The 72,089-nt window shown below is 41.4% G+C and overlaps 2 protein-coding genes and 1 long non-coding RNA gene across 10 annotated transcripts in view; 1 reads left to right on the top strand and 2 right to left on the bottom strand.

Moving 5' to 3' along the window:
• FAM124B (family with sequence similarity 124 member B) overlaps positions 1–12,860 on the bottom strand; it is a 14,912-nt gene extending 2,052 nt beyond the window's left edge. The window contains exons 1-3 of one of the 3 annotated variants that reach the window (XM_083442799.1): positions 12,729–12,860; positions 8,328–8,362; positions 2,460–3,202 (exon numbers count right to left, since the gene is read on the bottom strand). In XM_083442799.1, coding sequence (XP_083298925.1) covers positions 2,460–3,202; positions 8,328–8,362; positions 12,729–12,754 — 804 coding nt within the window. In that variant the 5' untranslated portion in view covers positions 12,755–12,860. Of the gene's footprint in view, positions 1–2,459; positions 6,269–6,747; positions 7,668–8,327; positions 8,363–12,728 lie in introns of those variants that run through there. The other 2 variants (XM_083442801.1, XM_083442800.1) reach the window with 2 other exon arrangements.
• A 3,202-nt stretch (positions 12,861–16,062) lies between these two features.
• LOC310678769 lies at positions 16,063–19,727 on the top strand. The gene is made up of 2 exons (XR_014511955.1): positions 16,063–17,994; positions 18,042–19,727. It is a non-coding gene; the product is annotated as an uncharacterized lncRNA (long non-coding RNA).
• CUL3 (cullin 3) lies at positions 19,323–69,172 on the bottom strand. 6 transcript variants are annotated; one of them, XM_083442671.1, is made up of 17 exons: positions 68,694–69,159; positions 51,402–51,599; positions 40,581–40,694; positions 39,148–39,308; positions 37,298–37,412; positions 36,087–36,315; positions 34,918–35,063; positions 33,460–33,636; positions 32,227–32,397; positions 30,748–30,855; positions 24,724–24,848; positions 24,373–24,469; positions 23,697–23,831; positions 22,892–22,960; positions 21,888–22,074; positions 20,128–20,273; positions 19,323–19,802 (listed from the first exon to the last, which is right to left on the bottom strand). In XM_083442671.1, exons 1-17 carry the CDS (start codon positions 68,757–68,759, stop codon positions 19,671–19,673), a joined length of 2,376 nt encoding a protein of 791 aa, XP_083298797.1. In that variant the 5' UTR covers positions 68,760–69,159; the 3' UTR covers positions 19,323–19,670. The 6 variants fall into 6 exon arrangements, with proteins under 6 accessions (XP_083298797.1, XP_083298796.1, XP_083298799.1 ...); XM_083442670.1 differs by lacking the exon at positions 68,694–69,159 and adding an exon at positions 58,203–58,310; XM_083442673.1 differs by lacking the exon at positions 68,694–69,159 and adding an exon at positions 57,948–58,114.
• Between the last annotated feature and the right edge of the window lie 2,917 nt (positions 69,173–72,089).

Genomic DNA, 72,089 nt, shown 5'->3' with positions numbered 1-72,089 from the left:
CCAAAACAATATTATTCTCTGAATGGACAGAGGAGAAAATGGAAGGCAACACACAGATTTGAACAATTCCACGCCAGAGCTGAGTGATGGACCCAGGTTCATATTCAGTGTTATTATTGGCATACCTACATGGCAGATTCATGCTCGATAAACTTAGCACCTTAACTAGAATCACAAAAAATTCTCTTGAGCCTCTCACCTAGTTGATTCACCAACTTGGTCATCTCTGGATTTCAAATGGCAGCTATTTTTGTAAAGCTGAAGTATTTTGTACTTCAGAATCTGATTCTCAAGGTTGACCTGCCTAACGGGTCCCAAAGATCCTTAGACTTTGTGCTGAGGCCCTTGCTCAGAATATGCTTACCCCCATTTCATCATCAGATTGCTTTCTATGTGAATATACAATTTCTCTATGTTCTCTCTTCCTTCCTTTGTCTTCTCTTGGCTCACCAATAGAATGAACAGCCCCAGACTCTTCCCTCTTCTTTCCTCTGGTTCCTCAGCCCTTGTTGGGGTTGAAGACAATCTCTTTCCTTTATTTCCTTCTTCTGCAGTCTATAACTCTTTCCTCCACCTTCGTAAAGTCTTTCCTTTGAACTGGTGTCTGCTTTCCCACTCCTGAGTACCCTCCCCATTGGGACCTGCCTCTAAAGTCTCCAGATGCAGCATTGTACCCAGCAGTTGTCCAGAGGTTGTGGCGTCCTAAGAGTGCTGCCTTCATGCACCTTCACTTCCAGTTGAGATGTCTCCTTGTCATATTAGACTGGTTGAGGCATTTCATGGAAGCAGCATTTGCCAGATATGCCCCACTCGCAGTGAGATGCTTTTGTTGAGCTACAGAACACAACAAACCATAGCCACGAGGTGGCAGCCCATGAGCAATACTTATGGCTCTGATGCATTACCTTAACACTGGATGTAGATGTAAACCAAAGCGTTTTGTGTTATGAAAGCAGTTGGAACAGGGTGGTCCTCCAGATGATGTTGGACTCCCAACTTCCATCAGTCCCCCCTATCAAGTATGGCCAATGATCAGGGATTATGGGAGTTGTAGTCTACCATACAGACAGCCACAGGCTCCCAGCACCTGACTTTAAAAGTCTTTTTATGAATACAGATTGGTAAGAGATGAAACACACGGCACCAGTTAAGATATACCAACCATGTACAAAGACCAAGAAAAACAAGAAAAAAGAGAGAGTGTGTGTGTTCCTGTTACTGCCCCCAAACTACAAAACTCCCTAATGCATTGGAGTTGGTCCATGCAGTTAAGTTCACAAACATTTTTCACATATAGCTATAACAGTGATTTGTGGCATTTTCTTAAAGTGTGTTTTGTAATACAGTGGTACCTCAGGTTACATAAGCTTCAGTAAGAGCTGTTCGACAGTGGAATTTGCTGCCAAGGAGTGTGGTGGAGTCTCCTTCTTTGGAGGTCTTTAAGCAGAGGCTTGACAACCATATGTCAGGAGTGCTCTGATGGTGTTTTCTGCTTGGCAGGGGGTTGGACTCGATGGCCCTTGTGGTCTCTTCCAACTCTATGATTCTATGATTCTAGGTTACATACCCTTCAGGTTGCAGACTCTGCTAACCCAGAAATAGTGCTTCAGGTTAAGAACTTTGCTTCAGGATGAGAACAGAAATCATGCTCTGCTGGTGCGGCGGCAGCAGGAGGCCCCATTAGCTAAAGTGGTGCTTCAGGTTAAGAACAGTTTCAGGTTAAGAACGGACCTCCGGAACAAATTAAGTACTTAACCCGAGGTACCACTGTACACCCCCCTCCCTGGGAGACTTATTTTTTCAAAATAGTAACTGACTTGCCGACAAGCATGCTGAAGTCCAGACACTTCTCAGAAGAATTTTACCATGTTATTTCTCTTTTAATGGCTAAGGGCAAAGCAAGTATGAGGAATTTTAATTCCTATTGGACTTCCGCGATACGCTTCCCAGTTTCGTTGGAGTAAAAACCGTCGTTTTAACGTTGTGACTCAGGATGAAGGCAGGAGAGAAATCCCAACATAAATATTCAGCTTTAACTGGGGTACAGGAACATGGGCATCCCCGTTTTTAAAAGAAATAAACGCAAAAAGGGGGAAAGGGTTATGAATAAATTCAGACAGCATTACGATCATAATTCAAGAAACCCTCAACAACAAGCAGTCTAACAGTGTCTGCTGCTGTGTTAATGCAATATCCAATGCAATAAAGAGAGGTTCATCGGCGGTACATAGGGATATGCCTTATGCTGAGTCAAGACCTTTGGTCCATTTAGCTCAGTATGGTCTATATCAATTGGCAGTGGGTCTCTAGGGTTTCAGACAGAATTATTTTCCAGTCCTACATGGAGATGCTGGGAATTGAACCGGGGACCTTCTGCATGCAAAGCGAATGCTCTGCCCCCTGAGCCACGGCCATTCCCCCTTGCAGATTGCGCCCACCATTTATAAACCAAGCAATACCTGAAACAGGATCTTGTTCCCTTCGTAGTCTTCGGTTTGCCACCTAGTGCTGCTAATAGGAATGCAGGGATTAGGCAGAAGCGGCACCAGCTGTCCGATTTCATGCACCTTGAACTGCAACACCGAAGACTCCTTCGAGTCAACGCATATTCCCAGAGGCAGCTGCTTCAAGCAGAGCTGGACCGCAATGCTCTCCGTCACGTACAGTACGAAGGCACAGAAGCTGCTTTTCTGCACCGTCGCTTCCTTCTGCAGGATCGTCTCGTAGAGCCTCACCGCATCGGCGTAGTTATCAAAGCTACAGTAGAGCGTGACGCGCAGGATTTCCGTGCCGTAATGAACCTGCCTCAGTCCCCACACGGGCATGTGCTCATCCAGCCCATAGAAGTCCTGGTCGTCGAGGGCATGGGAGGACAGCTTCCTGCCGGCAATCTCCAAGTGGACTCGCTGCCATGGCGGGCGCTGGAAAAAGTCGTGGACTTGGAAAATCCGCTCTTCCCCCAAGTCCTCATGCAGGAAAAGTAGGACAGATGTCCCAGGGAACCTGGAGCTCCTCTGGCGGTACGTCTCATAATACTTAATGGGAGAAGTGCGTTCCGACACAAGGAAGAGGCACACGTCCAGGCAGATCCATTCTTGAAGCTGATTGAGGGCTTGCTGCAAGGGCAACGCGTGTCCACATTTGGCAAGCAAGTGCACAGTCATTACCAATGAGTCTGTCCTTCCATCCATTGTATAGTGACCTTGAAAACACAAGGAATAACACAAGCGCTGCCTCAGTGCCTACAGATTAAGGGATATCACACATGGCAGCAAACACAAAAGAACAACAATTAAACTCTGTGCTTCCCACCAATTCCCACTTAAGCTCCTCTATATGCTCTGCAAATCTCAGAATGGCACTAACACAAGAGATTAATCTTCTTTTTATTACCTGCACACTGGATGTTAGAAATGTGATAAGACAAGGGTGGGGGAAATCTCGCATCTCCTAGCTCCCAAGCTCTGTACTTAGGACAACTATCTCACGTTTGCAAATCCCCCAAATCCAGACCAGATTTTCTGTCATGGCAAGATATTACACAACCCGTGTAAGCCACCATCTCTGTGCAAATGCAAGGTGATGTTTTCAAAGGCTCAGTGCTGTTTTCTTCTTCAAATCTCTATGCCGTGTGTGTGTGTGTTTGTTTGTTTGTTTTTACAAAGCAAGCATTCTTCCTGAGACAACACCCTTCTGTCCTGTGCTGATAAACCTTTTTTTTTAAAAAAAAAAGGTGAAAGAGACATAGGACAACTGAAGAGAATCCAATGTGGATGCCGCAGATAACAGATGTCTATCTCCCAAGAAGCAATTTCAAGAGAGAAAAGACTTCAGGGAAACTGTTTCTAAATGCTGCCTTTATGCATGGCTATTGCACATGCTGCCATCTGGCTCTGCACCAATTATTCCAGAGGCCTCATTTCCTCACAGCAATCTCAAAGCAAAGTGTGAGTGTATATGCGTGTGTCAGAGGGAGTTTCCTAGAAATGTAAGCTGTTTGTTTGTTGCCTAGCTACCAATGTCATGGATTTGAGATCAATCCTGAAAGTGTAAAACACCTTTGGTTCAATCCTTTAGAGCAGCCTCCCCCCCCCCCAAACCTGGTGCCTTCCAACAGTTTTGGACTACAACTCCCATCAGCCTCAGCTGGGTAGGAGTTGTAGTCCAAAATATCTGGAAGGCCCCAGGTTGGACATGGCTGCTTTAAAGCATTTAAGCAAGTTTTATTGTTTTATCCCACCTCTCCTCCAAGGACCCCAGGGTGTCTTACAAATTCTTACACACACACACACTTTATTTTCACAACTATCCTGTGAGGTAGGGAGAGAAAGCATGTAACAGGCTCAAGGTCACCCAGCGAGCTTCATAGCTGAGTGGAGATTTGAACCAGGGTCTCCCCAGTCTTAACCTTCCATTTCTGCCAGCTACAGCCCTAGCCATGCAGGAGTAGCTTCCATGTGGCTATGTTAACATTTAAATGATTCAGTGGGACGGTCAGGGCCAGTTGAGTGACGTCGAACCACAGAATGAGCAGCCCTGGGGAGCTCCAATCCCAGGGGAAAGATTCATGTGATTAGGCTGGAAATCTGTGGCTGCTTTCTGAAATGATTCTGGTCCCCATCTGTAAAATAGGTACAGCAGTGTCATGCAAATTCTATGCAAATTAGAAATGTCACGTGCAAACTAGAACAGCTATATTGCAAACTATGTTTTGTTTAAAGAAGGAAAGAATAAAAGTGATAGAATCATTGTTTCCCATTCTGCGGATGTCCTAGATGCACGTAAAGCAAACGTGAAATGCTAGCAAATCCCATTCCCAAGTCATTGCAAAAGGCAAACAAAAGATGGCCCCGCTTGCAGTGTTGCTTAGATACAACATGCTTAAAACTATCTTTCTGGGGAGCTCCTAAAGCAAAATGGCAGGAGAGGGGTAGAGATCACACAATACAACAATTATCCCATTATCAGTAATTACCACCTGCTTCCTGTTTTCCTGTACAACCTTCCTGTGGGGGAATATGCTAATATTCTATCTTACTGAAAACCCTAATTTTCCTAAATGTGAATGCAGCAAAGCAACTTGCCCTGTTTCCCTAGCTATTACTCAGATGGGTTTCGCCAACAATACCCCACCCTTTGGCGTACGCAACTGTATTCTTCTCTCTCCACCCCAACCCCCTCGCCCTCCTTTTTTTTTTTTTTGCTTTCTTCTTTGTGTGAAGATTCTGTGACACCCGCACTGAGCTGGGGGAAAAGGGGGAGTGCATATTTTAATAGCTGTTTTTGAGGTAAGAAGGGCCATAGCCCAAGGTTTAAATCGCATGGTTTTGCACACAAGAGATTCGATTCCAGGCATCTCTTGTTAAAAAGATGGCAGCATTGGGACTGGGAAGTACCTGTGCCTGTCAGGATAAGAAATGTAAGGCTAATGAGCTTGAGTCACGACATAGCTCACTATTCTCCATCTTGATGCATTTTTTAAAAAATTACCATATTGCTCTTTAAGCTTAAAGTATCTGCAAGTCCAAAGTAATTTTTCTGGACAAAGCCCACATGATCAATATCCCAATCACTGACTACTTCCACTGAGAGGAGAGGAGCTGGAGAGAAGAAACAGTACCTATTATAACTTTCACCAATTCCGTATCACTACGTTTGCTTCGCTCATCTAATTTCCCAGTTATTTGCTTTAAGGAATGTGAACATACCTGATCCTCACCTTCCAGAATACTGTATGATTGGAATGAAGTTTTCATTTAGATTTCGTATTTCTTCAAATGTCATTTCATCTGATGTTAGTCCTACTCAGAGGACACCCATTCAAAATAATTGACATGACTAACTTGGGTCTATCAATCTCAATAGGTCTACCATGAGAATAATTAAGTTCCATACAGTCCAATGTTCTCTGTGCAGGGGAGGAGGCAGGGGGTTTCTAATAGTCCTATACAGTGGTTTAAAATTACTAGCGACCTAAGCAAATTTTAATGATTGTTCTGTGTTGCTTTTAAAGGTCTTTGTATTGCTATATGCTGCCCTAATGTTCTGCAAGAGAGTCGTATATAAACACTTGGATAAACAAAAACACTTTAGGATAACCAATATAAAACACATATTTAAATATGAAATTTGCAGATGGCAAAAAGCTGCAGAATGCAAAAATGGGGCAGAACTGACTTATGAATTAGCACACAAAATTGATATGCACCAGACATAAACTGATCCGTTCATCCCTGCTTGCTTTACAACATGACGCTATGCATATTTACTCAGATGTACCGTATTTTTCGCTCTGTAAAACACACTTTTTCCCTCCTAAAAAATAAGGGGAAATGTGTGTGCATCTTATGGAGCAAATGCAGGCTGCGCGGCTATCCCAGAAGCCAGAACAGCGAGAAGGATCGCTGCGCAGCGCTCCCTCTCACTGTTCTAGCTTCTGGCTTAGCCGCGCTCTGTCCCTTCCCCCACCTCCCGCAAAAGCCAGCAAGAGCCGCACTCCTTTTGAAGAGTAGCGCGTAGCGTGTGTGCAGCTCTTGGGGCTTTTCCCTGAGGAGGGAGAAGGGCAGCCTGTCACTGACACTCCACACGGCTCATGAAAGGGAGCGCTGAACAGAGCCTGGGATACATACAGGCTCTGCTCAGCACTCCCTTTAAAGATTTTTTTTTTTCTTGCGTTCCCCCTCTAAAAACTAGGAGCATCTTATGGTCAGGTGTGTCTTATGGAGTGAAAAATACGGTAATTCCCACTATGTTCAACAGAGCTCACTATGTTCAACAGGGCTTACTCCCAGATGAGTATGCACATGACTGCAGCCTCATAGAGCAATCCTAAAGCTCAATCCACCACCTTGGAACAGGTTAGGAAGCAGCAATTGTGTCCATTTTCTGAGATCCACCAATATGTATTCTAACTACACCTACCAAAACTGAAAGTGGGTGGAAACTGCCATCAATGAGATCCCCACTGGCAACAGAATAGGGATATTTCTGTGGCGGGGAGGGATGGAGCTGAGCTGACTAAAGACCCACTGTGACCCAAGTTCAGCAAGTTCATCTACCAGTGATGGGCTTGAACTGGATCTTTCTGCAAAATGGGGAAGAAACTCACCCACCCCTACCTTGCAGCCTGACTGGCTTTCACAGCAGGGCTTTGAATGCAGCTGTGGCGTCACCTCTCCTGGACGGGAGCCAGGATCGCTCCCTTGTACAATTAAGATGGATTACAATATTGAGCATACCAAACAGGTAATGCAATACTTTTTAGGCGCTGCAATTCAACAGACCCCAAATAACTATAAACTGATATTTTTTAATTTTTACAAAGCCCCTTTGAGCTAACACTATTTGGCTTGTGTTAATAGTTTCATCCTTTCTATTTGAAAATAAAAAGTTTAAACTCTTAATAAAAGTTTGTGGCTTTCTCCACTTTAGAGTAGAAAGATAAAGGCTATCTTTATGGGAGCAGCAGGCGCACATACGCACATCCCTCTGGCCTTCTGGTTGTAAACAGCTCATGCTTTGTCCTCACATGAAACACACCCATGACAGCTTTTCTAATTGGTAATTTATACTGCAGCTGGCATGACATTGTTCCTTCCGCCTCTCTAGGCGGCTGTTTGAGCTGTTCATGGAGCCTCAAAAAGATGGTCCCTTTTCAAATTCTAACCCCGGCAAAAAAGAAAGAAAATAAGAATGAAAGAGAGAGAACCAAGTAAATTTCACTGGGATGGTAAACACAATAGCTGGGAGTAGCGTTCCCAAAGGATGAAACTTCCCAAAGTATGAAGCTTGACTGTGCCTGCCTATGTGCACAATTCCAAGCCCAATGCTATCTTAAGCCAAGGCCATTTTGAATTCCTGGGGTGTCTCCCTAACGTCAATAGAAAAAATATATTCCTATTGTATGGACATAATAAAAAGTATATTTGAAATGGGCTGAGCACTCCAAACTGCCTTACATCTCTCCTCTTGGCACCAGGTTGATTTGCTGATGCGTATGTACTAAATATATGTCCATCGAGAAGGAAGCAATGCTAATTCACGCCAGTCTGAGTCATTTGGAGTTCTTAGCATTTTCAATAAGAATTGCACTTGGGGATGATGTTTGGTACCAGATCCCATAAAGCAGAAAACCTTCTTGGTATTCAGATAGCTGCTAGAATTACATTTGTACCAATTTAAGGCTTTTATACTTTGCAGACTGCAAGGAGAATGGAAAGAACCCAACCAACTAAAGTTTCTGGACTAGTTTTCAGGACTTCGGCATCTAATCTCTGGCATCTCTTCCTTAATCAAAGCATATTTACTGAAAGGAAATGATTACTTACTTGTGGCAAATGCTGTCAATCCACTGCACTGGAACCTGAAAAAACAGAAGTTATTGGTACATTGGTACATATGGGGTACATTGGATAATCTAGTCCAGCCATACCATATTGATTTTACTTAACACGGGTGCTTTCCAATGGGACAGTTCCTTTATGGTGAGATTGCCAGCTGATGCTAGGACTGCTTTAAGCAAGTCATATGGGCCAGGTACATGATGCCCCACCCCAAAATGCCCCTCACACTACAATTAGGCTGAGCAGGGAGCATACTTCAGTCACTGTTCCCAGGGAGGTGGGGAAATCTTCCTGCAGAGTGCTGCTGGGGAGGGAAGAGTTAGCCTAGCTGTTGGAGGTGACTTGAACTACTCTAGATGAGAGTTTCCCAAACAGCTGTTTGTGGACTACAATTCCTATTATCCCTTACCACCGGTCCTGCTAGCTAGGGATGATGGGAGTTGTAGTCCAAAAACAGCTGGAGACCCAAGTTTGGGAAACTGCTCTAGATGAAGCTCAGCCCAGGACTACTATGCGTATTGATCAATAACTAAATTACTTATTTTATACACCACTTGATTGTGTAAAACAAAAAAACAACAACCCAATTTACCAAAAGATGAAACAGCAAAATCAAGAAAAAATTGCAAAGTACTTTGAAACATACAAAAGTTAACATACTAAAACAGATTAAATTTACTTCAACTTTCAAAGTCCCTTCCAAAAATTCTATGATTCTAACACTTAAAACTTTTTAATCACTGCCAAACAGACAAAGCCAATATGCCAAGAGCCTACTGTCACTGTGTAGCCTGCCCCATCCATGCAAGCCCCCTGGCCTGTACCCTCTTATCATACTTTCTTGCGCACAGAAAAACGTGCGAGAGTCAGTAGTTATCTCATAAGGATGAATGCCTTCCCTGACTCTTGCCACCTGCCAAAATTCTATGCTTCAAAATCTCTGTGAACAACAAGAAGAAGACGACGACGAAGCTGTGAGAACTTTGGGTAGGACCCCAGTTTTGTGCTGTTATGGTAGAGGGGTTCACACTTTTCATATTCCTGAGCAGAGGCTGGTTCTTTGTATCAGGGATGGACACAAGGGAAATGGCAGCCCATAGCAAACACCAAATGCCTGTGGGGTTCTTGTAAAGAATGATGGTCTTTGTTAAACATGTACAAGTTAGCATGGTAGTTATGTTATTAAGCAAGAGTAGATACTCCAATTTAGATAGATCAGTTACATCTCAACCGTTCAAATATCCAAAATAAGAAGCTTTAAAGGCAGATTTGCCTTTGCTTTAAAAGAGAAGTAAATTCAATGTTGATAATAGTTTGCACAGAAAACTGAGGACTTCTGATTTGTGACTCGGCTTCTAAAGATCACAGCAATGTTGCTACCTTACTCTCGTCCTCCAGATCCCAACTCAAAACGCACTTCTTTGAGGCCGCTCGTTTAACCCCTTACTGTGCAACCCTACCCATGTCTACTCAGAAGTCCATTAAATGGAATTCACTGGGGCTTACTCCCAAGTAAATGGGATAAGGGATTGTACCATTAGTCTCCCCCCTCCCAGTTGGGTATGAAGACTAATGGAGCAATCCTAAACACCTCTACTCAGAAGTGCCATTAATAATCACTTCAAGGTTAAGTGTGTATAAGATTCTGTTTTACATGAGTAACAAAATTTTCTTGCCTCTCTCCAACTTCTTGATCTAAATTAAGAGATTATAAGAGGCTTGGCAGGAGGTACTTATATTTTGCTTATGTTGCTTTTTAAAGTGCCACACACCCAGGTTGTGCTATGTTAATAATGATTTTATTTGTTCCCACAGATAGGTCACTTTTTACCATCACAATGCCAAAACAATTGATTAATAGCCATATAATCTCCCTTCTCTTTCCATCCTCCTTGCCCTTCATCACCTCATTTTCTTGGAGACTGCAGAACTGTTCCCATAGCAGTTCTTAGGGAGCTGCAGGCAGGGAAGCCAGGGACCAAAGTTAAGCACAAGTCAAAAGGTCACATTTCTCAAATAACCTAGCCAAGAGGATGAATAAGGACAAGCTACCCTGGTAACCTCTTGATATATTACTTCTTTGCAAAATGGGCTTTCTTTGTTACATTTTTATTTTTGCTTTTATGTACATCATTTTGTTAAGATTCTGTTTAAAAAATACACAACAGATTTAGCCAAATACAAATGTATGTGTGTATAAAAACTGATACTGCAAAGTTTCATCATATGGCCCTTTATCTGCTCTTCATTCAACAACAGGACAACATGGCAAACCCACTTTGCACCAAACAGTAAGAGTAAGCAGTGATGGACTAGTGCAGGGATCAGCAACCTTTTTCAGTCGTGGGCTGGTCCACTGTCCCTCAGACCATGTGGTGGGCAGGAATATTTTGAAAAAATAAAATAAAAATGAACGAATTCCTATGCCCCACAAATAACCCAGAGATGCATTTTAAATAAAAGGACACATTCTACTCATGTAAAAACACACTGATTCCCGGGCCTTAAGCTGCCTAACCCTGGACTAGTGGTTTCTTTGTAATAAGTACACATCCAGATTTTGGAAGAGTGAAGGATGTGCACATACCGTAAGTGGAAGACAAACGGGTTTTGGGTGTATGTGTGTGTGTGTGTGTGATGGGAAGAGAGAATAAACTGCATATCTAGCAGTCATTTGAAAAACATTTTTGGGGACAGTACCAATAATGCCTGGTGCATTGTGCTGCAAGCTTAACAACACAATCCTACACATGTCTACTCAAACTAGCCCCAATGAACTAACCCAATGGAACTTACTCAGAGGCTCCTATTCCAAAGTAAGCCTAATGCTGCAATCCTACACACTCTGGTGGAAGCAAGTCTCCGTGAACTCGTAGGGAAAACCTCTGAACAAACATACAGAGGATCGCACTGCGCTTCTCCTTAAAGTGGTGAAAGGAAAAGTGGAAGTTGTTATTTGCAGCTAAAACTTGATCAGCAAAGGACTCTTAGAGACAAACACTATGGGAATAAGGCTATCTATAGATACTAGTCATGACAGCATTATTATTATTATTATTACTTTCCCACTCTTCACCATAAGATCTCTGAGCGGGTCACAACAATGTAAAAATACAGTATCATCCCTGTGTCAAAGACACCTTACTAGCCTCAACTAGCAGTTGATGGTTGATCCCATGCTGTGTTAGTCCAGCAAAGTTTCAGGAGTCTCTTGAAGACCTTTCTATGCAGACAAGCTTTTGTCTAATTAAACATCTGCAGTCACTTTAAGTATTCTTTGCATTGCTTTTAATGGTGTTCTGTACTCACCACCCTATTTTATGATATGAAAGCACAGAAATACTTCTATAAATGCATGAACAGTGACCATTAGAATCAGTTAAAACCATTTACAATCCGAAAACTGTATGTTAAGAGCCCAGGCATCCTGCCTCTGAATAACAGTCGTTGGAGGAAAACAGCAGAGGGAGAAGACTACAGACCTCATGCTCTTGTTTTCGGGCTCCCCTAAAGGCATCGAGGTGGCTGCTTTGAGGGCGGAAAAGATGCCAGACTAGATAAGACCTTTGGTTTGAGGCAGCTTCTTCCACCCTACCCGTTTCTCAGCCCCATGAGATTACTTACACCAGCTGCCTTTGGCTGGTGGGAAATGACCCACTGCCAGGTCACACAGCCTGATCGAAGGTGGATCACAACAGCAGCACTGCCAGTGGGTTAAAGGTGGGTTCTGGGTCTGAAAAAGCTGGATTTTATTAATGGATTGATTTGATTGACTGATTTTATATCTCGCTTAGCCCAGCCGACCTTTTCGCAGTGCAGGACCCAAGGCAGGCTAAATATTCAAACACACTGACTAAAAAATACACAATAAATAAAAATATTGGGGGGGGGACCAATTAAACAAGGAATCCTATGAAAAACGACCCTGAAAAAAACTTTAAAAAACAGACTCACGCCACTTTTACAAAGTAAAATATTTAAAGCTGCATTTCTTTCCTGCTCCCAACTTCAATCCGGTGGATAAACAACCACCATAGCGCTCTTCAGTTCCCTGAGAGACTAGGAAGGGCCGGGCTGGAGGAGCCTGTATTTTAAGTTTTTGGCAAGCCTGGGCAACAAAGTTGGTAACGTGAGCTTTGGGGTGGGGGGTTAAAGGAGCACCCCCCCCCCGCCGGGAGGAAAACCCAACAGGCGACGCCTATCGTTCCCGTTTCCTTGGGAAAAGCACCCACCACGCATCCTCGCTGGAGAAAAGGCAGGAAAGGGACTCGAGATACAGGAAGGAGCAACGGCGGAGTCCGAAGAGCCGCGCCGCAGCCTGGATACCAAACAACAAACGCTCGGGCCAGCGGCTCCAGCGCTTTACTCCGGCAGCCCCGCGCCTACCTGACAGAGCCAGCGCCCGGCTCCATGGTGCCTGCGCCGAAAAGGCGCCCCGGAGCCTCCTGCGCCTCCTCAGCCAAGCGCGCCTGCAGCCCATCCTGCAACAAGTGAGCCGGGACGCCGGCTTCGCCTCTGCCCAAGCCACGGCCCGCCCTCTCCGCGCGCCACTCGGAGGCGGGACTGCCGCGCTCCTCGCGCGCGCCCGCGCCGTGTTTTAGCATCTGCTCGCAGGTGGGGTGGGGGGGGGGACGGACGGACGCGGCCGCCTCAGGAGCGAAGCTGCCCTTCAGCCAGTCCCAAATCCCCCTTTGCTAAAATAGGGAGGGGAAAGGGCCATACGTAGGTCGCTGGGGGTTGTGGGGCACCTGCGTGGCGCACCAGGCGGCGCTAGGCCGAATCCTTCCCACAGGCTGGGGAACTTGAGTCAGGTCCTTTTGGGCCAAAGATCCTGAGGGCCACACGCCGGCGGTTGGCGGACCAACCAAGGCAATGTTGACTCGCTCCTCTCTAACCCTGCAACTCGCCTGTTCTGCAGGCACTGCTATTCTGCAAGGATACTCAGACACGCACATATCATAGCAGGGGCAAGGAAGCATTTACAGCCAAAGGGCCTCCCGAAGGCCACATGCCAGTAAAAGGTAAAGGCAAAGGACCCCAGGATGGTTAAGTCCAGTAAAAGTGACTATGGGGTGCGGTGTTCATCTCACTTCAGGCCGAAGAAGCCGGCGTTTGTCCGCAGACAGCTTTCCGGGTCATGTGGCCAGCATGACTAAACTGCTTCTCGCGCAACAGGACACTGATGAGTGCCAGAGTGCATGGAAATGGCGTCTACTATCCCACCGCAGTTGTACTTATTTATCTACTTGCACTGGTGTGCTTTCGAACTGCTAGGTTGGCAGAAGCTGGGACAGAGCAACGGGAGCTCACCTCGTCGTGCGGATTCGAACTCCTGACCTTCCAATTGGCAAGCACAAGAGGCTCAGTGATTTTAGACCATAGCGCTACCTGCTCCCCTACACATGCCAGTAGTGGTGGGGGCCAAAGGCAAAAAAGTGGATGACTTTTATAGAGAAGGCTGTTCCAGCAACACAAGAATCACCTGCTCCCTGCCACGCCACCGTTACCCATCTAAGAAAGAAAGGGACATTGTCACATCTCGGCTGGTCAAAATCACTCAAGAAAGGTGTAGGGATAGCTTTTTTGAGATTTTTGATCTGAGGAGGAGGTATATTCTTGGGAGCACCCTAACAACCAGAGAAAGAAGCCTGGGAGGCTGTATTTGGTTGTGGGGCCTGAGGTTCCCCACTCCATATTGTAGGTTAGTCTGGCCCCAAAGTTTCTCAGACCGTTTGCAGAATTCATGCTTTTCATTCCCACATCGAATTGTTCACTAATGCCTTACTTATCCATCCATTTATGTATCATCCAACAAGGTGCCACCCAAGCTCTTGACAATGAATTACTTGTAGCTCAATAGGTGAAATGCCTCCACCAAAGCTGTTATTACAGAAGTGTCCTATCCACCCTGTGCTGGTTTTTTCAAATATGCCAGTCATCACTTGATACCATAATTACTTCATGATGCTCATGCATGTGCAAACTTGCTCAGACGATGCATTCACTAGATTCTGACATTCTCAAACACATGGATGCTGTTACAAGCAAAAGTTTCATAATATGACCTAACATAGCCTCCACTGGAGAAAAGTGTTTTAGTTTACATTAAGTAGTAAAACTGGGCTGAGGGACAGTAAAATATCTTCCAACAGCAGTTAAGAAAGCATTTACAGGACAGCACTAAGTGCAGGCTGTAAATAAATCTGCAAAATGCAGGACAAGTTGTGCAATTTTGTCTGGCTGCTTGTTATTGATTGGATATAGCTCAAGTTGCAAGTATTGTGAATGATCTATTGATCCGTTTAAATGATGGAAGCTATCATCTTTGAGATATGGTCAAAGATATGCAGGCCTGTCATCAAGTGCAGAATTCTTGAGCATTATGCATGTCTACATTCCATCCACAGACATGGCAATAATTAAAATGAAGATGTCAAAGAATACAATGTGCTCCACCTGAAAAAATGTGTAGAAATTCTACAAATGCTAATTTTGGCAGCATGGGGGTGGATGGTGGGTGGGATAAGTTCTGTTGCTCTGGCTCCTGCTAGCACACCTGTTTCATTGATTCTGGCTCAAAGTAAACCTTTCCCCCCTCAGAACTATATTATGCAAATGTTTGCAGATTTAACCAATAAACTGGCTAACCCACTAAAGAAAACAATCAACTAAATTTCAGTCAACCCTAGTTTCAAACAAAGTCTTCAGGATCATGTTACCTTCCAACTCATCTGTAACTTTCATCCAATGCATGTTAATATTCTATGTAGCTCTGCGTGTCAGCTCCACAACAAAGGGTAAAGCCACAATTTAATATGCATTGAAGGTAACCCTGCATTTCCTCCCGTAATGCTCTACAAAAGGTTTTGTGACATAATTGCAAACCTGCCTTGGCAGATTGCTCTACAGTATAATTTTAGGTGTCTCAGTAGATTACTTCTCCAATAAACCAGCCTCCATCACCAAATGATAGTGGGTTATTGTCACAATACTATGATGGGAGAGGGCTGTTCTGTCATTTAGAGGCTTCAAATGTTATTGTCAAGTAGCTTCATAGAAATTGGAATTCTGTGGAAAGTTATGGTATCATTGCCTTCTAAAACACCCCGCTTTTAAGCAGAACATGTCAATCACTGCTTTAATAATATAAAAGTGCAGCAACCATTTTAAGGGAAAAGCTGTATGGAGCTCAGAAACAAAGCAGAAGAAGGTTTACAGTAAGCATGACAAAAACACCAAGTACAGAAAACAAGCTGCATTAATTTACTCTAAAGTTGCACATTAACACAATCAGAACTTTATGTAGGCATCTTTACAGTATTTGCAGTTTTCATATTTACTGTGCTGGATTCAAACAAATGTGATTTTAACGATTTTCCTCCCATGCTGAAGAGGGATCCTTTTTCAAGGAAGGTTCTTTCATATGGTTAAGAGTTTGCTTTTAGGAAGTGTAATTTGATCTTAACAGGACTGAAAAACTTGTCTCAACACATTATAGATTTGAGGGTCTGTTTTTTGTAGCTCTATCCAGAATGGCTGTCTATGCCTCCTGAGAGATAGTGGATACCCTTTGCTGGCTCTGTGCTAGCAAACAGCACTATAGCATTGTCTAATGATAGAAAATAAACATGTTCACAGAGGCTGAGTCAAAACATGTCCCAACTTGTCTACTTGATGCAAGAAGGACCCCCCCCCCCAACCTTTGGGCAATTCTTTAACACCTGTAATAGCAGGTGTGGGAAAACTTTGGCCCTCCAGATGTTGCTGAACTTCAGCTCCTATTGGCCGTATTTATTGGTAAAGCTTGCTGGGTTTGATAAGAGCCATATTTCAGCAATATCTGGAGGGCCAAATGTTCCCCACACCCATATAATTGGAACTGCTTACTCATGTTAGCAGCAGTGATGGTGTAACAACACTCACTTCTGCTACACTGGTAAAATCTGAAATGGTAGATATTTGATAGGCATCTTCAAATATCTAAAGGGCTGTCACATGGAGGATGGAGCAAGCTTGTATTCTCCTGCTTTGGAGGGTAGAACCTGAACCAACGGCTTCAAGTTACAAGAAGGGAGATTCTAACTAAACACCAGGAAGAACTTTTTGTCAGTAAAAGCTGTTTCACAGTAGAGCGGACTCCCTCAGAAGGTGGATTCTCCTTCCTTGGAGGTTTTTAAGCAGAGGTTGGATGGCCATCTATCACGAATGCTTTAGTTGAGATCCCTGCACAGCAGGGGGTTGGGCTAGATGACCCGCAAGATCCCTTCCAACTCTAGAATGATTCTATGTGGCATCATCATGAAGTATATCTGGAGTGGACACAATGCTTTCTGCCTTAATTGACACAGAATAATGGGGAAGAAGTAGTAGGATTTGCAAATGCTGCCAAGGCTGTAAACAGGAGTCAAAGCAAATGGGTTGAGCAAGGAAAACTTAAAAAAAACTCCTTCACCCACCTCCCAAAACCTCCAGAAACAGTGTTCATCATAGAGTATTATTCAGCTTTAATATAAATTGGCAACAATCTAAAGGTTAAACTAGATGGTGTGCAGGAAATCTAGAAGCAGATCCCCATTCCACATATACCTTTTTAAGCAGCATACTAGGGTGGGAGGTTGAACTCAATACATTTGCCTCAGCAGGGCAAATAGCTTGTGGGTAATGTTTTTTCAAATGTATAAGCTTCTGGCCCTATTTGCATTCAGACACTAGATCACAGGATCAAGTTTATAGGTCCCCATTATACACTTGCATAGGGGAAAACCTATCAGCTTGCACCAGCAGGCAGCCTTATCCCAGTCTTGCATGCCAGCATTCCTCACCTGCAGAGCAGATGTATCTTGTATCTTGTGAATACCTTATTCAATAGGACACAACAGTCCCTTAAGGGGCATCTTACTGGCTGTTTATCAGCCCTAGAGCCTGAAACAGTGCAATAAGACAACACTGCTTCCTTCCTATCAGCAAATGGCTACTGAAAGATAGGGCAGACAGGATGTGGCTTTATAGAGAAAAGTAAAGTTTATCTTGCAGCAGCTAAACTTCAGTCACAATGAGAAGTTTGCCAGATATAGTTCTTAAATTTACAGCTAATTAAATTAGCATGCTTGTTGCCGACTTTGTTATAAATTCCCTGGCAAATCCATGCCCTTCAAGCTTATGAAAAGAATTGAATGCAAGGATATGGCATGCTAACAATACTACAAAAAAGGAATGTTAAAGCAAACTTGCCTAATTCATGTAGTGAACATGATTAGCAAACAGTAGTAGCTTCAATAAGAAACAATGAGAAATATTAAGAGCAATCATCTTAATGTTCAAGTAAGTATAGGTTGCAATCTTAAGTTACCGGTACTTTTAAAAAATTGGATGGGAAATCTTGGGAAGATATAAATATATTCAGTTTGTTGCTGCTGAAGCCTATGCATTTTATCTGTGTTTGCTTCAAACAGCTTGTGTCACAGAACCACTTTTATTTATCAGCTAATGGTCAGGGGTCCCTTTACCCTTTACCTTTCAGATTTCCCCCCCTACAATCCCCCCCCCTTTCAATTTCTCTTTCCCATCATTCTTTTGACTTACTTTACTACATCATCATAAGGATAACTGACAATATAGGAGAAACATTGCAGATGTACTAAACACCTGCTAAGTAGCAGCTATTCTACAAAAAAGGTATTTGTTATATATTCAAATAAGCATACAAATATACTACAGCAAAATGCTCAACTGAGTTCTTGGAAGTTTTCCCTTCTCACTTGCACTAGCTGTACAGTTCACCCTGACAGAGACCAACATGGATTGCTAGGTGAATATTGCTCAAATACAGACCCCTTTACAAGGGGCCAACACATAACAGGCAGGGAATTTGCATCTCCCCACCTCCCCACCCAAAAACTTCAACTTTTTTCATGCTGCACTGGTTTTGTTTTTTAAGTTCACAATGTTACAGAGAAAACAATCAGAGCTGTAACATCTGAGAGGTTATCTATTACTATGCATGAAATAAAGCTAGAGTTAATTCACCAGTGGCAACTTGAGGGTGATCTCTAAAGAAGATACTTATTTGATGCAAAAGCATGTATGTTATATGGTACAGGGACTACATAAAGTTAACATTTACGAACATCCTCTAAGAAATACCCTGGTTTTGAAAGCACTGGAGCAAATGTTATGCTGAACCACCCTGAGGAGAGGGAGAAAATACTTGCTGTAAGAACTGGAGATTTCATTAAGATCAAAGTAACAATATTTATTGCATTTTTAGATTGCATTTTAAAACAGTAAATTAATAGTGCACAATGGCTTCACTTGAACCTTCTGAAAAGTGGGAAATCAAAAGCCATAACCCCCTCTCTACTTCGTGAATAGAGTGCAGGCTAATGTGCTTCTCCAAGGGGCAATATTTAGTTTAATAAATTGCCATCCCTGTGCTCTAAATACACTTGAATTAGTGCTCCTTGTACACTAAATCCATTTATTTTAAATTTGTTTTGTCTACATTGAGTGAAATAAAAACATCGCTCTGTACAATCCACTATGAGCAGTGAGTACAACAGCAAAAAGTATCATACAGTTTATACACACTAAATTTCTTCCCATTTCTCCTATAAAGGAACCAGATCAAACCTAATCAGTATGTAACTTAATTTGGAAGAACTCAAATTACAAAAGGGAAGGCCAAATATTACAGCGCATAACTGTGCCCAGAAAAAAGGTTCCTGATCATATTAGCTGGAACATGAATGAATGCAGGTGGAGAAGTAAAGCATGCCAAAACTGTGTTCTCAGGTCTTTATAAATTCACCAAATATTTAAATTAAACATGGCTCTTTAAAGAAATGTCCAAAGCAGAGCAGTATTTTTGGAAATTCAGTCTTACCAGCTGTGTTTTTCTTGTAACCCAACGTATACAATGCGCAAAGTGCTAAGCAACACTACAGAAAACACATTTACATCAACACTGAAGATCCGGGGAAATGAAATTCCAACAATTTTATTTTTTAATGAGCTGTATTTTCTAAATTTGTTTTTATTTTATTTTTTCCTGTTTTCATACAGTATTGAAAACAAAACGCGGCACATTCACATTTTCCCGAGGAACTGTAAGGATGATTTCTACTGGGATAAACGCTGAGAAGCTTGAAGCTCAATCATTTTGATGTTGAAAAACTCTCCGAAGGAGAAAAGGCTTGATCTGAATGATCTAGAACATGTATTGTAATTTAATAGAAGAGATGGTCGTCTTAATATTTAATGATTTAAAAGAACTTCCCAGTTCATGCGAAGAGTATAGTCCAAGAATAAATCATATTTGCGGAACACATTTTATGCTACGTAAGTGTATACTTTGCGGTCCTCAGGTGTTCGTGCCAAATATTCACGCTCAATAAGTCCTTCAATACGCTTTTTAATAACAACTGGACTTGGTAGGAATCGTGCCTTCAGTTGTTGGGTTACCTGGAATATAATAAAAATTATTTTAATATTGTTAATGATACTGGCACAGCAAGAATGCACACACTAGACTTAACACTGACTTTAAAACAAGAGGGAACTTGTGCCACCTCAGTTAGCTGTGTTTCACAAAAGGCTACTGCATATTAATCAACATTCTATAAAGCAACCAATCATCTGTACCAAAAGATGTAGTTAGTAGCCTCAAGAGTTCAGCAGCAATTTATTTTTATTACACAGTTGACACTGCTCTACAACAGGTGGCTAACCCTTTTGGTCTGCGGGCCACATCCACCCTTGACGAACCCCATTCAGTGAGTGAGATTACCTCTGCTACTAGAACATTATGCTGCATCTTCTTCCTAGATTTCATTATCCGGACTATAGCAGCCTCTATCTCATGTTTTCTGTCATCATCTACTTTCTGTCTTGTTTCTTTTCTTTCTGGGTCTGATTCTCCTTGTTTGGCAGCAACTGAAAGAATAGAAGAAATATCTCAATTTAGAAATACTGTAGCTATTTAATTCTAAAGATACTAAAGTCAAAATATTCTTCTTTAGCAGTGTCAATAAATACTTGAAATACTTGATGCAAAAGGACAACCAACCTAAGTGCAAAATTGGAACATATTTAAGATTAATAAATGATTATTCGTTACAGCAACAAGTTTTAAAACAGGTCAAATGCTTCTTGAGGGATTTGATATTTTTAGACCACAACTGAATGCATTTAAAAGGTTCCTTCACATTTGTTAAATTGCAATTCTGGATAACACTGGGTTTCATATATTCAGTCACACATGGAAATAAGTTATATAATACAACCTCTGGGGCTAGTTTAGCTTGCTTTGTTGAAGTGCCAGTTTCTACTGGGATAGTAAGAGAACTGGGTCTTTGCATTTGCTATAATCATGAAGCTTTCCTAGCATAAGTAGTTCACAAAGTCTAAAAGGGCAGCATTGTCTGTCATAACATGATTTTTCTATCTGCATATCCCTACATCTGTAGCTGCTGTCAGTGGATCTTTAGCCTACTTCTTAATTTTAGGCTTCCATTTCCCTTCCAATTTGGATCCATCTCCATTTTCATTTTGTATGAGTATCCTGTGTATCACTAGTAATCAGTTTAACTATATACTAGTCAGGTAAAGGTAAAGAGACCCCTGACCATTAGGTCCAGTCGTGACTGACTCTGGGGTTGCAGCTCTCATCTCGCTTTATTGGCTGAGGGAGCCGGCGTACAGCTCCAGGTCATGTGGCCAGCATGACTAAGCCGCTTCTGGCAAACCAGAGCAGCGCACGGAAACGCCGTTTACCTTCCCACCGGAGCGGTACCTAGTTATCTACTTGGACTTTGACGTGCTTTCGAACTGCTAGGTTGGCAGGAGCAGGGACTGAGCAACGGGAGCTCACCCCGTCGCGGGGATTCAAACCACCAACCTTCTGATCGGCAAGTCCTAGGCTCTGTGCTTTAACCCACAGCGCCACCCGTGTCCCCATATACTAGTCAAGAAGAAATGAAAAGGCTACCAAGGATTATTAGCTATGATGGTTTATGTTCTCCCTCCACTGTCGGAGGCAGTATGCCTTGGAATACCAGTTGCTGGGAATTACAAGCGGAGAGAGTGCTGTTGCATTCAGGTCCTGCTTGCGACCTTCCTATAGGCATCTGGTTGGCTATTGTAAAAACAGGATGCCGGACCAGATGGGTCTTTTGGCTGATACAGAAGGGCTCTCATGTCTGAAGTAAATGAAGGCTTTAAGGATGTGCAAGCATAAAGCTCACAAAATATATGCCTGGTTTATTAAGTTAAACACTCACCTGGAACTATAAGGCTATGGCTTTATGAATATTTATATTATCCACAGTACATGACATGGAAAGAATCACAAACAGAAGATACATAACAGAATCCTATCCAGCTTGCACTGAGGCAAGCATTGGTTCAAGAATATATTAGTTCCTTGAAGGCACCCCTAAGAATGGGTGACCAGTTTAGTTTCCATACTAGAATGTATGATTCCAATATTGTAAATTCAGGAGTTGGACAGATTCTAGATGTGGTAACTGAAAATGAAAGTGAGCATACCTGTTTGAATCTTGACTCTGTGCAGTTTGGATGTGAACTGGTCATTCACTGTAAATATGTGTCCATTTTCTATTTCTTTTGATTTCGGCTCTTTTGTGAGAACCCGTTGTGTTGGCTTTCCACACGCAAGGGACTGTAGCGCTCGTACAAGCTCTCTTTCGGGGATATCAGTCTCTTGTTGTATTTCCTACATTAAATTTAACAGCCAGATGGGTGGGGTATAAATAATAAAGTTATTATTATTATTATGATGGCAAAAGGTAGTTATGAAGAAAACAAAATTCAGAACAGTTTTGAAGATGTCTTCCCCCTCTAATCAAACTAGTTCAAGACTATCAATGGTTATTTTGACAAATTCAGAAAACATCTGGCAGTAAATCTATAGATAATTCATGGCTGAAAAGGCTATTTACAGAAAAAAATGAAAGTTACTCTAAACTAAAAGTTGACAGCATTGTGTTTCAGCACTTAATTTTATCACTTAATACAGTAATCTATATAAACTTCAACTGTGCAAGTTACTGTAGCACAGGACACCTTGTTCACAAATCTGTAGAGGAGTAGGATGATCTATATGTTCAGCATATAGGAGTATAGGAAATTTTACATTTACCAAGTGAAACTAGTGGTCCATCTAGCTTAGTACTGTCTATTCTAACTGACAGTGGCTCTCTATGGTTCCGGACAAAGGTCACTCCCAGCCCTGCCTGGAGATACTGGGTATTGAACCTGGGACCTTTTGCATTAAAGGAATGTGTTCTACCACTGAGCCATGGCCCTTCCCTCTTGGCACAGGTGTGCTGAAGAGTCCCTCTGAACTATACCACTTCAGACTCCAGGTAGGAGATAGGAAGTAGTGAGAGTTCCTTGTAAAAGGCTTCCTTACTATAAAGAAGCACTGAAAAAAGGCTGCTAGAAACCCTTCCCAGATTCCCTCATTTTCTACATGTAAGGATTTTTCTTTTTAAATGTGGGGGGAGCATTCAAAAATGCAATTCCTGCACCTGCAGACTTAAGCGTTCCCGTCCAGGAAATACTCTTGTCACTTGAACATGGTGCTCAGCAATTAGTGTCTATATAAGAACAAGATTTTTTACAAAATATATTAAAACATCAAACTAGAAAAGAATGGTAATTGCTTGATTACAGGATTGCATTTCCTTTGATTTAAATATAGTTTTAAGGGGAAGTAGCAACTAGACTTCCTGTCCACAAACTGTTAACATTCAGGCTGCTTGATTTTGTTTAATTTCACAATGCATCAATTCACCTTGTGTGGTGACACTTAAAGAATACTTTCACTTAAGTACTACTGTCACACACACATGGTGGCAAGATGGTAACTAAGGATTTGTTTTCCACATCATTACATGGCAAGTAAAAAATGAGTACACACCATGAAAAAGATGTGATTACTATCAGTAAATACTGTAAATAAATATATTTGGGCTTCCAACACTTGAGTTTCACCCAACACAATTCAAAGGAATTTTAAAATCTTCCTTGAATCACAGGGCTTTGAAACATATAAATTATTTTTAGAGCTGAACCCAAGAAGTATTTAAGTATATAATGAATGATACAATCTCAGACTTTCACTAACAAGTGAGGGTATTCCTGGATGAGGACCAATAAGATTCCAAAATACTGTAAAAGTGTTAGCAGCCTCATATACCAATAGTTCAAGAACTTCCTGTACAAATGGCTCAAAGGGATGAATAATCCCTCTTCTCCATACGGTAGAGGAAGATGAATGCATATTTGGGAGATAAAAATTTTACAGCTAGCAGAGAAAGTCAAAGCTCATACCTCAAAAGTGTATTTTTCTCTGTTGTTAAAGAGCATTAGTATCGTCATCTGGAAAGTGGAGACTTGCAATATGTGCTTCCGTGTGTTAGAGCCAGTTACTTGGGCGCCTCCTACACCAACCTCTGAGCCATCTTCCTGTTTTAATTTTCAAAAAAGTCAAAAATCATTCTCGGAACATTATGTTATGCTCCTTCTTTCAGCTTTCTATGTACTTACTATAAGGTATAAGTCATGATCTGACTCATCTGCTTGTAAATACAAAGCAAAGATTTTCGTTTTGAGATACTCATTCCGTTTTATCCCAGTTTATATAACCACAGCTTCTGATACCCCACAGCTTCTCAAAGTGAACTTTAATTCCACTGAGAGCCAGAAGCAAAGGAAGCCTGCCAGAAAGATGAAAAGATGAAAATATATATATTTTCAGAGAGTGCTATTCTGGGAAATTTGCAGTGCTAGATGGGGTGTGGGTGTGTATAGATATTACACACACACACACACACACACACACACACACACACACAGCTGACTATATATATTAAAAGTCGTAAGTATTGTTAACATGAGCTTATATATGAAATACTGAAATGTATGTGGAACTGAATTTTATTTCCAAGTTCACAATAGCTGAAGGCACAATTCAAAGCAATAATATGTTTACAGACACAGCTCTTACCTTTTTAACAGGACCATAGAAGGTGGCATTGAGATCTGCAGAGCCCATATGATGCTGGAGTGTCAGCTGCCTTCCACTATGTTTGGCTAAATAAAATCTACAAAATTCAAGAAGTTGAATGGCCATTTGATCATCTATACTTTTAACTATGGAAGCAAGAGCTTCTTCTATATCAATATAGAAGATTACTACTTTGTGACTGATAACATGGCAAGCAAGCTTCAACTGCATGCATATAAAGAAGCATTTAATGCATGCAGATTATCTGGCCATTAGCTGTATCTTCTTTCTTTTTTTAAAAACACATCATTCCACTAACCATTCACACAAATAATCTTAACCATTCCTTACCTCCTAAATATTTCAAAAGCATGTCTGGGGGCTGGGGGAATGTTGCACTTTGGTGTGGCCGACTGAGTAGGCCAGTAGCCTGTTGTGAGAACCCGCACTGTCAGATCAACACCACCTAATGAGACCTGCATGAATACAAAGACAAACATTTGTTGTTGTTTTTTTGTCTTCCACATGGCAGGAAATAACATAGCTTGCTATTCAAGACAGAAGTGGCTGCCTTAATTTCATTAAACAAACTAATTAGAAGCTGGTATTCAAGGGTGTAGAGTACAGCAGAAAAACTTGTATGTGCAAAGTGAGCCTTAGGTGGAAGCAGGAGACTTTACACTTTCTATGAAATGCAGAAGGGTATAGGAGGGCAACCCAGACACATGGAGATAATCGAGAGGTTTTCTGGTGGGAGGAGAGTGTCAGTGAAGGATGTAGTGAAAGTAGTATGAAAGTAGTAGTAGAAGGATGTAGTGTACATTCTATAGGTACTTAACCAGATGGAGGCCAAGACAGGCATGAACTGAAGGATTTACCCAAGGCCAAAACAGAGAGAAAGTGCTTATCCGATCATAAAAAGTTGCTATTCTGAACTGCTGCAAAGGCTAACTGAGGAAATCATAGAACTAATGTGAGGAACCCTTTGCCCTCTGAACCACAATTCCCATCATTTCAACACACACACACACACACGTGTGTGTGTATAGTGCAGAGAGAGAGAGAGTGCGCGCATATGGAAAAGCATATGGAAACCCTTGGCATGGATTATTTGGGGGATGGAGGGGGAAATGATCTGAGGATCACTTATGCTGTCCCCATGTTGGCTGAGGTTAACAGAACTACATTTATGCATATCAGCACTTTCTCTGTTTCATATTACTGCTGCCACTTTTGAAGACTGCTAAGTCTTTTATTTACTGTTTACATCTATCAGTACACTCATTCTGCAGGTGCTTTGATCTTCTGACAATTGCTTAATATTTGGCAGGTTACTGAAATTAAATATTCTTTAAATAGTTATTGAAACTAATTGTTAATTGTTTCATATGCCAGGATAGTTGAACATATTCAGAGGCCTCGATTTTGAGGCAGCATAGCTTTGAGTTCAAGAAGCTAAGGACTAAGAATAGAGGAAGCCTAATACCTTCATGCTTGAGGGCCCCTTTGGGAGCATCCGGGGGGGGGGGGGGAGGGAGGAGAGGGCACTATTGGAAGCAGTTGCGTCCTTGGTTTGATCCAGCAGGGCTCTTTATATTCTTAATACTTTTTTAATATAAACAAGCTTAGGTTTTACAGTCAATATTCTGATCTAATTATAATTCCAGTACAGTATTTGTTTTGACATGCTACAAAATTATAATTTGAGAGCCTATGTAGATGAGACATTGAAAGATGGGAGATGTAAGCAATCTCTAATTTATTTAGAAATGATATGGGGGTGGAGGTGGGGGGGACAACTGCAATATGATCCTGAGGTTGGAGGGAGGGGGAGGTTTAACCCTTTCCTTGCACCGTTTCCCCAATTTAAATATGCCCTCTCAGCTATTAGCCCGATTTTACAGGTCATTTATTTTGGTCTTTAACCAAACAGTCCTTAAAATGATGTTATCAATAGGTCCTAATATCAGGTAACAAAAGTCAATTTGATCCAATGAGCTAAGCTGTTACAGACAGCTTAATTCTGAAAATTAAAACTCTGATGACACAAGATGCTTTTATTTTTTTAATGCATGAACTACAAAAGGTCACAGCGCTCACAAAAATACTACCAGAAGTTTAATTATATTTCATTATTTTAATAACAAAAAGCAGGTGTGTGCCACCTGCTGGTGAAGCAGTTCAGTTAACAGATTTTGTTTTTAAGATTCAAAATGTTTCTTCAATCAAAAAGTAGCACATACAGTGGTTCCTCGGGTTAAGTACTTAATTCGTTCCGGAGGTCTGTTCTTAACCTGAAACTGTTCTTAACCTGAAGCACCACTTTAGCTAATGGGGCCTCCTGCTGCCACTGGAGCACAATTTCTGTTCTTATCCTAAGCAAAGTTCTTAACCTGAAATACTATTTCTGGGTTAGCGGAGTCTGTAACCTGAAGCGTATGTAACCTGAAGCTTATGTAACCCAAGGTACCACTGTATTCTAGAAAGGGCTCTAACTGGCCATCAATTTACTGCCTCACAAATGTTACAATTTCCACAGTGCAATACTACAAATATTGACCTCTTGTGGAACTCAGAAGGCAGAATTGCCATTAGTACTATGCAATGAAAACATGGCTGTCCTGAAGATGGCTTCTCTTGTTGGGATCACACCATCTCCCTTTTAGTGTTACAGCTACAAGATCCCAAAGCTAGCAGGTGCTGGTGGGGATGGGTGATGAAGGAAATCCCTGTGTACTGCGTGTCTGTTTTCCTTTGTCCTTAAAATAAAGGAAGCCCCATGATTCTGTGGGAGCCAGAATAAAGCACTGGCCTCATAATTCATCCTCCAAAGAGTCTCACATCCAGTTTATCCATTTGTATACAATCCTCAGTTTTTTGGTGGTCACTCCTAGGATTATCCCACGCACTATCCTCTCTCATCTGATCCCAATTTGTTGTTTCCCCTTTTCTTGCTCCAGCACCCAGAAAGCAATCACCCGACAATCTTTTCCTCCTTCAAACCCTTCACCTACGCACCACTACAGAAATCTTGCTTCCTAGGGCTGGCATTGCCAGTTTTGCAGCTCTCACCTTCTGCCACACTTTGCTTTGCAAGCTGCAGTAGTGATGTTGGTCTTTCCCTTTTCCAATACTTCATCCCTTACTGAAACCCAGCCTAAGTCCCTATAACTGAACTTAACTAATATTCCTCTTCTGTTAATTCTCACCACCAGCTTCCTCTCCTCTGTTGCCTTCCTGCACAGAGCTCTCACCCCCCCCCCCTTTACCGATGTACAGCGGTAAAAATTGCAAAATAAATTACATAAAGGAAAATTTCAATTTTCCTCCTCAATATGCACAATACATACAAAGCTGCTGAATTTATAGGAAATGGACAAATAACTTTTTAGACCCGAGTACAGGTCTCTGTCCTTAATATAAAAGAGAACGAAAGAGTTATATATGCAGCTTGTCGTAATAATGCCCAGCACAGCTCTCTCTCTGCTGCTGCTTCCCTTGGGGAGCAAGTGGCAGGAGGGAAATCAGTCGTGTCTAATTACTAGAGAACAAATGGGAAAGAAGAAAAAACAATGATCCAAAACTATAAACAGAGCAGGGCGGAAGAGGAATAGCTGAAATTGCATACACAAAGCAAAGAACCAACACAAAATCAGTTCAATTCTATTCACATATGTATTTAAAGTCAGTAAGCTGAATACAAAATGAAATGCTGATAAAATGAAAAATCAAGGTAAAGCCAGTTCATATACTTTCATAACTCTGTCTACACTGAAATCTAAATCAATGTCAGTTTATAAATGCAAAAGTGTTCAATGATTTTAACAAATGCTGGGTAATTACCAAGGAACAATATAAAATTTACTGAATTGTTGTTCTATCTGATTTGTTAAAGAATTTAAGTTGTGTTCCAATTGCAGGCCCACAAAAGAATGATGAAATTATTTAAATGGGCATCCAATTTTTGATGGTACTTTCTGTGCTTGTTGAAAGAAGCCAAAGAGATCTACAATTCCCCAGAGGAAACCTGAGAAATGGCTACTACATCCAAGAAAAACAGCAGGGACACAAAATGACTCACTCCCAAACTGGGGAGGTAATGATGAATATATTATTACTCTAAATGCCTGTAATTGGGATAAAGAGGATTTATTCAGAGTAAGGATTTATTTACAGAATGTACCCATTTCCCAAGGAGACTTTATTACAGGCAGAACAAGGTGCAAAGACACCAAGGATTAATTCCTTGCCTCAGGAAGTGGTAGTGGAGTCCTGACTGGAAGTTTGGACATATTTTTTCCTACAGAAGTGTGTGACTTTTGAATCAAGTACTGTGTTGTATTTGGGGTTACCTTTGAAAGGTGATTAAAAACTTCAGCTGGTTTGGAAGACAGCAGTAAAGCTGCTGAAAGGAGCTTGGCACTGTGAGAATATTGCATTACTTCTTAACTCCAGCGATTCCTAGTTTATTTCTAGATGCAGCTCGATGTGTTGGTTTTAACCTTCAAAGCCCCAAACTAAAACCTACAGCCCCCTACTTAATTTCATCAGCCTCCCAACTTTTCTATGGACTCTTCACCAGCGAGGTAATGCTCTGTGCTGAGAATAGCAGAAAAGATAAGACACTCCCACCCGCTAGCAATATTTGGGAGGAGTTACTTCAAAGTAAGCATGCTAACCCAGTTTTTACCTGGAACAAGTTGCTCACACAGAGCCCGGTGACTGGTGTCACCTACTTTATAAAATGTTGGAAATATCTATTTCCATTCATCCATTCCTTGAAAGGAGCAGGTGTCCTCATAGAATTGTAGAGTTGTAAGGGACTCCGGGTTATCTAGTTTAACTCCTTGCAATGCAGGAATCTCAATTAAAGCATCCAGGACATATGGTCATCCAATCTCTGCTGAAAAACCTCCAAGGAAGGAGAGTCTACAACCTCCCGAGGGAGTTTGTTCCAGTGTCAAACAGCTTTTACCTGCTTCTCTCTGCAGGGATGGTTATATTGCTCCTGTTAAGCAATGGATCCCAACCTGAGTAGCCAGAGCTTCTCAAGAGGGTAATATCCCAGAACCATCTTCCTTGGCAGTACTATCTATCTATCTATCTATCTATCTATCTATCTATCTACTCTATCTATTGTGTATAATATAATTAAGAACCTGTAAAACAACCCAATTAGCAATACAAGAATTCACTCTGGTATGTGCTCCACCATAGACTTTTTTCTGTAGGTCAACAGCCCTTAATAGAAAAATAGAAAAATAACCTGTCATTAATACTCTGGTTATCAGAAAGACTGCTTGCTGCCCTCTGAATATAACCTTAACTGGAAGCCATTCTCTTGGCACATCTGCCTGCACAAGGTGATCCCAGGAAGATGACGTTTTCTCTGGTTGTACTCCAATTTTGGAACACATTTCCCAAGAAGACCCACCTGCAACCTTTATTGCATATTTCAGGAACCCAACAAAGATTGTACTATTTTTCTGGGCTTTCAGTAGTTGACCTACCGTATTTTTCGTTCTATAGGACACACTTTTCCCCCTCCAAAAATGAAGGGGAACTGCGTCCTTGCGAATGCAGGCTCCTTGGCTTCAGCGAAAGCAACATGAAGCCTCCAAAGTGCAGAGGGAGCACTCCCTCCATGCTCCGGAGGCTACGCGTTGCTTTCACTGAAGCCTGGAGAACGAGAGGGGTCGGTGCGCACCGACCCCTCCCACTCTCCAGGCTTCAGGGATAGCCGCCTGAAGCCTTTGGAGCACAGCGCGAGGTCCCGCTGCACTCCAAAGGCTTCAGGGTTAGCTGCACAAAGCCTCCGCAGGGCAGCGGGGTGAAGGCACCCCGCTGTCCTGCGGAGGCTTGAAAGCCTGTCCCTGAAGCCAGAACAGCAAGACGGAACGCTGCGCAGCGCCTCGCTGTTCTAGCTTGGGGATGCCGGGGCTTTATGGGGAAACCCCGGGCTTCCTCCTTCAGCCCCGACACTGATTTGATTCAGAATATTTTTTACTTGTTTTCCTCCTGTAAAAACTAGGTGCGTCCTATAGAGCAAAAAATACGGTAATTAAGATACAGCTTTAGTTTTCTGCTGGAAAAAATACTAATTTATTTACTAGCTGCTCTCTTATTTGAGTTCACATGTTGCTGTTTTATCTTGCTGCTGCTTTGTATTTTACAGTGCTGAATACTTTACTGGTTTTTTTTTAATTGTTAAACTGCTTTGGCTGCTAGCTTGCAAAAAGATAACCCATTAATCTAAAATAATTTAAAAATAATTAAATAAAAAGCAGTATTTTATTCAGAAAGGTGTTTCACTCAAAAACTTTGTTAGAATAACTGAAATTAGTGTTCAGATCAAGTCAGCAGTTAGCTTCTTACCCCTGTTGCCTGTAGATGTTGCCTAAATTCATCCATTGTTGTGTTTGAGATGCTCATATCCCTGAACATTCCTTCCAGTTTTGATGTGAATTGACATCCACATTCAGTCTATAAAAAAGAAGAGAAGAATTCTTTTAAAATTATATATGCCATTATATATATTTTTTCAGGCCACATACTTGGAACCAGAGCATTACAAAATATAGAGAATATGTTTGAACTTGTTAAAGATATGAAAAAGCAAAACACATTCTGTTTGATTCCAAACATCAGTTCCAACAGTAGAAAACATCCCAAAATGTTTACCTCAAAATGTTGTGCTATTAATGCAAAAGTATGTCATGATTTTAATGGTTTATGGGCAGGATATAAATATATTACTACTACTACTACACCATACACCAGGTTGGGGGAGGGAAAAAAGTTGTTCTGTAAATGAACAGAAGAACCTGCTGTCCCAATCTTTTAAAAAATATAACAAAATATGTCTTCCTTATTCTTTATGTTTAGGAGGAAAGTTACAACTTTTGAATCAGGCTTTAGAGCCTTCCAAGATATTCTGAATGACGTGCTATCTCCTATTGTTTTATATTGTTGGGTTTCTGTTTTTATTAAATACCACTCTGTCTTAAGAGGAAACACAAAAATAAAGAACCCACTGTATAGGAACATACACAAATAGAAAAAACGGGTTCAGGTCAGCATACAGAGTCACATGCCTTTGTATACTGGCTTGAACCCGTTTTTTTATTTATTTGTGTATGTCTTGAGAGGAAAAGCAGGATATAAATGATTTCAAATTAATTATAAATTTCTACCCAGTTGCATTCTTCAAATCCCAGTTTAGTTCCAGCTGTACTATCCAAAGAAGCACATTATATGAAGTGCTTTTTTTAGGAGGGTAAAGAAGAGGAAAAGATGGATTGGAAGGTTAGGGTGGGGTGTTTTTCAATCCTTCTCCAAGAAGGAATAGCAGGTAAGTATTCACTTTGTTGTGAAAATAAGGAAGAGGACTATAGCTTAGATGGAGAATGGGGAGGAACCTTTTGCCATGCACCAGAGGTTCCAGAAAATCTGTGAACAGGGAAAATTGACATTACCTGCTTTATTTTGTTGAGGGGGAGGAAGGGAAAGGAGAATGTTAGCCGCTTTGAGACTCCTGAAGGGGAGTGAAAGGCGGGGTATCAAATCCAAACTCTTCTCTTCTTATTCTATCCTCTTCAACTCCTCCCTGCTTTTCAAGCTTTCTGGCAGAAAATCGACTGCAGTTCCAAATACTGCAGTTTTAAGTTTTAAAAACAGTATGAATAGACTTTTGCTGGCAATGAAATTTTTTTATTGCCCTACCTTTAGTATTTAGAAATATAGCATACTGCAATGATCCCACATTAGCTAAAATTATGACAACTGAATGTTGGACTGAAACCAGTAACAAAGGGAAACAGTCACTAAGTAAAAGATTGCAGGGACTAACTTTACCTTTAGCTTAGATATCATGTTTTTCTCAGAGTCATCTGAAACACTTTTGTTTGTTAGAAGCCTCCTTGCCAAGTGCTGTTTATAGTATCGTTCAAAAACATCCTTCTCTTGCATAAACCTAAACAAAACCATTGCCTTGTCCAATATAGTCTCTACTTCTTGCTCAGTTAGCTGTAAAGACAAAAACATTATTTTTCAACCAAATGCTACCAATCTCCATCGCTAGAGATTTTGCCCACAAAATCCTATTAATTAAGAAACACTGACAGCACAATCAATGCATTTTTACTCAGAAATAAATCCTGCTCCGCTCAGGTAGTGTGTAGCATGGCAGCCACAGCCTTCTCAGGGCAGCTTCACACTTCACAAAATAACACTGTCTGTGATTCACTGTGATAAAACACTAAGTGGGAATGGGAGACATATCTTCAAACGTACGAAGGCATGGACTTCAAGTTTTTGGTGCAACAGTAACTTGTTAGGGCACAAAAGTTCAAGTACTAAATGGGAACATATTTTGCTGGGGGGGGGGCAGCAATCTGATTACATGGTTAGCATGCTAAACTACAAAGAACTTGAAGGTATCATACTGTAAGCTGGAGATGTATTGCTGTGCAAGACCCACCAGAACACATACATTAGTACCGTATTTTTCGCTCTATAAGACGCACCAGACCATAAGACACACCTAGTTTTTGGAGGATGGAAACAAGAAAAAAAATATTCTGAATCTCAAAAGCCAGAACAGCAAGAGGGATCGCTGCGGAGCGATTCCTCTTGCTGTTCTGGCTTCTGTGATACCTGCGCAGTCTGCATTCGCTCCAAAAGACGCACACACATTTCCCCTTACTTTTTAGGAGGGAAAAATGAGTCCTATAGAGCAAAAAATACGGTACTTCTGACACTGCCACCAGTAACACTTTCCTTTTTACATAGGTCATTTTTAAATGTCAATAATTATCAGCATTATCATTCTAAAAACAACTACGACTAACAGTGGTTAAGTCAATCAAGAATTATTCAGTTCTCTCTTTATTTACACATATATATAGTTCATGCAGTTGCAAAAGATTCTGACAAGCACATATAATTTGTTCAGTCAACTGCACTGCTTATTGCATTTTGAAAGTTAAAACAGTATACTTTCAGGACCGTAAGAGAACAGAAGTTTGCATAAATATATGTTGCTGTTTTGTCACAAATTTGGATAGTTGTAACTGAAAATATACTTACTCCCTTGACTCCTTTTTTTAACTTGTCATCAATAAATAATGAGAGGTACTCTGGAGACCTAGAGTTAAGGTTGAGGAAATACTCAAAGTCACCCGCAATGGTTTGTTTGAAGAGCCTGTCGTTATTGAAAGATTCTTGAAGGAAGCGATCAAACCTACTCTTCAAATCCAGTAAACCCTTAGAAAAATAAAGAATATTTTTATTTTCAGGTAGGAAGCCGTGTTGGTCCAACACAGTCAAAATAAATTAAAAAATTGTCCAGTAGTACCTTAGAGACCAACTAAGTTTGTTCTGGGTATAAGCTTTCAGGTATCTGAAGAAATGTGCATGCACACAAAAGCTTATACCCAAAACAAACTTAGTTGGTCTCTAAGGTGCTACTGGACATTTTTTTTTATTTTTATTTTTTATTTCAAATATTTTTATATTACAGGTTTCTACTGTATGTTGTATGGAAATCACATCCATTGTGAGGTTATAGGACTGAAAACTATTTGCTCATTGCTTCAAAGTGTCTAGAACACTTTACTTGACATTAGGTTAAGCTAGAAAAACCTGGTATTTTAAATGGGAAAGAAAATCCATTGTTAATATACATTTCTTTCTCAAGTGCAGAGGACAGCTAGCAAGAGGATGTTACCAGGGTTTTCACATGCATCCTGTATAACCTCAAGCACCATCTTGCAACTACCACCACCAACTCTTTTTCATTATGGTTGTATTTGCTCCTGGAGGTCCAAGTCACAGGCAACAGCCTCACATACTTGACTGTGAAGTGAATGGCAGCAGCATGTCCTGGCTCTTCCCTAGAATTCAAACATTCAACAGTTTGGGTCTTGGTGCCATGGTTTCTAGGGCATAGCAAAGTGCTCTTCACCGCTCTGTATTTTGGTTCTACCCTTGGGGAAGCATGATTTGGGGAAGGTTCTGGGAGTGTAGTCGATTTCAATGATCACTGGGCAATTTCAATGAAATCCTGAATATCTTCCCTAAGACCAAGGTGACTTGGGTGAGGATGCTGCCTAGGAGTATGTAGGCGGGGCCCCAGGATTCCAAGGTGCTTCAGATGGCTTAAAGAAGATCAGGGCTGAAATTGCCGAGGTGGCGTTTTAGTGGGCTGGTGTAGCCCTTTGTCAACAAGCGATCTCTTGGGACTTGCCCCACTTGCTTTAGAAGGATGATGTCCACCTGTTTGCTAAGAGGTGTGATCTTTACAAATGGACTCTCATGTGTGGGGTTTCCTTTGCTTCTATTCTAGCTGCTTTAGCTGCTGCAGGTGATTTTTTTTTTGTCTGTCCTGAGAAATGTTGAAGGTTTGGGTCTTGTCAGTTCTACAGGGATAAGAAAGGAGTCAAGCAAAGTTTGCCCTTTCTTGTGGCAAGTCCACCAGTGGCAGAAGAGCAGCCAGATCTGAAGTTCAATTAAGATGGGCAAATGAGAAATGTATGGTTTAATTACCTGAATATAGTCAACTGGGTTCTTTCCTTCTCCTTCTTCAGATACAAGAGCTTTACCTTGCTCTCGGAGGTAGGAGCTCATACACTCACACATTGTCTTAAGACCATTCGGCACACGGCTGAACAGCTTGTACATACAAGCAAGATCTGCAATGGGGGAGGGGGGGAGGAAGTATATTAACTACTACCAACATGGTATTTCTATCACAAGACAGCAGATGAACAGAATAAGTGTTCTCAAATTTTTGTCAACTCATATTTTAACATGAAGTCTCATTGTGAGAACACTTCCTTCTGTCCTGGAATAGCAGACACAACAGACCTGTCCTAAATGTTACCTTAATTTCTGTTCTTCACCTTTTGGATGCTATATTATTTTAAATAATAAAATCATTATGGTGATTTGCTGCAGCAGTATGGCACATTGAGTGTCTTTGAATATAAGAGCTATAAATGTTTAAAATTTAAATTTTAAAAAAATTATCAGCGCAGAGTGTCCAATTCAACAACAAAATATAGTAAAACTAATGCCAGATTACAAATTAAAAACCCTAATGAATCCTAATGCTATGTTATGCTAAGTGACCATTGGCTTTTAAACTAGGATTGGTAAATATAAATATATTTAACTAGAATTTGGTTGATCACAATAAACAAGCATGAATACCACATAAACTATTAAAAATTTTCTTGGAGATACATAACATTTTATTGCTGTTGCAAGGAATGAACTGAGCTGAAACTCATTTCAGGTGAGCTACCATCTCACTCATTAGTTACAATCACAAGCATACAGAGCACACACTAATACAAATCTGCTAATGGAACTACGCAAAGCAAAAAGTTTACATTAGTAAACATTGATGAGGGGCAGACATTATAGTTTTCTAAAATAAAATGGCATTTCTTACAAAATCTTTGGACATGTAGGAAGTATGCATAGCTTAGTCACAATAATTATTCTTTAGGCAGCTTTAGATAGAATAACGCTACTGAGGGAATGGAAAACACAGTTTTCCCCCAGTATATGTATCACTTCATATTTCAAGAGAAATCTCTAAGGAATATAGATATTCTAACAAAAAGGAATAAATATTAAGAAATATTTAGTAGTACACTTCATGCTTATAAACTACTTCAGTGCCTATAAGCAGCATAATCTGGATTTACCTTCTGTTTTTCCATTTTTTAGCATGTGAACTAGACCAGAATTCTCCATTTCCACTATAGTCTTCATATGCTTGGAAATAAGCTCTCTCTCAACAACTTTTACAATTGGCTCTTCAGTTGATTTATCAAGGCAGTGCATCACACGTTCTATTTCTTCATTAATTCTAGCTTCTACTTTCTTGATATAAACTGAAGCACTATTTTCTGCTAAAAACTTCTGGCTCTCCATCTGTATTGGAACAAAGCAGAGCACGCCATGTGATACTATAATATTCTGAAAGAATTGCTACAGATGCACTCCCCCACTATAAACATTTTTAATTGAAATAAGGCTTCATACCTATTACCTTGATGTAATCCATACATCAACCCTGTATTATTATTCATATATTACAGTATGCGATGAGGATTAAAGGATGGGGCTTGGCCTCATGTCCATGACACAGGCAGGATTTGAAGTAGGAATTTCCCAATTTATAATTCAGCTATGCTACATCAGCTCTAAACATGCCCCCTAATTAGTGATACTTGCTAGTTTAGAACCCAGTAATACAGGCTTGTGGATATTGGTTGGGATTCACTCCCACCACCATCTGCGCACCAGTGTCTATGTGGACTGTGGATGAAGCAATATTTATCTTTCTTTGGAATTGGAGCATCTTGCACTTTATGGGATTCCACTCCAAAGGACAGCCCCCCCCCCCCGAATCTGAGTGTATGCATGGAAGGGGGCTCCCACTGAAAAGCGGCAGAGATGAAAAGATGCCATGTGCAAGAAGAACACCATCTGTATGATATATAGAGAGTGTGAGACATCGCCTTCTTCTTTCCCACTGAAGCCCAAATTATGCTCTGGAGGGCCCCTACCCTACCTGCCAGAGCAGATTTTGAGGGCACAAAAAGCGTTTCAGGGAGGAGAAGAGGAAGACAAAGTTGCACTGCATAAGTGGAAGTCCATTCTGCTTATGTATAACCAGCATTGGATACAACCAAGTTTTCCTAGTTTCCAAATAACATTTTATTTTTGCTAGATGTTTGGGACAGTGAATCTTTAAGCAGCATAGCAGTCAATATCTACAATTGAAAACCTTATACGGGGGGGGGGGGGAATGATTAGAAAGATTACTTGCAAGTAATTCCAAACAAATTCATTAAACAGATTAACACCAATAAACAGTTAACGTCACATACACTTGAAACATATTTTGTACCTGAAAGAATTCTGCTGACATCTCTAAAAATGGGGCTTCAAAATCTTCTTCATAGACAGATCTTCCTTCAAGGCCTAGAATCATTAACATCTGACAAGCATTTCTGATTGCTCCTCTGTCAAAATATTAAATCAGATGTAGAGATTAGATATATTTTAGCAGAAGTAGAATTTTCAGTCATTCAACAAAACATCCTCATATAATTTCCACCCTCAGCGATCAATGCAAGTCCCTCTCATAAAGGATGTAAGAATTAGAAGAGAACAAAGAAGAGACTTCTCCACTCTTACTCTGAGATTATAGTAGTTAACCCCATGCAGAGATACCAAAAATGTGTATTGCTGCTGAACTTCAAGAGGCAGTTTAAGGAATCCCTCCTTTGGTGGGCTCTTTGGAGACTATAGTGACACCAGGTTTACTCAGAACTGATAGGCTGCTCAACTTGATTTCCTAGCTATAATGATTTCTGGTTGTCTCCATTTAGATCTGGTATAATTAGGTTTTGAAGAGACTGAACCATGAACCATGAAGTCATAAATACTATCATTCTAGCTGCCATGAATTCACTAGGTGGAATTAGATACCTTCCCTTATCCTCACCGCCATCTGCAATATGCAGGCAATGGCCTGTTTTACAGACTTTAAGAGGATCACTGAGAGTGTATGCAAATGTTATGTATTATTCTGAGTAAGGGGATTGTTTAGAACCAATTGTTTTAGACAAGATTATAAAAGTTCCTTTACTGGCTCTTCTGAAAATTTTTAGGTACTTCATCTTTAAGTCACTGATCTTATTCAGTGTTCTCAAGTGCACAAAAACACACACACCAATCCCCTAATTTCACAACTTTCTCCATTTCTAGAAACTCCTCAGCTGAAAATAATAATAATTTAATAGTCATAGCAACCAGTCGGTATGCAATTTTGTACAGGAAAATAACTAAATTATGAAATCGGAATAGGAACATCACACTAGCTTATCTGTGTAAATTTGTAGATATCAATATCTTGATAAGCATTAAGGGCAATATCCAATGAACTCATTCCATTAGCACAAGGATTTATGCCTGCACAACAAAACTCTTCCCCCATCTCCAGTATATACCAATCCCATATCTACTCCAGAGTGTTGAGGGAACCCCTGGAATAGATTTGGGAGTACACAGAAGGGAAGTTCCACTGTGCAAGCAGATATACTTGTGCCAACAGAATGGGTCACACAGCACTACTCTGAATACAGCCTTTAGGGTTGTGTAGCAATGTGGAGTTGGCCAAGTTGAAATACTGTGGACACATTTTAAATTACTAACAAAGTGTTAATAGCTACTAGAGCTCCAACATTGTAACACTCTGTAACTGTGTCAGAAGAACAATTTGTTTACAAGCAAAGATGTGTTGAGAATGAAGCTCCCTAAACACTCCAAAAGAGGAGAATGTTGAATAACTGGTATATACAGCCATATATTCATAAAATGCCAATGGGCAACCTGCAGCCAAAATAAAATCAAGTTTCAAATTGTTTTTAAAATGGTAAGGAATTTGGGGGATGGGGGAGGCAAATAGCTACTGCAGTGGCAGAGAAGGTAAGAAATGGATACTGAATATATTGATGGCATGTATTTTTTAAAAAATGTTTCAGTTATCATCTTGATTTTGATAATATAGTGTACTAACAGTATTAGCCACCCAGGGAATTTTTATTGATGGCCTCGTAAAATATATCCCAATATTAATAATTAAAAATGAAAAAAAAACCACAAACAAAAGCACAACAGCAGGAAGATTAACTCATGCACACAAAACAAAGGTCTTGCAAGAATGATATCAAAGCTATTTTTTTGCAGTTGTACCTGTCCACAACTTCTCCTTTCCGTTCCCTTGCAATCATGTCCAACAATGTCTGTCGTAGATGATCCCTAATACACCCGTAACGTACAACTTGATCTCGAAAGATAATTAATCCCAAGTTGTAGACATTTTCCACATTATTTTGTTGTACATATACACGGTCCTAAAATTAAAATATAAATAATAAGGCTTTTCTACAATACCACTCTTATGCAGTTTATCCAGAGACTGCTTACAGCTACATGAGCATACCTCAGTCACCCCCTCCCCAAAACAACCTCCAATGCACTTTGTCTTGAAAACTGATACCAAAATAACTATAAGTGGTTATTGTTTATATTGCAGAAAACAACTGTCTTACAATTTTCAGGGCAAAATAAATAAATTGGAACACACTATCATTTAGATTCTCTCAAATCATGTGTGTGTTTATCACCATGTAACACACACATACCCCTAAATCGATGCAATCAAAACTTTGCCATTTGAAAGATGATAAAGCTGACCAATACAGTAGAGCTCAGACTACATACAAAGAAAAAAGAAATCTATCCCGTGAGTTATGAAAGATGTACACATGTATAATAGAGAACACTGACTGCAAGGAAGAGGAGAGCATCATAAAATGGTCTCAGGGTACCTAATCCTAAACAGGAATGGTCCTAGTCAAAACTTGGAAGAGAGACTATTTGGAAACCCTCAGAGCTCTTCAGATGAAAGCAGACATAAAAATGTAATACAATATAATACAAACACTCTCGGTAGAAGAGTGTTTTCATACGGCACTGGAAATATCAGATCTAAGAACCCAATCCTAAATTGTGCTTTGCAGGATTCCTTGTAAAGGTAAAGAGTAGCTGCTCTTTCCATTTAAAAATTAAAATTTCCAGTGACAATATGGTCCACATACAGAGTAAGACATGATATGTAAAGGGTAAAACATCTAAAACTGTGTTCAGTTCAAAACAATATTTGAATAAAGTGGAAATCTGAAAGAGCGCACTAGATAAATGACAACAACAACAAAAATCGATCCTGATCTTTTGACATTTCATTAGCAGTCTTTAGCCTAGTTCAGGAGATGATAGCAACAGATTTCACATGGAGGCATGGGTGTAGATACTCCACCGCATACCTAGAACAATGCATTATGCAGGTGCCCCACATAGAGGCCGATATATGAGCCTTTCTCTTTCATTATGTAAGCACATCTTGTTAACCTCTATTCCAATCTCAGCTTCTCAAAAGAACCGTTCCCAATGAAACTACTGAGGAGGAAAAGTGGACTCCAGTGTGTGTATGCTCCACATTCCTATCAGTTAAAAATTTCAACTGATCATGTCCAATTCTTCCATCAGTATGAAGATCTACAAGTTTGTTCTTACGACTAAATACTTCTAGCTCCAGGGAGAGAGAAAAATAAGACATTACCTACCATATACATTAGAATGTCTCTAATCATCACCATTGCTGTTTGATGATCATTCCATGCTTGGTTTAATGTTTGGAGGAAGTTGTTATTTAATGAATTTAGCACATCTTCTCGCACCTGCAAATCAAACAGAATGTTTCAAAATAACCAAGGAAACTTATTTACTACAAGTTATTGAAAGCTACTACATATACTGCTATGCTACTGTCATAAGAATAAGCAAAAAGACGTGCCAAATAACCACACTACCAGTTCAAATCGCACCACTATTAGGAAGCTCTTTGCATTTAAAAAATGGACAAGTACTGTCTGCAGATAGTCTGACTCATGAGTATATAAATGAAATATATAGATGAAACTTGTTAATTTATCATGTTTTGTTGGCAGTGTAGGCAGCTTTACCATATAGGATAAATGATACACTTAGCCCTGAAGCTCCGAGAAGCATAACCAAATTAATTTTGTGATCCTCACAGCAAGTCATATTACTCACAAACATTTACACTTCTTTCTTACTGAAAGGACAGGAAACATCTCTAGTCAGTCATGTGCATTGCTGTGCTACTGGGACTTCTCTTGTAATGTGTGCAAAATGCGAAAGGAAGAGTAATCATGCTTACTTATCAAGAGCTGACTGACCATGCCATCAGCTCTTTCCTACAATGGCATATGGAAAATGGATTTGAGTAGAAACCTTCTTGGTTGGTTCTTGGAGCCTGCTTGTTTATTTTTTGATGCCTGCCTCTTCTGGATTTCTCCCTCCTCTTTCTGTGGCAATTGCTGACTTTGTCTTCTGGATGCATTTGACGAAGCCTGCCTCTGTTCATTTTTAACTCAGCAGGTAAGTAGTAGAGCGAATGCTTTGCATGCAAAGGATCCCAGGTTTAATCACTGCCATTTCCAGGTAGGGCTGGGAAAGATGTAGCTCTGGAATACTAGAGACCTATGGCCAGTCACAGTAAACAATACTAAGCTAGATGGTCTGAGAAGGTATGAGGCAGCTTCCTACATTCCCACATGTTGTTGTTGTTGTTTAGTCGTTCAGTCGTGTCCGACTCTTCGTGACCCCATGGACCAGAGCACACCAGGCACTTCTGTCTTCCACTGCCACCCGCAGTTTGGTCAGATTCATGTTTGTAGCTTCGAGAACACTGTCTAACCATCTCGTCCTCTGTCGTCCTCTTCTCCTTGTGCCCTCCATCTTTCCCAACATCAGGGTCTTTTCCAGTGAGTCTTCTCTTCTCATGAGGTGGCCAAAGTATTGGAGCCTCAGCTTCACGATCTGTCCTTCCAGTGAGCACTCAGGGCTGATTTCCTTAAGAATGGATGCGTTTGATCTTCTTGCAGTCCATGGGACTCTCAAGAGTCTCCTCCAGCACCATAATTCAAAAGCGTCAATTCTTCGGCGATCAGCCTTCTTTATGGTCCAGCTCTCACTTCCATACATCACTACTGGGAAAACCATAGCTTTTACTATACGGACCTTTGTTGGCAAGGTGATGTCTCTACTTTTTAAAATGCTATCTAGGTTTGCCATTGCTTTCCTCCCAAGAAGCAGGCGTCTCTTAATTTCGTGGCTGCTGTCACCATCTGCAGTGATCATGGAGCCCAAGAAGGTAAAATCTCTCACTGCCTCCATTTCCTCCCCTTCTATTTGCCAGGAGGTGATGGGACCAGTGGCCATGATCTTCGTTTTTTTGATGTTGAGCTTCAGACCATATTTTGTGCTCTCCTCTTTCACCCTCAATAAAAGGTTTTTTAATTCCTCCTCACTTTCTGCCATCAAGGTTGTGTCATCTGCATATCTGAGGTTGTTGATATTTCTTCCAGCAATCTTAATTCCGGTTAGGGATTCATCCAGCCCAGCCTTTCGCATGATGAATTCTGCATATAAGTTAAATACCGTATTTTTCGCTCTATAGGGCGCACTTTTTCCCCTCCAAAAATGAAGGGAAAATGTGTGTGCGTCCTATGGAGCGAATGCAGGCTCCGCCGCGACGCGCCGGTCCTGGAAGCCGGAGGAGGAACAGAAGGGTCTCCTTCTGTTCCTTCTCCAGCTTCGCTGAAGGGCGCTGCGCCTTCTCCCTCTCTGCGCTGCGCCTCTCCTGTGAAGGAGAGGCGCTGCGCCCCTTGAGCGACGCGCCTGTTGTGCGAAGCCGGAGGAGGAACAGAAGGGACTCCTTCTGTTCCTCCTCCCGCTTGGCAGCAACGCGCCTGTTCAGCTTCGCTGAAGGGCGCTGCGCCTTCTCCCTCTCTGCTCAGCGTCTCTCCTGTGAAGGAGAGGCGCTACGCAGAGAGAGAGAGAAGGCGCAGCACCCCTTGAGCGACGCGCCTGTCATGCGAAGCGGGAGGAGGGACAGACGGAGACCCTTCTGTTCCTTCTCCAGCTTCGCTGAAGGGCGCTGCGCCTTCTCCCTCTCTGCGCAGCGTCACTCCTGTGAAGGAGAGGCGCTACGCAGAGAGAGAGAGAAGGCGCAGCACCCCTTGAGCGACGCGCCTGTCATGCGAAGCGGTAGGAGGGACAGACGGAGACCCTTCGGTTCCTTCTCCAGCTTCGCTGAAGGGCGCTGCGCCCTCTCCCTCTCTGCGCAGCGTCTCTCCTGTGAAGGAGAGGCGCTACGCAGAGAGAGAGAGAAGGTGCAGCGCCCCTTGAGCGACGCGCCGGTCCTGGAAGCCGGAGGAGGAACAGAAGGGTCTCCTTCTGTTCCTTCTCCAGCTTTGCTGAAGGGCGCTGCGCCTTCTCCCTCTCTGCGCTGCGCCTCTCCTGTGAAGGAGAGGCGCTGCGCAGAGAGAGAGAGAGAGAGAGAGAGAGAAGGCGCAGCGCCCCTTGAGCCACGCGACTGATATGCGAAGCGGGAGGAGGAACAGAAGGGTCTCCTTCTGTTCCTCCTCCCGCTTGGCAGCGACGCGCCTGTCCAGCGAAGCCGGAGGAGGAACAGAAGGGTCTCCTTTTGTTCCTTCTCCAGCTTCGCTGAAGGGCGCTGCGCCTTCTCCCTCTCTGTGCAGCACCTCTCCTGTGAGAGGCGCTGCGCAGAGGGAGAGAAGGCGCAGCACCCCTTGAGCGACGCGCCGGTCCTGGAAGCCGGAGGAGGAACAGAATGGTCTCCTTCTGTTCCTTCTCCAGCTTCGCTGAAGGGCGCTGTGCCTTCTCCCTCTCTGCGCTGCGCCTCTCCTGTGAAGGAGAGGCGCTGCGCAGAGAGAGAGAGAGAGAGAGAGAGAGAGAGAGAGAGAGAGAGAAGGCGCAGCGCCCCTTGAGCGACGCGACTGATATGCGAAGCGGGAGGAGGAACAGAAGGGTCTCCTTCTGTTCCTCCTCCCGCTTGGCAGCGACGCGCCTGTCCAGCGAAGCCGGAGGAGGAACAGAAGGGTCTCCTTCTGTTCCTTCTCCAGCTTCGCTGAAGGGCGCTGCGCCTTCTCCCTCTCTGTGCTGCGCCTCTCCTGTGAGAGGCGCTGCGCAGAGGGAGAGAAGGCGCAGCACCCCTTGAGCAACGCGCCTGTCATGCGAAGCGGGAGGAGGAACAGACGGAGACCCTTCTGTTCCTTCTCCAGCTTTGCTGAAGGGTGCTGCGCCTTCTCCCTCTCTGCGCAGCGCCTCTCCTGTGAGAGGCGCTGCGCAGAGAGGGAGAAGGCGCAGCGCCCCTTGAGCGACGCGCCTGTCGTGGGAAGCCGGAGGAGGAACAGAAGGGACTCCTTCTGTTCCCCCTCCCGCTTGGCAGCGACGCACCTGTCCAGCGAAGCTGGAGGAGGAACAGAAGGGTCTCCTTCTGTTCCTTCTCCAGCTTTGCTGAAGGGCGCTGCGCCTTCTCCCTCTCTGCGCTGCGCCTCTCCTGTGAAGGAGAGGCGCTGCGCAGAGAGAGAAGGCGCAGCGCCCCTTGAGCAACGCGCCTATCAAGCCGAGCCGGAGGAGGAACAGAAGGGTCTCCTTTTGTTCCTTCTCCAGCTTCGCTGAAGGGCACTGCGCCTTCTCCCTCTCTGCGCAGCACCTTTCCTGTGAAGGAGGGGCGCTGCACAGAGAGAGAGAAGGCGCAGTGCCCCTTCAGAGACGCGTCTGTCTGGCTTCTGCTTTAGCCCTGCGCAGCCTCTTTGGGCAGGGGGAGCCTTCATCCCGCTGCCCTGAAGAGGCTTGGCGCGGTTACCCAGAAGCCAGAACAGCCACACTGTATCCCAGAAGCCAGTTCCCTCTTGCTGTTCTGGCTTCTGGGGTTCAGAATATTTTTTTCTTGTTTTCCGCCTCCCAAAACTAGGTGCGCCCTATGGTCCGGTGCGCCCTATGGTGCGAAAAATACGGTAAGCAGGGAGACAATATACAGCCTTGTCGTACTCCTTTCCCAATTTTGAACCAATCAGTTGTTCCATATCCAGTTCTAACTGTAGCTTCTTGTCCCACATAGAGATTTCTCAGGAGACAGATGAGGTGATCAGGCACTCCCATTTCTTTAAGAACTTGCCATAGTTTGCTGTGATCGACACAGTCAAAGGCTTTTGCATAGTCAATGAAGCAGAAGTAGATGTCTTTCTGGAACTCTCTAGCTTTCTCCATAATCCAGCGCATGTTTGCAATTTGGTCTCTGGTTCCCCTGCCTCTTCTAAATCCAGCTTGCACTTCTGGGAGTTCTCGGTCCACATACTGCTTGAGCCTTCCTTGAAGAATTTTAAGCATAACCTTGCTAGCGTGTGAAATGAGTGCAATTGTGCGGTAGTTGGAGCATTCTTTAGCACTGCCCTTCTTTGGGATTGGGATGTAGACTGACCTTCTCCAATCTTCTGGCCACTGCTGAGTTTTCCAAACTTGCTGGCATATTGAGTGTAGCACCTTAACAGCATCATCTTTTAAAATTTTAAATAGTTCAGCTGGAATACCATCACTTCCACTGGCCTTGTTATTTGCAATGCTTTCTAAGGCCCATTTGACTTCACCCTCCAGGATGTCTGGCTCAAGGTCAGCAACCACATTCCCACATACTGGCACCCAACCTCTGTCTGGAATTGTTAGTATTCAATGATGTTTAAAATATAACTCTTAATTTTATCATAAAACTGTAATGGGAGGAAATAATGTAGTGTCTTCCTCTGTAATGCCTCACAATTTCTGATGGCTCTGATCTACCACTACCACACTTTTTCCTAATCACTAAAATACAGTTGTTGTTTTTGGGCCATATTTCTATGACTAAGCATTCACTGAGCCCTAACTCAAATTAAACACTTTCCGTGAACCAATTAAAATGTTTAGGGGTTTTATTGGAGGGGGGATTTCTTTGAATGAGTAAGAGGATGAGGTGTCCTTATAAAAGCATTATAAGACAGCAAGGCAATATACTATTAAAGACACTTTCATTCATCTTAATGTTGCACAATGTCCCAGAAATGAAAGACAAGTATGGAAGCCTTACAAATAAAATGATGATGATAGAAATGTAGTAGGCTGCTGGAGGTGGGACCAAGCTCTCGATCCCTCCTCAGCCAGCCACCAACACACTAGCAAAAGCACTTTGCAGGTTAGTAACTTTTGTGCCTTGATTTATAAGGTTGAAGAATGGTCCTTTTTGGATAGAAAGATCCCATCTGAGGCTAACAGGTATTCATCTCAAAATATTTGAAAGTTGTTTGCTGTTCTTTAAATCCCCTTTGCAGCTTACTTTTTGTGATACAAGCATGTAACTGTTTTGATTCCTACAGTAGTCCGTGGAAAGTCCTGCATTTCAAGGATAAATTTGGGGAGGAGACTGTCATTTAGCAGCAGCTGCAAGTAACAGTCAGAGGCTGTATATTCTTATCCTAAAAAAAGTAGCATTTGCTAGTTCACAACTAAAATTCTTAGTCTCTACATTTCAACCAGCTGTTGAGTTCAATGTTTATACAATATACAAGCATATTGGGAATGGGGGATAAAATTGGCTCCTGTAGCCTTTTAACTTCAAAATTCTCAGGTGGTAGCAGACACACCAAAATAAACATCTAGATTTCAGGACTATTTACATGTGTTTTAAGAATAGCAGCATGTGACATTGCTTTTCCACAAAAAGGTTTATTATTTAGTGAAGTCACATAGCAATATCCCAGAGGAAGTCTTGGCTCTGTTTCCTGCTATACAAACAGCCATAGTCTCTGTGATGAACACTGGGTCCTTGAGAAGGAGGTGTTCAAGTTTTTCTTGTAACATTCACTTGAACAAACAGTTCTGGATATCTTGTAGTACTACTCAGAAGGACCAGCTAAGAGGTCTTTCTTCTCCCAAGTCACAAAAGCACTCTTTGGGAGAAAAAAGATGAAGTCTGTCAGTCAGTCATAGGGAAGATGCTTTATGTTTCATTCTCTTTTCATCTGTAAAGTTCTCCTGCATAGCAAATAGAGACTTGATGTAGTTGTTACTGACAGTGCATTTGATCTGTAGCACTCCCTGTACATATATTGCAACCAGTGTTTGAAATTAACCTGTTACCTGGCGCGTTTTGCACCTGATTGTCAGCCACTTGCAACCAAGTGAAGATCCCTGGGTGCCAGGATGGCACCTGACATCACTATCTGGGGATCATTGGATCTTGATTGTTTTCACACACTAATATCACATCCTGTAGAATTCTATCAGTTATATTTTATCTACACAATCACAATGGATTTCAGGAACCAAAATGCTTTTTCTGTGCAGCCTGAGCAGGAGCAGGGAGCAATGTTATAGCTAACTGTTGTAGCTTGTCTTCACTTACCCCACCCTACTGCCCTGCTCACTGTTGTGAAGAATATTTTTATGTTATGAATGGTCTGTGTCACCATTAAGAAAAAGCAGTAGGAATAGGCCAATATATATGTGGACGATCCCTGGATAAAGTGGCTTTTCTTCCTTAAATTCTCAAAGTTTTTAATCTAGCTCAAGATTATCATCTGAACTACCCAGATGTTTAACTGATAATCAATCACAGTCAGTAAACCATTTGAAGGAAAAAAAAGATTTTAGAGCTGTCTTGCCCCAAATGGCAACTCGACATTTTATTTTGCCATCTGTAACCTTTGGCCTCTAGCTTATATAGCTGAGTTTCTAACACTGATTGCAACCTGTTTTTTTGAGGAAGAATAGGTATGAAGTATGTAGGGGTTATCTGCTCACTAAAGTTACTTCACATTTATCACCTATGCAGCTCCTCTTTCCAAGGCAAAGAAGCTTCATGAAAGTCAAGTGCCTAAGACAACTATAGATTATACAGCAAATTATACAAAATAGAAAATTGACTCCTATTTTTAGCATATACTAGATGCTAGTCATGTTAGAAGATCTTCTATCTACATATAATTGGGCTGCTGAAGAATCACAATATGTGTTTTAGTATTTCATACTTCATGCAAAAATTGCATGCTTTCATTTGCTCATTTAAGTTTTGTGTTCACTGCTTGCAGAGAATGACAACCAGCAAGTACAATCATGAATAGATTTTTAACAATAATTGCTCACTGTCTTACTAGGTTATATAATTTTTGTTTAAAGTACCAGTGTCTGAGTGAAGATCCAGCAAACAAATTAGAACAAATTGAAAGGAATACTTCCCATATGCGCCAAAGTAAAAAATAAAAAGAAATCCCACTCCAAACAGTAACAATTTTGTATTCCAAACATGAATGCATGCATTTAAAATTGTATACAGTGATTAGCAAGTAGCAGTTTACTAATCTTCCCAGACTATTATCCTGAACTGACCCTTAACTGAACTCTTGCTTTACAGGATATTGTTAGCACATTTGGAACATTTTAAAAGTATTGTTCCTAAAGGTTTTATACCAATGTAGTTATGATTTTCCATGGGTGATGTGTATACCAATTACTTACAAGTATACACGAGTGGAGCTAAAGGGATATGCTGTGCTCAGCACACCTGTCCCAATATAAGCAGCAAATATTAAATGCATAAGGCTTCATCAAGGTGGTTTGTGTTGTAGTGCCCAAGTCAGCATTACGAAAACACACAAGGCCTCCCCAAAGCTGTAGCAGTGTTTTTTTCTAATAGAGGACCCTGAAGTTTATTTTTTTCCAACAACCTTCCCCCTCCTAAATTAATGAAACAATACAAAAATTAAGAACTAGAAAACACTATATTTTAAAAAACTCTTCAATCCTCTGTCAGTTTAGCCATGATCTCTGAAACTAGGCCTAAACAATAAAGGTTTTGAAATGCTTCTAAAAGATGGCCAAGTGTGCTTCTGAATTGTCTGGTGTTCCTGCTTCTATCTTTTTTTCTGACAATGGCAGCAACCTAAACACATATAATCCATTCATATCTGAGGTTGAGTGCATTTTATATACAGGTGCAAAATCTGTCCTTGTATTCTCAAATATATTTTGTCATTTTCAGGAAAGACTAAATCATGGGTAGGCAAACTAAGGCCCAGGGGCCGGATCCGGCCCAATTGGCTTCTAAATCCGCCCCGCGGACCGTCCAGGAATCAGCGTGTTTTTACATGAGTAGAATGTGTGGTTTTATTTAAAATGCATCTCTGGGTTATTTAAAATGCATCTCTGGGGCACAGGAATTCATTCCTTTTTTTTTCCCCTCCCCAAAATATAGTCTGGCCCCACATAAGGTCTGAGAGGCAGTGGGCCGGCCCCCTGCTGAAAAAGTTTGCTGACCCCTAGACTAAATGAAACAGATTCAAACAAGACGAGACTGATGACAAAAGACTATCACAAGTGTGCCTGTCACTTCCAGATGGCTGCAGTGTTAACATAGGAAGTAGCTATGTCAGCAATCCATTCCTCGTGATTGCTTCCTATCACTACTGTCACAGTAGAATGCGATCCAGACATGGAGCTGAGCCAACCATACCTCTGCAGCAATAGGCCTTGAAACCCCCATTACCCAAAATGCTACATTCACACTAGTTGCAGCAGTCCCAAAGCTGAGTCAATATCAATAGGTGGCACAGTCACCACCATGGGCAAAGACAGCTCTAATTCACTAGGCTATTGACCACCAAAACCAACTTTAGTAGATGACACTTTCCAGACCCAATAGCAGACAACCACTTTTTTTTCTCCACAGCTACTTCTGTGACACAGTCTTTATGTCAGGGGCACCAACATGGACACTAGTATGACAGTCGGTACCTTACATGGCGCCCATAGTACAGTGGTACCTCGCAAGACAAATGCCTCGGAAGACGAAAAACTCGCAAGACGAAACAGTTCTTCGTTTTCTGAGTTGCTTCGCAAGACAGATTTCCCTATGGGCTTGCTTCGCAAGACGAAACGTCTTGAGCCTTTTTTTTTTTAACAGCCAATGCATTCCTATGGGAAACCGTCAATACACATTGGTGCTTCGCAAGACGAAAATACTCGTAGAACGAAAAAACTCGCAGAACGAATTAATTTCGTCTTGCGAGGCACCACTGTAGGTCTCATAAATATTCCCTAAAAAATCCATAATGCATGAAACAGGTTGCACTGGTTCAGCCCCTCCAACATTCAACATGTCCAACATGTTAAATGTTCACATTTAATTACATTTAATTAGACACCGACTTTGCCACCTGTTCAGAACAGTGTAAAAAGTTTTCTATCTGTGAACAAGCATGGCAGTTGCTATGGTAGGTGCCTTCAACCTCACAGATTTTTTTGTAGTGGGGGCAGGGTGAGGGTGCCTACAGCATTTTGTGGTTCTGTCTCTATTTTGCTCTTTTAGAAGTGGAAGTATTATTTTTTATTCCAAATGTGCCCTGGGTCCCCAAGGGTAAGAGTTCTCTGCTTTATTCCATCACCAACCATAAAGTGTGAACCAACATCTGTGAAAGATGAAAGGTTTCACTAAATCAGGGTTTCTCAAACTTGGGTCCCCAGCTGTTTGTTGGACTACAACTCCAATCAGCTCTGACCACTGGTCCTGCTAGCCAGGAATGATGAAGTATGTGGTCTTGAGCAAGTCAATCATCCAGTTCAAACGTAAACACTAAACAAGGTTTCAGAGCCTGAGCTGTTGCACTAATTGTGTTTTGAATGAATCACTGTTTCTTGTATTCAGACATTACAAAAAAAATGTGTTGAAAGTTGTGGCAACCTTTACACTATTTGCATATGCATAAGACGTGAAAGGGGAGTGCCTAGCCACCGGCTCACACTGCTCACCTTCATGACAAGAAGCCACGGCAATAGTTCCATTCAAACAATATGCCAAACCAGGTTTGGTGTTGCAAGTCTTGGGCTCAAGCATTTCATCCTCCCTTGTTCCATGTGAGGAACAAAATTAGAAGCTTTCATTTCTGGTTTGCAGTAAACAATCATTCATCATTTTATACAGTCGGGATTTGATCCTGGTTTGTGGAAAAACTACATTTTTTCTGGGTTTGAATGAAACGTGATTTCATTCAGATGAAACACCAAACTGATTTGATATTATAAACACAAGTGGCCTCTGTTCTGATTCCCATGCTTCTTCTTACATGCACAAGAAAAGAAATTAGAAGCTTCTGTTTTCTGGCGAATAATAATTTTTAGTCTCAGTCTCACCTGTAAAATTAATTTGGCTTACTTTAAGAATAATATAGCTGTGAATGTAAACACGAGAAAGGCTGTAAAAACTTTCTACATATTAAAAGTGCTTTATAAATAGTTTTTACTAGTAACAGTTTCACTGTATGTGAAGAGAACATCCCAGTGCAAGAAGCTAAATTTTATAATTTTTGTCTAGCATTTGCTAACATGCGGAAAACAATCATAATGTAACCAGAACATTGTGTACGATTCTCTAAGGACAGCCATATGCCTTAAGTAGAAATGTGTTTCTTCTATAACCTTAGCTATTTGCTTCCAATTTGCATATGGTGCTGATTGCACGTAGATACCTTGTTTATGAGATGCTCAGTAACCACTTCTCGTAGTCCAGTGTATAGTTTCTCGCCATGTTTATGTAATACCATAGTATATGCATTCCTATAGAGTTCCTCAAAGCTGAGACCACTGTTGTTCTTACGCTGAATCTCTTGAATTGCGTTTTTCAGAAGATCCCAAATGCTGTTCACATATTTTTCATCCATAGTCATCTGCAAAGGCAAAGAAAAAGACTAATTCAGAAACTACTCTGATTAGGAAGTTTCAAAATTATTTCCCTTTCAAAACTGTTGCACATTCATAACCCCAAATATATGTGATTATCAGAAGCTCTGTTCCAAGCTGACAGGTGAGTCAAGCCCGATACCAGATACATGACTAATTTTCCAGCAGTTTGTATTAACAGATCTTCACACTGCACAAAACTCTGTAAGATATTAGACATTCTTTGCAACACACACCATTGATTCACACATGTTTTATTACTACTTGATGGCTGCTGTTGTCTTGCAAACATAAGTAAGCTATCACAGACACAGAACTTTTATCTCACTTCAAATACAACCTTTTCCAGAGGAATCAGTTCACACATTCAGCTACAAACTATCAATCACTGAGTAATTATGATGCAAAAGTAACTATCTCAGTTTCACTAGACAATAGGATCTCGAGGGAAATATATTTAAGTATCACTGCAATTTTCCCTCACCCACACTATCATGCATATTACCAGTGAGCCTTGCACTGCTGGTGCTATCAGGTGTTCAGCTTACTGTTAGTGCTTTACTAGTCCAATGTGTAACAAAAGCTACTGATCTGAGTCATTGCTGAATCATTTGTTTTTTGCTTACTGAAACATGCGTATGGCAATATAAATGTCTCAAATACACTTAAAGGGAAGCTAAATGTTTTTATACTTTCACATTATCAACTACTCTATTTATCTGGGAAACAACCTTGGCTGAAAAGTAGGGTAACAAAGAAAGAAAAGCAAGACATATTAGATAATTTACACATGCAAGATTAGTAGTAAACCTTGTTATACCTTGCAAATAAAGGCATAACCCTGGACAAATCATTAATGTAATCCTTTACAAATGCTTTAGTGAGTGAAATTAACAGGAGGGCTTTTTATTTATGTATGAAATCCAATTGTTTAATGATAAACCATAGTTTAAGGCAAAAATCCTCAGCCACCTCAGTTAATAGTCATCATTCATACTCCAGTAATACATAAATATGTTAATAATAAGCATAACCACCTACAATGACTTTCAGATATAGCTTGATGCTTTAAAGAAATCCTTCACTGCTGTTTTAGGCATATTTCCAATTAATTTAAATAATACACAATTCTAGTAACATTACTCTTCAAAACCATATTGAAATGGCTGTCTCATCACTATACTATCGAGTAGCATAATAATAGTTCAATCTCCAATATGATTCTAAATCACTGATCATTTTGCAGTACTAATGCTGTCCTCAATTATGTGTTAGGACTGCAAAGTTCGAATTTTTTTAAAAAACATGCACAATGAAGGTTATAATAAAAAACTTTTAAAGTTTAGCTAGATATCTTGGAGAACCATCTCTCATCTTACTAAGCCAATATATAACCAAGCTTTCTGTCCAAGCAGCAACTGAACCAAGAAGTCCCTAATTAATCACAAATTGCAATTTCATACAAATAGGAAGCTATCATTTTCAGTTTCAGAAGAAGCCAAAAGTCTAACTTGACCCAATGAACCCAGTACACACAATCAAACCCTGGCTTTAATAAGCCATAACATGTAAGATATTCATACACCTACTCATATCCTTGCTGCTCTTCCATGTGCAAAACCGATGAAAGAATGGAGCAGTTATGTGCAAACTGAGAACTATTTAGTAGCTTCCCAAAAAGCCAAAAATCAAAAGGCAATGCATTAAGGTAGAATTTGATCATGTTTTAGGATTCTGGCTTGTCCTAAAACTGAAAACCATGTGCTCAGTTTATGCAAAACAGAAAACTATAGAAACTTCTGCACTGCATTCAGGTGTGCTGAAAAGGGAGGAGCAAATGGACTGTTTGAACCAGCAAGAGGCTTGTTTGTATCTCACCTTATAAAGCAGTAAGACCATCATCTGAACTGGGCCACTGCATCACTTCTGAACATTACTGAGTCCCTTCACTTTTTAAATTAGTTCAGAATCTCCAATTCAAGGAAGTCAAGATAAAAGCGAACAAAATCAAAATTGTACAGTGAAATGAATAATACTTTTATGCAACCAATGTATCTTGACAAAACAGCAGAGATATAATAGCCATCAAATTTCTAAAGGGCTATCACATCGAAGGTGGAGCAAGCTTGTTTTCTCCTGCTCCGGAGGGTAGGACGAGAGCCAATGGCTCCAGTTACAAGAAATGAGATTCTGACTAAACAACAAGAACTTTCTCATGATAAGAGCAGTTTGACAGCGGAATTGACGTGGTGGACTCTCTTTCATTGGAGGTGTTTAAGTAGAGGTTGGATGGCCATCTGCTATTGATGCTTTAGCTGAGATTTCTGCATAGCAGGGGTTCAACTAGATGACCCATAGAGTCCCTTCCAACTCTACAGTTCTAGGATTCTATGAATAGCTAAAGAAGCACATCATACTAGCTTCCAAATGTGTCAGAATAAAACTATTTTCACAATTTTCACAAAGTACACAATGAAGGATCGAAGCTGGTCTCTGTAGGGAATTGGCTCCAGAATTGCAATAACATTACAGAAGAGGCCCTATCCTATCCATCCACAGTTCAACTTCTGGAGGATATGAGGCCCAACAGAATTTTACTGGCTAACCTTAACGGACAGGAAAGTTATAATCAAAAGGCATTCCCTACAGTACACTGAATTTGAACTTAAAAATTTGGGAGAAATTCTATACTACACTTTTGCCCATCCTCTTAAAAGCATTTTAGAGCAGAATGATGCAACCCCAATTTGAAGGAAATTCCATCTAGCGAAAGATTGCCTGCTCTATCTCATATTGGACACATTACCTGTTGCATTTCCACCAATTAATTTGAACCCGTTTCCATTCTAGTTTTGTATAATGATCAGAGCCAAATAGAAACTACTTCAGAATTCAGCAGCAGCAAACATGTCTATCCGAAAATATATGCCAAGGAAATGGCTTGGGTCAATATTTAACCAGTCAACTCAAAGACCGTTTTGACCGGTCAAATGTTTAACTTACCAATTCCCATTTGTATACAGCTGTTTTGAATCAGACAATATGATATAGCAGAAAGGGAGGACGGGTGCTTGTATTAAGTGGGACCAAAACTGCATAGCAATAAGCTACTCACTGTTAAAACATGCAGATAGGAAAAGCTTTCATGACATTGTTTTTCTAGGAACCACCATTCCTTTTACAAAACAAATGTTTTGAAGTCCAAAGAAAGTAACAAGACTGCCCTGAAGTACTATTTCAGCAGGTATAAAATGACTTCCAGTTACAAATTTCCTGGCTACTAATGCTGTGTTGGATGAATTGGGAAGGATGAAAAAAAGATATAGAGGCTTACTCCACTTACAAGTGGAGCTAGTGATGAATCTGACATCAACACTTGTATATCATAACTAAGCCTACACTTTCTGCATTTTTATTATATTATTTTATTATTTCTGCTTATATGTAAAAAAGAAAATACCACTTCAAGCTCAAGAAAGGTACAAACACTATGCTACAGATAGACAGACAGATAGATACCTTACCTAAGTGAAGAAAGTAAATAGAGTGGTACCTCAGGTTACAGACGCTTCAGGTTATACGATTTCGGGTTGTGCACTGCACTGAACCTGGAAGTACTGGAATGGGTTACTTCTGGGTTTCGGTGCTTCGCGCATGCGCAGAAGCGCCGAATTGCGACCCACGTGTGCGCAGACGTGGCGCTGCGGGTTGCGAACGTTGCGGGTGGCGAATGTGCCTCCCGCACGGATCACATTCACAACCCGAGGTTCCACTGTACTTTTAATCTTAATGTGCTAAACAAGTTGCACTGTTTGTTGTAAAAATCAAAACCATGCACATGATAGCTTGGGTTCTGACACAATGCTAAGTTTCATACTACAATAATGATCTTGGTTACAGGTAAGGTAGCTGTGTTGGTCTGCTGTAGTCGAAACAAAATTAAAAAATTCCTTCCAGTAGCACCTTAGAGACCAACGTTATTGTTATGAGCTTTTGTGTGCATGCATACTTCTTCAGATACACTGAAACAGAAGTCCATGTGCTTGGGTGAGCCATGAGTGCATGCATTATTCTCCCCTTAACTCACCTGTAGCAACTAAAAGGAGACTGGAAGCAATTGCTTCTGTTTTCACCTAACCAACCACAGTTCGTCTAGGTCAGTACTGGGATGAACTGTGGCTAATTTAAATCATAGTTAAATCTGTGCAGAAAGACTTAAAATCATGGATTACAATGCTGGCTTGGATTGAAGCTCCCTATTCAGACATAACAAACCATGGTTAGCTGAAGCAGAAACAAATGCTTCTTATAACCTCTGCATGACCACGCCAGAGGAAGAGAGATGAGGGGTAGCAGGCACATGGATATAACACAAAATTATTATTTTATTATAAATCAACGAGTTCAGCTACCATATATTTAAGTGATCAGATCCTCTTCAGTTGGTAGGTTCCCAAAAGAAGTAATTTCTTTTGGCTTGTAAAATTTTTTGCTTTAGAATAATGAATAAAATGTTTTAGACGAGGCATTCATACTTCACTAATCCAAAATTATTTCTAAAACTGTGTAACAAAAAGAGTTTTATGTACAGAATTAGATCATCACAATTCCTGTACATTAGAGCAGTGTTCCCCAACCTTGGGCCTCCAGCTGTTTTTGGACTACAACTCCCATCATCCCTCGCTAGCAAGACCAGTGGTCAAGGATGATGGGAATTGTAGTCCAAAAACAGCTGGAGGCCCAAGGTTGGGGAACACTGCATTAGAGGACAAGCAAGTCCTGAGTAGTATACTGAGAGTATAATTTTCAAATGCAAGAGCAAGGTGCATTCCAATACTGGAAGGGCAATGCCATTGTCACAAGGAAAGAAAGGAGTCAATGCATTATTTGATTGTGCTTTCCTCTTGTTGGCATAGCTGGTGGATCTGTTTCTGCCCTCTTTACTATGTCTCAAAGGAGTGGGAGAAAGTACAGAGCAACATAATTTTGTTGCCAGCAAGTTCATGTTGTTGCAAAACTGTCAGATCCAAGATTCAAAGGTAGAAATGTAAATGATGATAGCACTGCTTCTGCATTTGACTGGCTTACAAAACAGGCTGCAGATATAGGGAAAGGTACTTTCAAATGTTGCAAAGCACAGAACATCTTCAAGTATTTGGCCAAGGAATGTACTCTGGGATTCTGCCAAGCATATCCCTCATGTAACATGGTGGCAAGGCCTTTTGCACAACACAGCCTCTGACTTCTCTTGCTTCTCACCTACTTCAGATTCCTCCATCTTCCGCAGCATGTTGAAGAAAATGGTCTATGTTTGGATATACATTAAATCAAGAAATAAACTGACATGTGAAATGATAAAAGCTTGTTTCAATCTGGGATAACCTTCAGTCTTTAGAAGTCCATGATAAATAGGAAGACAACTATGAAGAACAGAAAGTGGTAGCAACAACTGAGTTTTGTTCCATTTCTCCTCTTTTTCTCAGTCCTTTTTATAAAAATGAATGCCTTATGGCTGCTTAATAATGGGAGTCATAATAATTTTCCAAATAAATAATAATTTATTTTACTATAATGCAAACAGTTTGTTTTTATTGTTTTTTACCTGCTTCTCATAAAGCAGAAAAACCAAAGAGATGCTAGGTTTCTTAAGAGTTCAACAGCTTGTAGCTCCATTTGTATCAAATACTTTAAAAACAAATATAATTTGTAACTATTGTCCCATAAACTGAACTTTCAGTATACAAAAACTGATAACTCTAGGGTATTATCAAGTTACACATAACACAGTTTATGTTGCTAAAATTACAAGCAACTTCCAAAATGTGAAGAGTGCTTTAAGAGAGAGAGAATTGCATTTTTAAAAAAGATTCTGAAAATTTCCTTTTCCTAAACTTTTACTGTTGTAGCACATGCACATACCGCCTGCTACATGAGAAGTCAGTTCACCTCTTCTAAATTCACTAGCATTGACCAATGTAAACAGACATGGTAACATTACAGGCAATCAGTCTAAAGTTTCTCCTTTTATCAGTACTCAACATTGATTTTATCATCTGCTTCAATAAAGCATCTCTTTTCTGAATAAAACGATGCTGGTGCTTAATTAAAATTATAACTGAAAGTATACCACTTTCTCTCAATGAGTTGGGAAATATGCACCCTGGTTGTCTACTAACCAACCCTTTCAAAAGCACTATAAGGTATGGTCATTCACTTAGGTTAAGCCTCATCAACATCACTATAGAAAGCCAGTATATTCCTGGCCAAATAATAGGGGTATCAAACCCTGGAAAAGATGGATTTTAAGTTTAATTTTTCCCATAGCCATGCATTACCTTCAGAAGCCCAGCAGCTATGTACAGGACATCCTACCACCACCACTGCCGAAATACATGCAAGTAACTTGGAGAAACTGTACTACCACAAAAACGAAGTTCAGAGGCCTCTGAATCAATTGGCAACACATCATACCAGTGAACAGGTCATGGAACACTTCTGCAAAATTCTGTTTTGCTTTGTAGGCAATATGCAATACTTCACATTGACTACAAGTTTCTTTCTCAAGTGAAGGATTTATAATACACTGTTACCTCTGAAGTGTTTTCTTTATAACGCTTTTCTAAGAATCCTTTGAAAGGATTATTTTCAAGTATTTTAAATAGTTTTACAAAAACTGCCTTCATTTATTCACCACACACACAAACTCAATGTTCTAATGTGGTTACCAAGGGGCACAAGAGTAGTCTGTGATGTCATTAGAATGTTGAGCTATCTCTTAAAGAAATTCAAACATTTCTTGCAACCAGATTCCACCACAAGGTTTCTTCATCTACCCCCCCCCTCCAAGTTCAGTGCAGACTATATTATTTTCGGTGGTGTACATGGAAGATTCAGGTACGCTGAGTGAGCCACAAAACACTGCAAATGGTGTAACTGCTTAGAAATGCAAGTGTCTCCCATTTATATTGTCTTTCTTCAAAATTTCCCCACTGTAAAATGAAAGAACATATACATAAGCTTGTATCCAGGACTGTGCACATCCTCTTCCTGTACACCAAAAAAATCAGCTCTGGAGGCTAATTTCAGCCCTCTGGATCAAATTTTGAGGGTGCATGGGGGCACTCAAGGGAAAAGAACAACTAAGTTCCATTGTGGAAATATAAATCTGCTGCACTAGTGGAACAGCAGTGTTGGAAACAACCCTATATGTTTATTTCAATGAGAATTATGTATCCTGGCATCTAACTCATGTTACCCTTATCAATATTTTAGATGTTGCTTTAGCACTGCAGTTTTACACATACCTCTCAGAAGTAAGTACCAGTAAGTTCAGTGGTGCTTAGTCCCAGGTGAGTATAGGCCTACAGTCAAACTAATCATTTTACCATTTTTTAAAGCAATATTTAATCTTAATGTATTCAAAGAAGCTCAGAACCCCAGACATTTCTGACACTTTAAAAAGGAGTCTACAAATAAGAGACTTCAACACTTGGCAAATAAGAAACAGAGAGGGAGCCCACAAGCTTCCATCCGAAACCATATATCGGCAACTTTCTTAAATGTCTGAGCATTTCAGTGCTTGTATTAGAGGAAATCTCTAACAAATCTTGAAGTGAAGACACACTACTATTATAAAGATCAAAGTGTCACCATCACTCACATGTTTTAGCTCATAGTGTATGTGAAAACTTTATATGGCATTGTAAGGAAATCACTGTAAAAAATCAAAACTCCAAGAGAGCAGATTCAGCACGTTAAAGAGGAACCAATGTCCTTAGCAATGTAGGATATGCTTTGCATGCAAAAGGACCCAGATTCAATCCTTGATGCCTTCAGTTAAAAGGGATCATATAGCAGGCTAACAAGAAAGTCCTCAACCTGAGATCCCAAAGAGCTGCTAACATACCGAGAGAGATGGAGTTTTGAACCTACAGATACATCCACTAACAGAAGAGGGGGAGATTATTTTCACCAGTTCCCACCTCTGACCCCAATACACCTTGCATGCTGCTCTGAAGGGTCCCCCAGCTCTCTAAAGCTGATTCAGGTGGCTGCAGACAGGAATCAGGAAAAAATAGCACCTACTCTCTCCACTGAATCAAAAGTGGCTCTGGAGACAAGCTCTTTAGCGGCACCTTGTTCAACAACTGCTCCTGAATCAAAGTATCACATGAGACCACATTCGAAACTTTGCTGTTTTCCTCTAGTCCAGGGTTTCCCAAACTTGGGTCTCCAGCTATTTTTGGACTACTGTTTCCATCATCCCTGACCACTAATCTTACTAGCTCAGTTATTGTAGTTGTAGTCCAAAAACAGCTTGAAACACAAGTGTGGAAAATCCTGTTCTAGTCTATTAAACTCAAGAAGGAAACTAGGGTAGTACATCTTAGGTTGGTATGCAAATTTCTTAATCAATAATGCCATGCTGGCAGGTAATATTCCATATTCTCATGAGAACTTACAAGTTTATTTGTTTCATCACTTTTCAAGCACAGACACTAAACCAAGTTTTTTCGTTTTTGTTTTTAAGACATTAGTGCCATTTGCTCTTTAGTCTCCTATGACTGTACAACTGTCTCATGAATTCTGGAGTCCAATACTAATTAACTAATGTAATCAGATTGTCATCATTTGAATGACTGTAGATTATCCAAGAATTCTCAAACACACTTTCCTGTTACCCTGACAAGGATTTTTGCCTTGCCTTCATTGGTGTTCTATATCTAAGCAAGGCTCCGTTCTCTGTAAATATGAAGTACCCCAGTCTCCATAAATTCTGTCATTTTTCCTGTTGAAGGTAACTGTCAATTCAATTTCTTTGAGTTTCTTCAGATATAAAACCTTACTGTGGTTTTTCATTAGTTATTAGTTACATTCTGGAGCCAGTCCAGACATTACATTTTTCATGAAGAGGAAAGTTGTAAATTATCACCAATTATCAGCTTTTGCATGTTACTGCTGTAACATGCAGTATGACTAATCATATGGTTTTCTGGTATGAAGTCTTTCCATGCCACTGCCAACACCTGCTATTATTAGGAACAGGTGGAGCTCATGTAGAAACTCTTTTTTAAATGTGAAAAAATCATATGATAGCCACTGCTACATGTTGTTATGGAGCATGGAGAAACTGTCAAGTGTGATAAAGGTAACACATAAGCCAGAAGTTGTGCATATGTTTCTCTCCTGTGTTGATATGCTCATATTAAATAAATACATTTATGCCTTTTCAAAACTCAACTCCATTTTAAAATTTCTCTTTGCTTTCCAACTGGTTATTAAACTCTGAATTTGTCAAAAATATGACCCTAAACTGTAACATTGTATTTACTGTTCACCCTGTTCTTACAGTAAAAACAGATGTAATATTTTAATTTTGCTGTAAATTGTTTGAACAAACATTTACTGCTGTAAAAACACATTTCTCTTAATGGCAGTAAATATGCATTTCAACGAGTTCCATCACACTTATGTTCGTCTTCACTATTAGAATCCCTAATTATGATGTGTCATTCTAATTTTTGTGTTCTTCATTGTTCTGTTACTCTTCATTAAACTTAGGATTCAGGACTTCTCTATAATCCTTAAAATAAGTTTAGGAAGACTTTGATAACTTTAGCACCTACACTAGCTTTATATTTCCAAATATAGCTCCCTAACTTATCAAAAACCCATAGCAAGATGAAATATTTCAAGGACGCAAAGTTTGCTTTTTGGCTTTGCACAGAGACTGCTATTGGCTTTTCTAAATAAAAGTAATACATGTGAAGTATTTTCTTGCTTCCCACCACAGAAATGGATATAAGCCAAACACTAAGATAGCAGGAATCAGGAAGAGCGTGTTTGGGTATAGATCTCTGGACATGCAGATGATCAATGTTATACTTATTAAAGTTTCTTCAACCCCAAAGCCATAATTTCATTATCAATGTTTTAGGTTTATTGATAACTGAGAAATAATAGTAATGAAAACGGATTTTATATATTTAATTTGAGGCTTGCCAAGGGTCCACAATTCCAATTACCATGATGAGTTCTTGTAAGCACAATACAACATACACAAACCCCTTGAGTTTAAACTCTCTTGAGTTTAAAGCTGGGGATGTGGGGAGGGGAGAAGTTATCTCCACATTTGTGCTATACCAGAGGCCCGCTAAAAAACCATGCAATTGCAAGGACAATCCCCTATTCAGCTCCAACTCCAAGCCCAAGAGGAGGGCTAGAACTTGTGCTTATTAGATTGTGCTTCCAAGGGGCCTGAAGTGGGAACAACTCTTTCCTCCACTGTGGCAAGTTTGAAGCTGGAAAGGGCAGCAGATAATTTTCCTGGTCCTCAGGGTACAGTGCAATGTCAAGGATTACACCTCCACGCATGTGACCTACTAAGGTAAACTAGGATTTGTGGGCTCCTGTTAAGGGCCACACAAGACATGAACAAAAAAATTCTTTACATCCATTGCCTTAATGTATGGTGATAAGAATCTACATTTTCCAGCAAAAAGTTTATAGCTGAAAGCAGCTGAACTCTACCTCCTCCCATACCTTATATCCTGAACCCTGCATCCCTTCAGGCTCTTTTCTCCAAGCTTGGCTCCAATGTGAGCCAGGCCCGTGACAAGTTCTCCAAACAGCAGTGTGTAGGAAGTTCGATTGCTGGCATCTACATTTTGCGGGGGTAAAAAGTAGACCTTCTTGCTTCCTGTGAATGGAGCAGGTATGCAAACATACTTGACTGCCTCACCACATATAGCTTAGCACAATTTTATAGTTTCAATTATAACAAATGGGAAAAGTTCTTGAAAAACAGACAACTCTGAAATAAAATAAGTGATTTTTTTTAGTATGGAGATTTTTGAAAGCATTTGAAAGCACCTTTTGTCAATCCTTATTACAGATGCATTATGTAATTGGACAAAATGCCAGACTGAGCACAGGATTGAGTGTTATAATGACAACATGCTTCAAACAGAACTCTATTTTTAAGACCCACCTATTCTATCAACAGCAATTTGCTTTAACATATTTCAATCTTGTATTTTTAAATTGTTGTAACCCACCCCGAGACAGCACAATAATAATTGCAACAAAAATACCCTCCTACTGCACACTGAAGTCTTGCCCCCACCACCATAACAAGCAAGTAAAATACAAGGGCTTGTGACTAGGAGTTCAACCTTAAATGTGATGGGGATGTGTGCAAAGTTCCAAAATCTATCAGCACTTCTAAAACCCTGCCAACAAACACACCAGCCAGAACAGAAGGGGGGGGGTGGACTTACCTCTCTTTTGATCTGTTAGTGTGTGTGAAATAGTTACACCAATACCAGACATACAGGATCCAATTTAGGGCCTCTCGAATGGATGAAAGAACCTTGAATCCAAGACTGGCTATGTCCTGTCCCAGAAACTCCCATTTTGGGGCCTTATGTCTGCTACCACTGGTAGAAAGACCACCAGTGGTAGATCTAAGTATATGAAGGCATAGCAGGGTCCCTCAATGGCAGATTATGTGTCTCTGAAGCTCTTCCCTACTGAAGAGCCATTGTTATTTCTTTCTAACTCCCTCCAGCCAGATGTGGGGTTCAGAATTTCAAGGTTGCATCACTTACCAACTGGGAAACTCAACAAACACTTTCTGAAATTTCATTTAGATGAATTGGCCACCACCGCTATCAAACAGAGAATGCATCATTATTCAAACTGAAAATGTGAAACAAACTACAAATATATCTCCTGAAGTAGGCTACTGGGTACCTCACAAAGAAAGAGGCTGAAAGGGATTAGGCAGTGAACAATGGGCTCAAAAACAGAATTGTCACCTTCTAGTAGGACTGCTGCATAAAATACGTTTACACCAATCTGCAATATTTTGCAGTGTCCTTGTTTACAAAATATTTAAGTAAGACACAAAGTCTTCAACTTAAACAATATACCTATATCTATTGCTGTCTGACTTGGCCACTCCCTGTAGCAGGAATCACCAACTTTTTTGGATCAGAGGACAACTTTTGAATTTTGAAAGAGTGATGAGGGTTCCCATAACAAATCAACTGCTGGGGTGAAGTTGTGGTATAACACAAAATGGCTGCCATGGGGAGCATGGCATAACACACAATAGGAGATCACCACCCATGACATCCTTATGTTTACTATGGGAAGCCATCTATGTCCTGCTAATCCTTACTGTGGAGATCACACAATATTATTTTTTTACAAACACACTGATACAGTCTCTGTCCAATAGCAACAGGAAGCAATCCTCAGCACCAGGGAAAAAAATACAAGGTGGCCACCTCACACTGACTCCCATTTCACAGTGTCTGAGGCCTCTGCCCTAGGGCACTGGTAAAAGCATTTGTTGGCAGCAGGCACCAGGTTAGCAATCCCTGCCCTACAGGGAAAAGTTACCACTGTCACTAAAGTCACTGCCTGAGGTGGGTGCAGAAGGAAAGCTTGTAGAAAAGCACCACATAAGGAGCCTATGCAGAGGCAGGCAAGGGGGAAACAAACAAGTATGGCTAGGTTTAACCATCACCTAGGGCAGTGTTTCCCAACCAGGGGCCAGGATAGTCCAAGGGGCCCACAGGGGCCCACAGGTGAAAATCGTGGGGGGGGGGGGAACACAGCATGAGAAGTGAAGGAGGGGGAAACCTTTTTTAAAAAAGAAAAAAAAGTTCTGATCGGCTGGCTATCGGCTTCGCCAATCACAAGTGGGTAAGGGGTTGGCCCACCAGGGCCTAGAGCTCCTTTTTGCCATGTGTGTTTTCTTGGATAAGTCCTGGATTGTTTCCGGTGAGAGGGGGCGATCACTGAGGCTCCAATTTTGACCAGTGGAGCCCACAATCCAAAATCCCCAGGTCAGGTAAGTGCGGTGGTGGTGTGGCAATGGTTGAGCCGGAGCTGCTTGTTGCTTCTGCCAGTGCTGGGCCTGGTGACAGCCTGGGCCTGACTCTGCAGGATGCAGGGTGCAATCCACCCCAGCGCCTAGCCGAGTGGAGTCATCTCGTACTGCTGACTTGCATCTAGTAAATAACTAAGTGCCTACTCAGAAGAAAGTTGGACTGAATTCAGTGGGCCTTATTCCCAGGTAAGGGTGTGGAGGGGATAGTGTTTTATCTAGGCAGCCAGTGCTCCTCCAGATGACAATATCTTTTTGTACCAGGTCAGCGAGGAGAACTTGCTTTTTAAAATTCTCCTATATACAGAATTCCCTGCACGCCTTTTGGACTTTTATCTGTAGGTTTTCTCCTGTGTCAAATAATTGAGGTCAGATAAGTGTTGTTTACTTTTTATACTACATGGAAGATGGATCTTCCTCAGGAGGTTCTGCACTCTCCTTCCTTGGAGGTTTCTAAGCAGAGATTGGATGGCCATCTGTAATGGATGCTTTAGCTGAGTATCCTTACATTGCATGGTGTTATACTAGAAAGATGACCCTTGGGGCCCCTTCCAGCTCCATGATTCTATGTTTTTCTGCTTCAACAATATTTCATTATGTTCCTATCATTTGATGTAATTGTATTTTGTATAAATAATAAAAATTATAAATAAAACATGTTATATTTACAAACAAAATATTTAAATAGCTACCTCTCTACCAGTAGGATGAGGGGGGCATGGGCATAGCCAGGATTTTGTTAGGGGGGCAGTCTTTTGTTGGGGGGTGGAGAACATCATATTTATATTGATTTTTACTTATTGGAGGGGGCAACTGCCCCCTACCCCCCCCCGGCTACACCCATGGGAGGCCACAGGAAGGAAACAAGGTCAGAAGAGGGCCATGGTCAGGAAAAGGTTGGGAAACTGAGCTAGGACACCAAAATCACTCTTGGTAGAAGGACAGTTGGATGTTGCCCCAACCATTTCCTAAACTTTCTGAGACTGCATTGCTTTGCTATAGGGGAGAGGTTTTCAGAATCTGTCCAAATTTCTGTTGGAGCAAAATAACTTTTATTACATCAATATCCTACTTTACTTCATTTGACATTTAACAGACATTAAGATCACATAACAGGCACTGAATTAAAAAGCAGATATTGTGATCAATATAATGACCTGTTCAATTACTATATTGAACTTAGGTCAGTTGATCCCTTAACTCCCAAAGAAAAATATGCTTTCTCTCAGTGTGTTCCCCTATGAATGATAAAGTCGGTTAGAAAGCACTTTATAGGTCATTAAGTGTAACCCATCAGATTTTATTAGGGGTCTCTCACAGGGTTGTATGCTGTTCGTGTACAAGTAGAACAGAAGGCTAGAAGGCCTTCTGGAGTGGAACATGGGAACAGGTTGGGAGTGTTATTTAAGGGAAAGGAAGGTTAAGGCACAAATGCAAGTCTACTTATGCAACAATTAATTCTGTCCACAAAATTTTACAACCCACTAGCACAAATTCAAAACTTTCATCAACCCAATCCAAAGTCAATATATGGACTAACTAAGGCTGTCTCAGCATACGATCAATACTACATTGTACATACTTTATGTATAAACTAGTGTAGATCGTGGTTAATTATCCCCATAATTCAACTTTGAATTGTGGGCATCTATCTTTTTGTCATTCCTCTTGATTTTCTAATGCTGCTTTTTTGCTGAATAAGTTGCACCATGCTTGATACCCATGTACTGAAGATCTTTGCTTCTATCGGTAGCTCAGTGACAACTTCTTGCCTACTGACAGCGCTCAGTCAAATTATTTAGATGCAACCCTTCCCCACGATATTCTAAAGAGCTGAGTTAAAAATATGCTTCCCCCTCCCCATTCCAGGCCAAAACATGAAAAGGTATGCCTCAAGGTAAAAACGTAAGGTTTTGTTGTTTTTGCTTTGTTTTGCTGCTGCTGGAAGTTGTATGGTATAGAATGGCAGTTTATATATACAGTGGTACCTCGGTTTACGAACTTAATCCGTTCTGGAAGTCTGTTCTTAAACCAAAGCGTTCTTAAACCAAGGCATGCTTTCCCACAGCAGTGGGGCACTCAATTTACAAATGGAACACACTAAACAGAAAGCGGAACATATTCGGCTACTTCCAGGTTTGCAGCATTCTTAATTCAAGTTGTTCATAAACTAAGCTGTTCTTAAACCAAGGTACCACTGTATATAAACCTGTCTAGAAATTAGCTCCAACTGGTGGGTTGGACTCAGTTCCAGATCAGTCTGATCCAAGGTAGGGTGCAAATGCAGCACTACCACAATACATACATATAAAAACATGCACACATATGTAGTAAGGGGGAAAATACAAAGAAACTGGGTCCCCAAATACATCTTTGAGTTAAAGGCCGGTCCCGGGTCCAAAAATGTTGAAGACTACTGTTAGTTTGCTTTAACAATGGTTATTTTAATTATCTTCAGCTCATGGTGTCTATGTACCCTCCCCACTAAGTAGGCATTAAATATAGCTATTTCAAAATATTTTTCTAGAATGAGCCACAATTATGACAACTGCTAACAAAAAACACTTTTACAGGGAAAACAATGTTCTACTTTGTGTGAGAAGGCTTGTGAACATTCTTCACCCACTAACATTTTATAGGCTCATCTGCAAGAAAGGAAAATGAAAAATGTTTACCCTGACTGCAAACTTTGTTTCTCTCAATCTGTTCAACTCCCATATACAACCAAGTGTTTGATGAATAAATCTCATCATCCAAAGGCTTCAAGAAACACTTGTAATATATGTTTTACTTAGAGAATAACTGTAAAACACTGTAAGCAACTGTCATTGTTGATTATCATGATAGCATCTCCCACTGCTATTCAGGCAGCCAAAACCAACTTTAAGACATTTCAAAATTAACTTGACTAACATGTTGTACTTTCAACAGCTCCTAAGAACACAACACTTTATTTAAAAACACAGATCTCTTTATCTTCAGAATCTATTACATTGTCATTCAGGGAGTCAATCTTAGCTGAAAAAGAGGGTAAATATATAATAAGCAAGTTTTGTTGCTCTTTTGCAGAGTTAATTTTCCTAATCTAACTATGCTGACTTGGAAGAAAACACTAATGGTTTCAATTGGGCTTCTGAGTAAATAGGATTGGGCAGTAATAACTTAAAATACATAAATACAAGTTTAATTTTGAGAATGGAACTGCAGGTTGATCAAATGCTGACGGTGACAGTTGTTAGTTCATTCACATAAACAGGTAGAGCCAGTTTCTTTGTGAAGGCAACAATTATTTGCCACTAGTTTCCTGACTCAAACGCAACAAAAACTTTTGCTCAAGCCTAAAAAACGTACAACCAAACATCTCCTTTTAAGCATATATGTATGTGTATAAACACTCCAGTACTTTGGCAATCAGCAAGTCAGATATCCTTAAAACAAAAACAAAAACTTTACACGTTACAAAAAACAAACAAACCCAGGCCTTCATCTTGGGTGTCCATTGGCTTTCAATCTTCAGCTGAACTATCGGTCAGGAAAGATATGAGGTAATTTATGCTACAAATCACCTCGAAAATGCTCCCTCCCCGTATGACAACCCCACAGAGGGGGAGAAATGTCATAAAAACTGTCCGGTGTCAAAATCCTTACAATATTCAGCTTCATTTATTGATACTGGCGAGACAAAAAAAAACAAAACACAACAAGTTTGAAGTTGATACAGAACTAGTATGACGTTGGACTCTTCGGGCGAGTGTGTGTGTATATGTGTGTTCTTAAGACCTTCACTCAATTTATTGTCATTATTATTATTATTATTAAATAAATAACAGGCGCTGTACTAGGCAGGCCATTGTCAAGGGCCCGAGGGGAAAGCCGCGATCTCCCCAGAGCCCCTTTCCTGGGGCGGCGGCGGGGGGGCCGCCGGGCCCTCTAACCTGCCTCTCCCTTTCCTGGGACGGGAACTTCGGCTCCCCGCCCGCTGACAGCCTCTCCTGAGGGGCTCCCCGGAGGGCCTCCCCTCAGTGCCCGCGGCCCGCTCCCTCCGCCGCCCCTGTGACAAGCCAGGTCGGGCGACGAAGAGACGGGGCTCCCTTGCACGCAAGGCCGCGGCCGGCGGCTCGTCTCGCCGCCAGGCCCCGGTCCCGGCCCGGCGCCGCGACGTCCCTCTCGCTCCCTCACTCACCGGGAAGGCTCGGATCCGCATCTTGGTGTCCTTCCGGCTGCCGGTCCCCTTGCTCAGGTTCGACATCTTCGGGCCCGGCGGGAGCGGAGCCCCCCTTTCCTGAGGGGCGGGGAGAGGGAAACGGGGCCGGGGAGAAGCCCCCCTCAGGCGGCGGCGACCTTCACTCCGAGGGCGGGCGGAGAGGCGAGGTTGAGGCGAGGCAGGCCCAAGTGGCCGTCTGTACGCGGCGGTGGCGGCGGCGGCTCCCTCAGCCTCCTGCGCCTCCTCCTCCTTCTCCGCCGCGATGGCGGCCAAACATCGCTCAGTGCGCAGGGCCGAACAGGCCCCCCCTCCCCTCACGCAGAGACACAGACAGATCCGGCGGGGGCGGCGGCGGCGCAAGAGAGAGAGGAGGGGAGGGAGGAGGAAAGGGGAGGAGCGCAGTCGGCGGGGAGGAGGGAGGAAGGGGGAGCAGAGTGGGGCCGCCAAGTCTCGCGAGAGCTCCAAACGGCTCCCGCGATAATAGGAGGCGCGCGGGGCGGGGGGGGGTTGGAGAGGTAAGGAGTGTTGTCTTTCTTCCCACTGACCCTAGGGAAGCTGGAGGAGGCGGGCGGGCGAGCGAGCGGTGCTGGTGATTGGCGGGTGGTGGCGCGGAGGAGGCGGCGAGTGGGTGGATTTAGCTGTCACGTGCTACGCAGGCGGCAGGAGGCGGCGATTCGGGTTTGCACGTAGTGCGGTTGGTCGTTTGTTTCGGTTAAACCCGCTTTTAACCCGTTGCTTGCCTGGAGGCCTCTCTTAGGAAATCACTCGGGAGGTTTGGAGCGCCCCCCCCCCCCAATTCGCCTTGAGTACCTGGCCAAGGGCGTTTGGCTGGCGGTGGACCAAATGGCGCATCTTCTGCAGGGCCCTCATGTAAAACACACACACATTCGTGGCTGCTGCTGCTGCTGCTATTTCTCCCGTAGAACCAGGGACGGTGCTTGTGGCCCTTGGGTTACCTCAGACTCCTTATTCTCAGGAGCCCCCGTCAGCATCGATGGTAGTCAGGGATGCTGAGGGATGGCTCAACGCTTGGAGGGTCATAGGTTGCCCGCCTACCCCATGTCTCCCACAAGGCATCACTACTTTTATTAGTTATGATACAGCTGTGTTGCATAAGCAAATAGAAAACAAAACTTTCCCCAACCAGGCATACTTAGGAAACGATATTTTATTTTAGCTGTTGAAAATACTTGACAATACTCTAGCTTGTCTACCATAAGATAATTACAGAAAACAGAATAATACAAACCAGATGAAGGAGCTGCAAAAAGAACCCATGCAGGTGACTGGGTGAATTAATCCCATGAAAAGGAAAGGCAAGATGTTTTATTGGGCAGCGTGTGTGTATGCACACACACACACACACACACATGCGTAAAGTCAATAAATTAACACAACCTTTAAAATAACAGCTGCGTAACAATTTACTAAATAACAATCTACCAAAAGCAACAGCAACTAATCAATTTATCCGATCAGGTCTTTCCAAATGCCCACCTAAAAAGGTGTACCTTAACTAGCTGCCTGAAACTAAATAGAAGGGGTCCTCCGTAGAGAGGAACCTCCATGTGGAGGGGGCTACCACTGAAAAGACCTGTTATGTACTGAGTTGAATAGGATCCAAACTGCAGCAGTCTGATTGGTCCTAGAACAATAGGATCCAAATTGCAGCAGTCTGATTGGTCCTAGAACAATAGGATTCAGAATGCAGCAGTCTGATTGGTCCTAGAACAATGCAGCAATATGATTGGTTGGCAGGAACCACCCAATCATGCTCCAGATATAAGTGAATCCACAACCTGATTGGCTTACAGTAGAATTCCAGAATTAGCCAATCAGGTGCAGCCCATTGTGTAAATAATGTATATAAAGCAGATACTTTGAGGGGACATTCATTCATTCCTCCTCACCACTATGAGCTGAATAAAGAGCATGAAATCACTTTGCGACTCTGAGTATATTTCAAGACCCATGTGGCTCCATGTACTTCATCCTGCACAGGAACAATGAGGAGCACCTCATCTGCTTCAAATGCACTTCTCCATAGTTTGAGATCACCATCAAAAGCCTTTCTCCAGGTTTTCCCACCATCTAAAGATGTTGTGGGAGCCCACCAGGGAGAGGGACTTTGTCAGTTGTGGCACCCTAATTTTAGAGGCTCACCTGGTGCCCACTCTGATTTTTCCAGCTTCAAGTGAACTTGTTTTGTTTTATTCTGATTGTTTTGATAGTATTTTTAATGCTACTTTTACCAATTTTCCAGGTTTAGCTTATTTTTATTTATGAATTATCTTACAGTGTTTTTAATATTTTATGATAAGCCATCCGGATAGCATGCTCAAAGGGAGGGGTATAAATCTTAATTGTAAACTCTGATTGGCAGCTTCCATGGATGCAACAGGACTTTGTCTTCACTCTCATCATGTCTGCTTGAGCCTTCTGCCTACTGCTATTTGTTCATGCACATTCCCCAAATTATTTTTCAAACTTCTCCTGTTTTTGCACAAAATTTAAATGATCACACCCATACAACATTAATCTTTCACAGATGTCAATATCATAAAGTACCAAAATTTCGTCCAGTGTAAGTAGAAACCACATATAGCATATATACAGTTCAGCTTGCCTTCATTTGTCTCATGCTTGCAATAGGCTTTATACTGAGACTGAAAAAACAGGTTGTTATTCATTTCAACATGCTAGTGTAGAGCTAAAAAGTTCAGGTCTAAAGATAAATGAGGTGTTTATTGAGTGCCAGGTGCAAAATGAAATCCACAATATGGTAATACATTTATTAAAACAAAATGTCAGGAAATAGTACTGCTGTACTATTTTGGACTTTCCCCCCTAATAGACCAACATGGCTACATATGTTGTTGTGTGTTTTTTTCAGTGACTGGGAACTTAAGAGGGCTGAAATTTGCATTGAAATTCAGAATGTGAAAATTGTTGGAAGTCAACAGTATTATTCCATATGCACATTAATACTTTGCAGTATTGAAAGAAGACTCTCATAAATGTTTTGAATGGTGTCGCTAAGAACAACAGCAAATCCATATTTTTGTCATTTTGGAGTTGGATAATTTGTGAAATGAAGTGAAATGATAAGAAAGGATTGTAGGCCTGTTTCAGATATATATCAGTGTTAAGACACTTTGGAGATGGTATGAAATTTGAAATGATGGAATTGATATATGAAGGCCCTTTTTCAAAAATTACAGTTTGTCATGATTATAGCAAATAGGTTTCAAGAGGGTTTTAGCAACTGATACAGCAGAGGCTGTTTTAGTTCAATCAGTGCAGCAGCACTGGGTGCTGGGCTGCAGGGGGCACCACAACAATGCTGTAGAATGGAGTATGAGAGGTGGGGGAGGT

This window comes from Podarcis tiliguerta (genome assembly GCF_965153285.1).
Source record: "Podarcis tiliguerta genome assembly, chromosome: 5".
Taxonomy (NCBI): domain Eukaryota; kingdom Metazoa; phylum Chordata; class Lepidosauria; order Squamata; family Lacertidae; genus Podarcis; species Podarcis tiliguerta.
The sequence above is the reverse complement of the archived record's forward strand: the minus strand, read 5'-3'. Positions and strand labels throughout refer to the sequence as shown.

Bases quoted from the DNA above. Each gene is read 5' to 3' on its own strand.
- CUL3 (XM_083442670.1), bottom strand. From the start codon at position 58,295: ATGAAGGCAGTTTTTGTAAAACTATTTAAAATACTTGAAAATAATCCT. The intron at 37,413-39,147 runs GTACAACTGCAA...ATATTTTGACAG, and splicing joins AAAGGAGAAGTTGTGGACAG to AGGAGCAATCAGAAATGCTT. The intron at 33,637-34,917 runs GTAATTAAACCA...TATTTTTCTAAG, and splicing joins ACCCAGTTGACTATATTCAG to GGTTTACTGGATTTGAAGAG.